The sequence below is a fragment of the Bufo gargarizans genome, chromosome 1 (assembly GCF_014858855.1).
Source record: "Bufo gargarizans isolate SCDJY-AF-19 chromosome 1, ASM1485885v1, whole genome shotgun sequence".
In the NCBI taxonomy this organism is placed as follows: domain Eukaryota; kingdom Metazoa; phylum Chordata; class Amphibia; order Anura; family Bufonidae; genus Bufo; species Bufo gargarizans.
Window position 1 is genome coordinate 215,590,034 of NC_058080.1, and position 72,089 is coordinate 215,662,122.

Consider the following 72,089-nt stretch of genomic DNA (forward strand, 5'->3'; position numbering starts at 1 on the left):
GCATCAACTTGGCAAATAGGGTTAAATGTGGACAAATGTAAAGTTAGGTATCTTGATAATAATACCTCTTGAAGCTCATCAAGAGAATGCCAAGAGTGTGCAAAGCAGTAATCAAAGCAAAAGGTGGCTACTTTGAAGAACCTAAAATATTACATATTCTCAGTTGTTTCACACTTTTTTGTTATGTATATAATTCCACATGTGTTAATTCATAGTTTTGATGCCTTCAGTGTGAATCTACAATTTCATAGTCATGAAAATAAAGAAAACTCTTTGAATGAGAAGGCGTGTCCAAACCTTTGGTCTGTACTGTACATCTCTACCTCACAATGAGTATATATATTTATACACACAGAGAGTTACAAATGTATGATGTAACCAGCTGATTTTGTGCATTTTACACACACAGAAATATATATGTGTGTGTGTGTGTATACATACATGCATAAACTGCAATCATCATACTGTATTCCAGTAAAAGGCCCTGTACATCATTACATTAGTTACATCACACACACTCCTTAACGCCTGATGACGTACATGCACGTTAGATCGGGACATGACTTAAATCCCAGTGACGTAAATGTACTGCATGGTGATCAGGCAGGTGCAGGAGCTGCGCCTGCCAGATCGGGGGCAGGGTTCCGGCAGTCACTGATAGCCGGATCATTGCTGTATGCGCTGGCATCGATGAAAACACCGATGCCGTCGCATTAAGCCCTGCACAGCACAGCACGTGCAAGCTTCAGACATGTGTGGGGTGTCTATCAGGTCCCTGCGCTGCTGTGACGGGGATCCAATGGCAGGTAAGGTAGCCCGATGCCTTCCTTAGGCATCGTGGCTGCCTTCCAGGAGGGGCTATGTTAGCCAGCCCCCTGTATTACATTGGCAATACACATGCAGCCAATGCCTTGCAATACAGAATTATTTGAATGCATTGTAAATAGGATCAGACCCCACAAAGTTAAAGTCCCAGAGGGGGACAAAAAAATTAACTTAAAAAAAAGTTTAAAAATTTAAGGTTTAAAAAAAAAATATATATATATTTTCAATTAGAAAAATGAAGCGTCCTTTTACCAAAATAAAGTTAGTGAAAAACATATGAAAAAATAGGGGGAACATTTTTTAGACATATTATGTATCAACGCGTCCGTAATAAACGTCCATAAAATTATCACATGACCTAACCTCAGTAGTGATGGCCCGAATTATTCGCCGGTGAACAGTTCCCGGCGAATATAGCTTGTTCGCGTTCGCTGCAGCGGGTGAACTTATGCGATGTTCGGTCCGCCCCCTATACATCATCATTGAGTAAACTTTGACCCTATACCTCACAGTCAGCAGACACATTCCAGCCAATCAGCAGCAGACCCTCCCACCTCCTGGACAGCATCCATTTTAGATTCATTCGGAAGCTGCATTCACAGTGAGAGGAGGGACAGTATTGCTGCTGCTGATTCAATAGGGAAAGCGTTAGCTAGGGCATTGTTCTGTGTCCACAGACTCATCTGCTGTAAGTGAAAAAGAGAAATCCCAGCAGTCGTGTCTTGATGCAAATCAGATATCCTTTATTCCATAAATGAAAATAGTCCTATAACCAGGACGCGTTTCGGCGATGTGCTTTCATCAACAGGTTTATACAAACCGGATTCCAAAAAAGTTGGGACACTATACAAATCGTGAATAAAAACTGAATGCAATGGGGGGGCGGAGCCAGCGCCGGTCTGAGATGGCCGCTTGATTCTGTGCTCCGTGTCACAGAGCGTTCATAGCACCAGCAATCTTCAGCCCTACACCTGAAAATGGTCAAAATAGGCAACCCCAAGGCAGGGGAACACCAAAGCTCCAACAGGAGCAGCATTCAAGGTGGAGACATGGACAGATTTGTCAAGAAAGCGGCTGCAGCGTTCGTCGCTAGAGATTCTAAGATGGCGCCGGTTCAACAACAGAAGGCCTGCCAGCAAGACAAGTCGGATGACGATAGCGATACAGAGGAGCTGCAAGGTAGGGGGGCTCTCCCGATTACTAGGCATTATCTGAAAAATACCTTACATAAGGCTTTGGAGCCCCTGCTCAGTGAAGTAGCTGCCATGCGTCAGGATATGCGGCAAGTAGGTGACAGAGTTGAAATGCTCGAGTCCAACCAAGCCCAGATATTGGAGCATCAGAGGGCTACAACAAGCTCGTTCCGAAAATGCGGCACCTACCTGAATGAGATGCAGACTGCTTTAGAAGATCAGGAAAATAGGGGCCGCCGGAACAACCTGCGTATAAGAGGGATCCTTGAATCTGTTTTGCCTGGTGACATTCCGGCTGCAGTTATCTCCCTATGCTCCTCTCTCCTAGGCCCTGAATTCGCTCTGGAAATCACGATTGAACGAGCTCACAGAGCGCTGCGGCCCAAGCCTAAAGCGGATGAGCCCCCAAGAGACATCATGGAGCGAACCATACTGATAAATTCAGTGTGGTGAGCCATGATGACATGGCACCTAACATTACAGTTAATATGTTGATTATATTATTTACTTACCTATGTGAAGAATGGGTTAACCCAGATGCTGTGGGTGCTTGCGCTGATATCTTCAAATTTGATTGGAGATCACTTTAACTGCCAGTTTGAGAACCTATAAAAGAACAGAAAATAACGATTTTGGCTCATTCACGTAAGTATTTTTCAAGAGACAGACCTGCGTTCATCTGTGTCATGGAAGATCTGTTGAAACCAACTTATTTTCAGAGCAGAAAGCCAAGGGGGAGAAGAATGGCTGAGGAAGTGCTTACAGCAAGGACCGGACCAGCAAGAAGAGCTTCTTTTATCTTCTAATCCCGTCTGCTGCGCAGTACCTGGCGCGAGCGCCGAACTGATCGATCCTCCCTGCGATAATTTTGTGCGCATGCGCGAAAAACCTGAGACCCGCTCGCCGATTAAAAAACGTCAGCGGAGAGACAAGAGGGCATATTCCCCTTCACAATATGCGCCTCCTTCTAAGACCAAGAAAACCAACTTATCTTCAAGCCGAGCCAGCAGGAAAATTCAACGGCGTCATTTTCAACAGCATTCAACTGTCACTCAGGAGCCATCACCTGCTTCAACAGTTGATCATCCTCCTACATCATCTGCTTCTGGTGAGCTGAATTATAACTTTTTAAGTGACTGCAAACCGCAGGGCACTATTAATCAAGAGATTAATTCACTTGACATTGATTCTTCTAAATTGAAGATTCAGTTGTTTGATGAATTTTTACTTTACCTATCTAAAAAGGATGAATCACCAAAAAATGTTTGGTCTGGATTAGCAGATGTCAGTCAAGTTAATACCCTTAATAGTCTGACTGCTGCTAATTCAACCATTCAACCGTTCACTAATGTACCTAAAATGTCCAATATTAACCCTGAAATGGCAGTAATTCCTGAGCTTGAATTTAACTCAGGTATAAAAGAGACATCTGTTAAAGAAGTTCTGGCGTGTCAAATTTCTCCATTAGGGTTTCATTTACCCTTGAGCGTGAAAGAAAAAATTTGGAGAAAAGAATATGTTGAAATTTTTTCTCTTCTTCCTTCATCTAGTGAGAATTTAAAAAGTGAATTATTGAAAGACAAAAAATCAGATTCTGAAGAAAATAGAAAATTACACCAGAAATCCTTTTTTAACTGGCTGCAAGCATTTAATATATACGCAGCAGTTTTGGGTGAAAAATTTCCTAGTCTTTGTACTGGTTTATTTTACCATGTAGATACTATTTTGGAAGCATATAGAAATTTTGGCGGAATGGGTTGGTGTCTGTATGACGAATCCTTTCGTCAGAAACTTGCAGTATATCCGAATCTAAATTGGGGTAGTAAAGATGTCGGGCTTTGGTTGAATTTAATGCTCCCTAACAAAAACAATCTTTTTCGTCAACCCAATTTCATTAACGTCAAAAAAGGTATCTGTTTCGCATTTAACGAGTCGCATTGCAGATGGCAACATAATTGCAAATACCGACACGAGTGTTCTTTCTGTGCCGGTTCTCATTCAGCCTCAAAATGTTTTAAAAAACAAGGTATTCACTTCCCAATTTCTAACAAGGAAATTCAATCGTTTAAACAAGGTGACTCCGCTGAATTTGCCAATAATAATTCAGTGGCTAGGTCATTACCCAAACATTCAGATGGCTAATTTATTAATTGACAGTTTTACCAATGGGTTTTTCATACCTGAATTTGTGGGTCCAGGTTGCATTCTAGTTGTAAATGCGTTATCTGTAAAACAAAATATTGACATTGTTAAAGAAAAAATTGAATCTGAAATTTTGGCAGGTAGGATTGCTGGTCCCTTTGATTCTCCCCCCTTCTTGAATTTTCGTATATCTCCTTTAGCTTTAGTTCCTAAAAAAGAACCAAATTCTTTTCGTCTTATTCACAATTTATCTTATCCTAAATTCAGTTCCTTAAGCGATGAGATGGAAAAAAATAAAGCCAGTGTGAAATACTCCTCATTTGATCAAGCTTTGTCTTTTTTACAAAAAGCAGGCCGCAATTCTCTTCTTGCCAAAGCTGACATTAAATCTGCTTTCAGACTACTACCTATAAACCCCATCGGTTATAATTCTTTGGGTTTTTATTTTCTCGATAAATTCTTTTATGATATGGCCCTTCCCATGGGATTCACCCTATCTTGCTTTTATTTTGAGGCGTTTTCAACTTTTCTACACTGGGTTATGGATATTCACTCAGGTAGTGGATTTTTACTACATTATCTCGATGACTTTTTATTTATAGGTCGTGAAGATTCGGATGATTGTATAAATCTTCTGAATAGATTCATTGGTATAGCTAAATATTTCTGCATTCCATTAGCTGTAGATAAAACTGTCTATCCTACTACGAATCTCAAGTTTTTGGGCATAGATATAAATACAGTAACAATGGAATTTAGCATACCAATGGAAAAAATCCAGAATACTGTTCAACAATTAACTCGCATATCCGGAAAAGAAAAAAATACGCTTAAACAACTTCAGTCTCTTTTAGGTTCTCTTAATTTTATTTCTCGTGTGATTCCCATGGGAAGGGTCTTTTCTAAAAGATTGTATGCTGCCACATCAGGTAAGTCCTCACCTCGATCCCATATTCGCATCACCAAACAACTAAAGGATGACATTTCAGTTTGGTTGCAAATTTTATGTGAATTTAACGGTCACACCATTTGGCAGGAAGAGTTTGTTGGCTCAGACACCTTGTCTCTTTATACAGATGCGTCTGGTGCTATTGGATATGGTGCTTATTTTGACAACTTTTGGTCTGCCGAACGTTGGCCTTTAAATTGGATTACTAATAACAAGTACTCAAAAAATTTGGTTTTTCTAGAATTATTTCCAGTTCTAGTTTCTCTAACAATTTGGTCCTCAGTGTTTCAGAATAAGAGAATTCTGCTAAGGTCGGACAATATGGGAGTAGTTTTTTCCATAAACTGTTTAACTTCAAAGTCTCCGTTAGTTTCTTCATTATTGCGTAAGATAGTTTTTCAATGTCTAAAATTTAACATTTGGATAAAAGCTAGATTTATTTCTGGGAAAACTAATTATATTGCTGATTATTTGTCCCGACAGCGCTTCAAGGAATTCTTCTTAATGACACCTCGAGCTTCCCGAATGGGAATTCCTTGTCCAACTCATCTTTGGGAGATATCAGAGGATTAACTAATGAACTTATTTTTGGTTCATTAGCCAAGAATACATGGGCAGCATATTCTGCCGCATGGTTGGATTGGAAGCTTTTCTGCATATCTCAAAAAATTTCTTACATTGATTTTAATTTAGGGAATTTTATCAAATTTATTATATATCTTTACAACAACGGTTTACAAGCCGATTCTATTTCTAAAAAATTATCGGGCATTTCTTTTTTCTTTAAATTAAAAGGCGAAAGCTCTATTCTGAATAATTTTATCATTAAACAAATGATTAAAGGTATCAAAAGAATGTCAGTCCCCAATGTTAAGACCAGCCCTTTATCTATTGAATTGTTACAAAAGGTCATATGTAATTTAGTATTAGTTTGTTCTTCGGAATATGAAACCAATTTATTTTCTGCAGCATTTTCTATAGCTTTCTTTGCTGCTCTAAGATTAAGCGAGATTGCTGCAGACAATAAAATCTCAAATCCCCCATTATTGATATACAGACGTGGACAAAATTGTTGGTACCCTTTGGTCAATGAAAGAAAAAGTCACAATGGTCACAGAAATAACTTTAATCTGACAAAAGTAATAATAAATTAAAATTCTATAAATGTTAACCAATGAAAGTCAGACATTGTTTTTCAACCATGCTTCAACAGAATTATGTAAAAAAATAAACTCATGAAACAGGCATGGACAAAAATGATGGTACCCCTAGAAAACACAGAACATAATGTGACCAAAGGGACATGTTAATTCAAGGTGTGTCCACTAATTAGCATCACAGGTGTCTACAACCTTGTAATCAGCCATTGGGCCTATATATATGGCTCCAGGTAATCACTGTGTTGTTTGGTGATATGGTGTGTACCACACTCGACATGGACCAGAGGAAGCAAAGGAAAGAGCTGTCTCAAGAGATCAGAAAGAAAATTATAGACAAGCATGTTAAAGGTAAAGGCTATAAGACCATCTCCAAGCAACTAGATGTTCCTGTGAGTACAGTTGCACATATTATTCATAAGTTTAAGATCCATGGGACTGTAGCCAACCTCCCTGGACGTGGCCGCAGGAGGAAAATTGATGACAAATCTAAGAGACGGATAATCCGAATGGTAACAAAAGAGCCTAGAAAGACTTCTAAAGAGATTCAAGGTGAACTTCATGCTCAAGGAACATCAGTGTCAGATCGCACCATCCGTCGTTGTTTGAGCCAAAGTGGACTACATGGGAGACGACCAAGGAGGACACCATTGTTGAAAACGAATCATAAAAAAGCAAGACTGGAATATGCCAAACTACATGTTGACAAGCCACAAAGCTTCTGGGAGAATGTCCTGTGGACAGATGAGACAAAAATCGAAGTTTTTGCCAAGGCACATCAGCTGTATGTTCACAGACGAAAAAATGAAGCATATCAAGAAAAGAACACTGTCCCTACTGTGAAACATGGAGGAGGCTCTGTTATGTTCTGGGGCTGCTTTGCTGCGTCTGGCACAGGGTGTCTTGAATCTGTGCAGGGTACAATGAAATCTCAAGACTATCAAGGAATTCTAGAGAGAAATGTACTAGCCAGTGTCAGAAAGCTTGGTCTCAGTCGCAGGTCATGGGTCTTGCAACAGGACAATGACCCAAAACACACCGCTAAAAACACCCAAGAATGGCTAAGAGGAAAAAATTGGACTATTCTAAAGTGGCCTTCTATGAGCCCTGACCTCAATCCTATTGAGCATCTTTGGAAGGAGCTGAAACATGCAGTCTGGAAAAGGCACCCTTCAAACCGGACACAACTGGAGCAGTTTGCTCATGAGGAGTGGGCCAAAATACCTGCTGAGAGGTGCAGATGTCTCATTGACAGTTACAGGAAGCGTTTGATTGCAGTGATTGCCTCAAAAGGTTGCGCAACAAAATATTAAGTTAGGGGTACCATCATTTTTGTCCATGCCTGTTTCATGAGTTTATTTTTTTACATAATTCTGTTGAAGCATGGTTGAAAAACAATGTCTGACTTTCATTGGTTAACATTTATAGAATTTTAATTTATTATTACTTTTGTCAGATTAAAGTTATTTCTGTGACCATTGTGACTTTTTCTTTCATTGACCAAAGGGTACCAACAATTTTGTCCACGTCTGTAGGACCTTCAAAAGTTGTATGGATTTTTGGTGATGAACTGATTCAATTGGCTGAGAGAAGATCTGCTTTTAGACATTCTACTGTTAATTTAGGTTATTCAGCAGAATTTTCCATAAACTGGTTTTCCTTTGCTGACCTTAAAATTTCTGATATCTTCAAGAATGTCAGCCTTATATATTCAAAAATGTCGAAACCTGACCTGTTTATTTTACATATTGGCTCGTTTGATTTGGGAAAAATCAAAACGCATTTGTTAATTTATGAATTAAAAGAATTGTTATGTAAAATATGCTACTTACTTGATGGTGTTGTACTCGTATTTTCTGACATCATCCCAAAATTTTCTTGGTTCAATTCTGAGTTATCCTTTCTGGAAACAATTAGGAAAAGAATTAATAAAAAAAAAATGGAGATTTATTTGAAGGAAATTGGTCATGGCAATTACAGACATGTTGAATTAGAAGGATTCGTTAGAGGACTTTACCAAGAAAAGGATGATCAGCTTTCTGATATTGGATGTGATATATTCATTTCAGATTTGCAGAACATAATTGATAATGGTTTTTATTAAAGGCTTGCAATGTTTATTGGGCCACTTGTTTTTATGTGGCGTTGTGGGGTTAAGTCACTCTCTGAGTGGACTGAGTGTTATATGGTTTATTGGTTTAAATATTTACTTATTTATATTTGAGAATAAATTGGATTAACCAGATTATAATTAATTGGTTAAGTAATAAGCATTGCGGCCTTTAATTACCCAACTAAATAAATAAAGATATTTGCTTAAATTCTATTTTGAGTGATGATTTATTCTATTTTGTGAATTGGAGCGTATGACATCATGGAGCGAACCATACTGATAAATTCAGTGTGGTGAGCCATGATGACATGGCACCTAACATTACAGTTAATATGTTGATTATATTATTTACTTACCTATGTGAAGAATGGGTTAACCCAGATGCTGTGGGTGCTTGCGCTGATATCTTCAAATTTGATTGGAGATCACTTTAACTGCCAGTTTGAGAACCTATAAAAGAACAGAAAATAACGATTTTGGCTCATTCACGTAAGTATTTTTCAAGTTCCCTCCCTCCCTTCCCTATTTATTTTGTCGCTTTGCTTATTGACGGGGGTTAAGTCACTCTCTGAGTGGACTGAGTGTTATATGGTTTATTGGTTTAAATATTTACTTATTTATATTTGAGAATAAATTGGATTAACCAGATTATAATTAATTGGTTAAGTAATAAGCATTGCGGCCTTTAATTACCCAACTAAATAAATAAAGATATTTGCTTAAATTCTATTTTGAGTGATGATTTATTCTATTTTGTGAATTGGAGCGTATGACATCATCTGCAAATTCCTGAATTTTCAGGTCAAATCAGCAATACAGGAGGCTGCCAGAAATACACCTGACATATTGTTTGAAGGTGCTCACGTGTCGATATACCAGGATCTTGCCCCCTCTACCTTGAAGAAACGCAAGCACCTTAAACCATTAACAGAATGGCTGCGGGCTAACAGAATCCTATATAAGTCGAATTTTCCCTTTGGACTCTCTTTTTCGCAAGGAGGCCGCCGTTTCAATGTTACTTCTTATGCAGATTTGGACGCTGTCTATGATCATCTTCAAATCTCTCCTCTGCAAATAGATAACTGGGAGCAGTTCCAAGATCTCTTTGCCTTACCTGAAGTTCCAGAAGTGGCAACCTTCACCTTACAACATACTCCTAAAGCTCATAAAGTGGGGAAGAAGAGCCGACAACTGACTCCCAAGAGACTAGCCCAAGATTGATACCCTCGACTCTCCAGATTCAATCAAGGATAGGGGTGACGTTCCTCTCTTGGACTTATATGGGTCTTTCCAGAGTATTTGCTTCTTTAAAATAAGTGTCCTTTGGCTATAGTCTGTTTAGATTAGTCCCATACTGCTCGTAGATCCATATTATAACCTACTTGAAGTCATGTTATTAGATATCCCTCTCTAGTTAAGGTTTTTGTATTACATGCTTCACTTGCCTTTCTCCCATTTAATTTCTCATTACCCTTTGAGTCACCTCTGACTCATTTGCCCAGGGGCTATCCATTATTGGCTTGATTAGGCTTTTGCCTTCCCTCCCTTTGAGGGTCTCGCTAGCCACTAGTTTAAATATGAACCCCTTTCCAGGTTGCAAATATAAGTGCTGAACGTAAAGTACACTGGTCTTCGACCAACTTTCCCCCATGCTTTACACTAGTGGGTTAGATCCCACATTTTGTCTTGTTATGACTATTTGTTTTGTTCTCTTTGTTTCCCTTTTTTCGTTGTTTCTTTTCAGGTACCTGGCACAGCCTTCCTTGGTTTCTTTGAGAGACATGCAGGTTGATGGGGATCCGACTTCTCCTTCGGGCGGGGTGGAGCTTTCCATGATCGTGAGTGTTTTCTCCTGGGGGACCAGCACACTTTACATTCCTCTGCCTTTAATATCAATTGATCATGGCTGACATATACGTAGCTTCCTACAATGTGAAGGGCTTCAACTCACCCTCAAAGAGAAGCCAGATTTTCTCCATTCTGCGTAAGGAGGGTGCGGATGTGCTGCTTCTCCAGGAGACACACTTTAGGTTCAATCATTACCCCAATATGGAGTTCTCTCAGTACCCCCTATGGTTCCATTGTGGAGGGGCCACCGCCTCGTCCGGAGGAGTAAGCATTGGATTTAAGAGGAAAATACCTTTCAAACCCACTACCCACCTCCAGGACCCAGAGGGTAGATTTATTATGGTTAAAGGTCACATAGGTCCTCAGGTGTACTCTTTTATTAACCTGTATGTCCCTAACACTAATCAAGCAAGATGGCTCTCTTCCATTGCTCAAACAATCTCCTCTTTTAAGGAAGGTATAGTTGTATTGGGAGGGGATCTCAATGTAGCCCTCGATCCCCAGATAGACTCCTCCTCGCATAAGTCCCCACATTCTAGACGCTCCTTGAAATCTATAAGGAACATTTTTTGGGACCTCCATTTAGTGGATGTTTGGCGTTCCTTCTATCCTAACACCCTAGACTACACATTTTACTCGCATGTTCATTGTTCGTATCACCGCATAGATTATCTCTTCATCTCCAAAGAACATCTACAATTATGCCAAAAGGCCAATATTGGGTCTATACATCTGTCAGACCATGCGCCTATATATCTCAGTGTTGCCTCGCCCATGAGAAAGCCCAAAAGTTTTAACTGGAGATTGAATGAATCCATCCTAGGTAACACCGACTCCACAAAAAAAGTAGCCGCATTGTTAGACGAATACTTTAAACTAAATTCCCTTCCTGAGTTATCCCCCCAAGTCGTATGGGACGCCCACAAACCTTTTATTAGAGGAGAGTTCATTAGCATTGGTTCCCACCTGAAAAAGCTAAGAGAGGGCAATATTAATAGGCTCCTCTCCAGGATAAATAAACTAGAAACTACCCACAAAAAATCCCTATCAGAAGCCCAACTCCAGGAACTTTCCAAATCCAGAGCCGAATTGAGAGCCCTATTGCAGAACAACTCTGCAAAATATTACCTTAACTCCCAATATAAATTCTTTGCACATGGAGACAAAGCCACCAAATTTGTAATAAGCAGAATCCAAGCCAGAAGGGCGGACAATTATATACACCAGCTTTCCTCTCCAAAAGGTGAACCAATTTTCGCTTCATCAAAGATAGCTGCCCAATTTAGAGATTTCTATAATACCCTATACAATATTCCCCCCTCCTTCCCCCCCCCCCCCAGCCCATTCCTCATTAGTCAATTCATTCCTGGACTCCACATCCTGTCCCAAATTGTCCTCTGCTCAAAAACGATCTTTGGAGGTCCCATTCACCATTGATGAGTTATCTACTGCTTTAGCTCAAATGCCCCAGGGTAAGAGTCCAGGGCCGGATGGCCTGCCCGCCTCTTATTACAAAACGTTTAAGGAACAACTCTTGCCTCACTTGCTTACTGTTTGTAATCAAACCTTGCTGAACACCCCCCTATCCAGAGACATGACCATTGCCCATATAGCTCTGATTCCTAAAGAGGGGAAGGACTCCAAGCTTTGTGCTAACTATAGGCCCATATCTCTACTTAACATTGACCTTAAACTCATAGCGAAACTTTTGGCCAATCGCTTGGCTGTCCTTCTTCCTCTTTTGGTGCATGTGGACCAGGTAGGCTTTGTACGAAACAGAGAGGGCAGAGACAACACTGCCAGAGTCATCAATGTACTCTGCCATGCCAAACACACCTCCTCTCCTCTAGTTTTGCTTAGCACCGACGCTGAAAAAGCGTTCGATCGCATCAATTGGAATTACCTACGTCATGTTTTAGAGTACTTCGGCCTGCCTGGTCCATATATTCAAGCAGTATTTGCTATGTACGAACAGGCTACTGCACGTGTCATGGTCAATGGTGATCTCTCACCTCCCTTCCCAATCCACAATGGTACTCGGCAGGGATGTCCCTTATCTCCCCTCTTATTCATCTTAGCAATGGAACCCCTTCTGGCGAAACTTAGGGCAGACTCTGGGATTGAGGGAGTATTTTTGGGGGGCAGATGCCATAAAATTGCTGCCTTTGCAGATGATGTCATGATCATGACCACCAATCCCAGAGTCTCCCTGCCTTTGATCCAGGAACATCTAAAAGGTTACAGTGAAGTCTCTGACTTTAAGATTAATGAAAATAAATCTATCATTTTAAGCACTGGCCTTTCCCCGCAACTCAAATTATCCTTAAGGGAGAATTCCCCATTTAATTGGTCCTCCCCGACTATCACCTATTTAGGAGTAAAAATCAGCCCAAACATTTCTGATCTTTTCTCACTCAATTTCACTCCCCTAAAATCCTCCTTATTCACAGCCCTGGATAAACTTAACAAATCAGCTCCGACCCTCTCATGGTTTGGTAGGAAAAATCTCCTTTCTTCCCTTATTATTCCTCGTCTCACTTACCTCCAACAAGTCCTCCCAATTCCTGTCCCAAAATCTTACTATGCTTCCCTAAAGCAAAGATTCAGCTCATTTGTATGGAATGGCAGGAAGGCTAGACTCTCCTACTCCTTCCTGTCTTGCTCTCGCATGACAGGCGGAATTGGACTCCCAGACCCTGAACTGTATGGGATGGCCATACTAATGTCCAGAATCATCGACTGGTTGAGGAATACAAATAACAAGTCTTGGGTGGCTTTGGAGCAAAGCATTATTGGCATGCCAGCTCGTGCTGCTTGTTTGGGCTATAGTATCCCTCCTCCCTTTAGTCTTCAATCATACCCAATAATTAGGGCTACTATTGAGGCCTGGAAATGGTGGAACCGCTCCCACTGCTCGGTCCCCTTTCCTTCTCCTCTTCTCACAGTCAGTGACATTATGGGCTCTGCCTCCTCGGGACCTCATAACACCTTTTCTAAATCAATCAGGTCAGCTTCAGTGCCAATCTCACGTTTTCTGGAGCCCCAATGCCTAATACCCTTGCCTGAATCTATCAAAGCTATCTTAAACCCGCAACCATGTGACCTCACTCTCATCCCACTTATTATGGCGTTCATCCGTAAAAACAACGCCAATGGTGATCTATTACGGCCTCTCACCTGGTTTGAAGCCTTAATAGCCGATCCGAATCCCCCGAAAAAGCCAATCTCACTCATCTATAATAAACTGAGATCCCCCCCATTAATTTTCAAACCGGCCTTTATCCGCCACTGGGAGAAGGAAACAGGCTTGGACCTCCCTTTCCAAAGCCTACCTACACTTTTCGAATCCCCTCATAAGTCGTCCAGGTGTGTCAGGGCTCAGGAGAATGGCTACAAAATAATGTCGCAATGGTATATCACGCCAGTAAAGTCAGCACGCTTCACTAGACCCTCTTCTGATAAATGTTGGAGATGCCACGAAGAAGTTGGCACCTTCCTCCATATTTGGTGGTTATGCCCCCCCATAAACAATTGGTGGAAGGAGATCTTTCAAACAAGTAATCATATATGTTCCTCGAACGTAGCTATGTCCCCATTTGGTGCACTGCTTTCCTTTTTCACCAATCCCAATGATCGACCTACACCTTCTCCCTCCTTTCTCTTCAAGCAACTCCTACTGGCGGCACGCCTTATGGTTCCCAAATTTTGGTTACAAACGACTATACCTACGTTAGAACAATGGAGGCTTAAGGTGGATCAAATCTATCGGTTCGAGGAACTGGCATCATGGGAATCGCGGACACACATAGCTTTCGTGAAAAGATGGGCTCTATGGACAAAATACAGGTTCCCACCTCCCCCCCCATCATCAGACTAGAGGAATTAATCAATTTACCTTTGTCCCACCAGTTTCCTCCCTTGGGTTAGGAGTTAACAAATAATTTAGGGGCCCTTTACCCATAATTTACGACATTACCTCTAACTGGTTCACAATGGATAGCCAGTTTATACCTTGCTCGCTTTGTGCTAGTACTATATTACCAGGAATCATATCCTCTGTTATGAATCATCAACCATTGTAGCGTCAATGCTTTCTTTCCTAAATCTGCATGATTCTGTAATGCTTATGCCTGCTTTTGTGTCCGGTACCGATTCACACCACTGTTGGTGTTTGTTTACACTGTATTTTCTTTATACGAAAATAAAATATTTGAAATAAAAAATAAAAAAAAACTGAATGCAATGATGTGGAGGTGCCAACTTCTAATATTTTATTCAGAATAGAACATAAATCACGGAACAAAAGTTTAAACGGAGACAATGTACCATTTTAAGGGAAAAATATGTTGAATCAGAATTTCATGGTGTCAACAAATCCCCAAAAAGTTGGGACAATGCCATTTTCACCACTAAGTGGCATCTCCCCTTCTTCTTACAACACTCAACAGACGTCTGGGTACCGAGGAGACCAGTTTCTCAAGTTTAGAAATAGGAATGCTCTCCCATTCTTGTCTAATACAGGCCTCTAACTGTTCAATCGTCTTGGGCCTTCTTTGTTGCACCTTCTTCTTTATGATGAGCCAAATGTTCTCTATAGGTGAAAGATCTGGACTGCAGACTGGCCATTTCAGTACCCGGATCCTTCTCCTACGCAGCCATGATGTTGTGATTGATGCAGAATGTGGTCTGGCATTATCTTGTTGAAAAATGCAGGGTCTTCCCTGAAAGAGATGACGTCTGGATGGGAGCATATGTTGTTCTAGAACCTGAATATATTTATCTGCATTGATGGTGCCTTTCCAGACATGCAAGCTGCCCATGCCACACACACTCATGCAACCCCATACCATCAGAGATGCAGGCTTCTGAACTGAGCGTTGATAACAACTTGGGTTGTCCTTGTCCTCTTTGGTCCGGATGACATGGCGTCCCAGATTTCCAAAAAGAACTTTGAATCGTGACTCGTCTGACCACAGAACAGTCTTCCATTTTGCCACACTCCATTTTAAATGATCCCTGGCCCAGTGAAAACACCTGAGCTTGTGGATCTTGCTTAGAAATGGCTTCTTCTTTGCACTGTAGAGTTTCAGCTGGCAACGGCGGATGGCACGGTGGATTGTGTTCACTGACAATGGTTTCTGGAAGTATTCCTGAGCCCATTCTGTGATTTTCTTTACAGTAGCATTCCTGTTTGTGGTGCAGTGTCATTTAAGGGCCCGGAGATCACGGGCATCCAGTATGGTTTTACGGCCTTGACCCTTACGCACAGAGATTGTTCCAGATTCTCAGAATCTTCGGACGATGTTATGCACAGTTGATGATGATAGATGCAAAGTCTTTGCAATTTTTTGCTGGGTAACACCTTTCTGATATTGCTCCACTATCTTTCTGCGCAACATTGTGGGAATTGGTGATCCTCTACCCATCTTGGCTTCTGAGAGACACTGCCACTCTGAGAAGCTCTTTTTATACCCAATTATGTTGCCAATTGACCTAATTAGTGTTAATTGGTCTTCCAGCTCTTCGTTATGCTCAAATTTACTTTTTCCAGCCTCTTATTGCTACTTGTCCCAACTTTTTGGGGATTTGTTGACACCGTGAAAATTTGAATCAACGTATTTTTCCTTTAAAATTATACATTTACTCAGATTAAACGTTTGATCTGTCATCTACGTTCTATTACAAATAAAATATTGACATTTGCTATCTCCACATCATTGCATTCAGTTTTTATTCACAATTTGTTTAGTGTCCCAACTTTTTTGGAATCCGGTTTGTACCTGTTGATGAAGGCACATCGCCGAAACGCGTCCTGGTTATAGGGCTATTTTTATTTATGGAATAAAGGATATCTGATTTGCATCAAGACACGACTGCTGGGATTTCTCTTTTTCACATTGCTGTGGATCGACGTCCTCTCCCGTGCAGCATGAGTGCTGGTTTCTCCACACCAAAAATCATCTGCTGTAAGGACAGCGTCCTGACAGCTCCCCAAAAAGCCCTTTTCAGGGCTGGTACATCAGTGTGCTTTATATATATATATATATATATATATATATAAATATGTGTGTGTGTGTATGTGTATATATATATATATATATATATATATATATATTGCAGTTGCCTGGCTGCCTGTGTGTAAGAGGCTGCACACCATTCATACAGGGTGTGACAGAAAATACTTTGCAGATAAAAAAAAATTATATTTAATGTTTTTCTGTGATATAATCAAATTTGCAAGCCCGTGTGTGTCAGGGCCACACAGACTGTATTGTGGCCACTGGCTATGGCTAGGCCTCCACTCATACCGTTACAGGGTGTCATTCACTCAAATACCTTGCAGATAAAAAAAATATATTTAACATTTTTGTGTGATATAATCACATTTGCAAGCCCGTGTGTGTCAGGACCACACAGACTGTACTGTGCCCACTGCCCACCACTTATATAGGGTGGCACAGAACCTTGCACGCATAGTACCACTTATCTAAAAAAAAAAATTACAGGTAGAGGCAGGCCACCCCGCAGGGGCTGTCGTGGTGCTGTGATTTCCACTGGCCCTGGAATAATGCCCAGTGTTTAGAGGCCACGTACCCTGAACCCCCAAAATTCTGAGAAAATAGTTGACTGGCGTACACAGGACACCCAATTTTCAACAGCTTCCGCCAAGAACCTTGACGCATCATCCTCCTCCAGCTCAGCTTTGGTCACCTGCTCTCAAGTTACCACTCTCCCGCCCGCCGCCACCACCACCACTACCACCACAGCCACTTCACTTGATCCCTCAGAGGAGTTATTTACACATCAGTTGGATGAAATTAGTGATGCACAACAATTATTGCCAGGGGATGTAGATAACAGGGCTATGTCTCAGTCAGGCAGCATTATACACATGGACGTACAGTGTGATGATGATGATGTTGTACCCGCTGCTGCTTCCTTTGCTGAGGTGTCAGATACAAGTGAAGTGGTTGATGGTGACAATGTGTCCATGGATGCCACGTGGGTCCCTGCTTCAAAGAGAAGAAGAAGAGGGGGAAAGTTCAGAAGGGGAGACAGAGAGAAGGAGGAGACAAGTTGGAAGCAGAGGGAGGTTGTCGCAAGGAGCTAGTGGCACAGTCAGACAGCATGTATCGGCACCCGGGGTCAGCCAGACAGCACGCCAATCAACACATGCTGTTGCCACCACCAGAATGCAGTTCATTGCAAACCTTAGCAGTGTGGCATTTTTTGTGTGTGTCTGCCTCTGACAACAGCGATGCCATTTGCAACCTGTGCCAAAAGAAACTGAGTCGTGGGAAGTCCAACACCCACCTCAGTACAACTGCTTTGCGAAGGCACATAATCTCACATCACAAACGCCAATGGGATCAACACATGAGTACAAGCAGCACACAAACTCAATGCCACCATCCTCCTCCTGGTCCAGCATCTTCAGCCACGTCAACCACTGCTGTCCTCCTTGCCCCCTCTCAACCACCCGCCACTCCGCCTCTCACCTTTAGCAGTTCCATCTCATCTGCCCACAGTCAGGTGTCTGTAAAGCAAATGTTTGAGCGTAAGAAGCCAATGTGACAGAGTCACCCCCTTGCCCGGCGTCTGACAGCTGGCTTGACGGAACTCTTAGCCCACCAGCTTTTACCATACCAGCTGGTGGAGTCTGAGGCCTTCAAAAAAATGTGTCGCTATTGGGACACCACAGTGGAAGGTACCCGGACGATTTTTTTATTTTTTTAAAGGCAATCCCAAACCTCCACTCAGTGATTGAAAAGGAAGTCATGGCATCTCTGGCATACAGTGTTGGGGCAAGGGTCCATCTGACCACTGATACCTGGTCTGGTCACGGTCAGGGCAGGGCAGGTATATAACCTACACTGCGCATTGGGTCAACCTGCTGACAGCTGCCAAGCATGGAATGCGTGGCTCTGCAGCGGAGTTGGTGACACTGCCACGACTTGCAGGCAGGCCTACTGCCACCTCCTCTACTCCTCCTACTCCATCCCCTTCCATAACCTCCTCGGCTGAGTCCTCTTCTGCTGCGGCGTCTGGCTGCACATCAACTGAATCCCCCCAGCTCCTCAGGGGCTATTCCACATCCCGGATACGACAGTGTCACGCTGTCTTGGGGTTGACTTGCCTGAAAGCAGAGAGCCACACCGGACCAGCACTCCTGTCCGCCCTGAACACACAGGTGGATCAGTGGCTGACCCCGAACCAACTGGAGATCGGCAAAGTGGTGTGTGACAATGGAAGCAATTTGTTGGCGGCATTGAATTTGAGCAAGTTGTCACATGTGCCGTGCATGGCACATGTGTTGAATCTCATTGTACAACGCTTTGTATCTAAGTACCCAACGACTTTCAGGATCTCCTCAAGCAGGCCAGGAAGGTTTGTGGCCATGTCAGGCGTTCCTATACGGCTATGGCGCACTTTTCAGACATTCAGCGCAGAAACATGCCAGTGAGGCACTTGATTTGCGACAGCCCGATACGTTGGAATTCAACACTCCTAATGTTCGACCGCCTGCTCCAACAAGAAAAAGCCATCAACGAGTATTTGTATGACCGGGGTGCTAGGACAGCCTCTGCGGAGCTGGGAATTTTTTTGCCACGTTACTGGACGCTCATGCGCAATGCCTGTAGGCTCATGCGTCCTTTTGAGGAGGTGACAAACCTAGTCAGTGGCACCGAAGGCACCATCAGCGACCTCATCCCATTTGTTTTCTTCCTGGAGCGTGCCCTGCGAAGAGCGCTGGATCAGGCTGTAGATGAGCGTGAAGAGGAAAAGGAAGAGTTGTGGTCACCATCACCACCAGAAACAGCCTTGTCATCATCGCTTGCCAGACCTGCGGCAACGCTGGAAGAGGAGGAAGAGGAGTCAGAGGAGGAATGTGGCTTTGAGGAGGAGGAAGACCAACCACAGCAGGCATCCCAGGGTGCTCGTTGTTGTCACCTATCTGGGACCCGTGGTGTTGTACGTGGCTGGGGGGAAGAACAGACCATCAATGACATCAGTGAGGACGAGGAACGGGAAATGAGTAGCTCGGCATCCAACCTTGTGCAAATGGGGTCTTTCATGCTGTCATGTCTGTTGAGGGACCCTAGTATAAAAAGGATGAAGGAGAACGACCTGTACTGGGTGGCCACACTACTAGACCCCCGGCATAAGCAGAAAGTGGCAGAAATGTTACCAAATTACCGGAAGTCAGAAAGGATGCAGCAGTTCAAAACCAAACTAAAAAAATATGCTTTACACAGCTTATAAGCGGGATGTCACAGCACAACAGGAATCTAACAGGGGAAGAGGGGAAAGTAATCCTCCTCCTACCACGACCACGGCGGCAAGGACAGGACGGTTTAGAGATGTATTGTTGATGGAAGACATGCAGAGCTTTTTCAGTCCTTCACATCACCACAGCCCTTCGGGATCCAGCCTTAGAGAACTACTCGACCGACAGGTAGCAGACTACCTCGCCTTAACTGCAGATATTGACACTCTGAGGAGCGATGAACCCCTTGACTACTGGGTGTGCAGGCTAGAACTGTGGCCTGAACTATCCCAGTTTGCGATAGAACTTCTGGCCTGCCCCGCTTCAAGTGTCCTGTCAGAAAGGACCTTCAGTGCAGCAGGAGGCATTGTCACTGACAAAAGAAGTCACCTCGGTCAAAAAAGTGTTGATTACCTCACCTTCATTAAGATGAAAAAGGCATGGATCCCGAAGGGACTGACAGTGGGGGATACGTTTGACTAACAGTCATAGGGTGTCACAGCACATTGCTCCGTGCACGTGCAGTGCCCCAACTTGGGAGTAAGAGGATTGACCAAGCTGCTTTTTCCATCTCCCGGCTCCTAAAATCAATTCAGTTTGGTGTATCAGAGTTTGGTCTGTCACTGTGAAGGCAGTCGAAGGTACTGTGATGTAAATCTGATACGAATGTGTGTATGACTGGAGGGCTATAGGAAAAGGGCCCCCCATAGTTATATAAAGGATAGGTAGACAGGAATTCCTTTTACATCTTAGGTAATGCTGATCGTCTCATAAGAAACCATTCTACAAGAATATTAGGTTACTGCAGTTCATAAAGACATGTTGTGGGAACTGTAATCATCTACTGATAACGAAAAATAGCTCATACCAGCAATCATACAATTGGTTCATAGGGACACCGCCCGTTGAAAACAGAGTACTGAGCATGCGTAGAACGTGATACTCTTATATAATAGTATGTTGCAATGCGCGTAATAGTAAGCGCGCACAAACAGTACTTAACTATAACTAGTGCTGTTCATGAGGAAATGGCTACAAGCCATCCAATCATAATGAAGCTCATGACTGAGCATCCCCAGGATGCAACAAGATGATGGGTGGAGTTATGGGCATATAGGCAGAGGATCTTTCCCATTTGGTTGGGACTGTTCCACTGCTGACGAGCCGTGTGATGTGTATGCGCTGCCTCCTGATGAATCGCTGGTCCCCCGATATGGAGTGATGATGCAATATCCGGTAATGTATTGATTCTTACTCTATGATTGATTTATCCACGATTTCACTGTATACTCTAGAAAACTGTATAGTGACCTAAGTATTCATATAATAAATCATTAATAACAGAGAGAAGTTGTATGCTGTGTGTTTCCTAGTTGGGAAGCTAGTGAGAGGAAAGGTGAGGCCTTAGCATCGCCAAAAACATGGCAATACATTAATTGGCGACGAGGATGGGATTTGACCTTTTATAACATATTGTTTGGGGCAGGGGAATCCAGGGGAGTAATTTGTAGAAATTTGGCATGTTGCCAGAAGTAAGGGGCAATTGATACATAAGCTCGTAAAATTGCCCCTGAAGGATATTTTGACTTGAAACTTGGTATCTGAACAAATCATCCGGTAATGCACCGATTAGATTAAGACAGGAGTAGGAAGCTCCTCCTTTCCAGTTTCAAAGCAAAATATCTTGGAAACTAAAAACAATTTATCTGTCGGAGGTTGTCTTAAAACGTTCCAAGTAACAAGGGACACCTCTGAGCACAGCCCCACCCATTTTGGCAAAAAGCCAAAAATATAACAGTATGTTTAAGAAAAAGGCCAAATCCCAGAAAGAACCCGTGGAGATCCCCGGCTGGACCGAGGCTCCCTATAATATAATAGCAACAGAATTAGCTGGTCACGGGTTAGCGGAATCATGGGATAAACAGTTAAAAGAATCAAATCCGGTGGATGTAGTTCAAGTACTTGAGAAACTCCCAGCGAAAGCTGGTGATGCAGTTACCCTGGCTCGAAGGAGCTGGGTGTTGGCATCTGCATATCGTGGAGTGCACAGCGATTGCAGAAGGCAATTCAAGATCAGAGGCGCGCGGAACAGGCTCCGTTGGAAGCCGAGGGGCGTGCTCTGATGTTGGAATGTAGTGGAAAACTGTTGAAAGACAAGTTGACCCACTATCAGACTATAGCAGAGAACTCTGCTGTATACATAGCGGCGAATAAATATAAGAAAAGAAGGGGTAGGATTAACAAGAATAAAGTTTATAAACATATAGCTGCCGCTAGTGTGGATCGGGACCCTAGTAGATGGGATGGGGATATCTGGGATTCAGACTCGGATGATTGGGATGATTGTCCCGATGGTCCTGATTGTCCTGATCCAGTGATGGATCCCCCATCTGCTAAGGCATTTCCGGTGCTACGTAGGAAGGAAAAAACTACCTTAGGACCGGAAATAAGGGAAAAAAAAATAGGGTAAGAGTGTGGCATACAACCCTCGGTTGTCTGCTACACTCACAGCAGAAGGGGATGGCATGAGTAGTCAATATGCGGAACTCATGGCTGTTTTCCTTGCCCTGAAAAAAGAACAGGGAGATCAATGTCATATTTTCACAGACTCATGGTCGGTAGCTAATGGCTTGGCTACTTGGTTAATGGGCTGGAAAAAACATGATTGGGTTATACATGGAAAGGAAATCTGGGGAAAACAAATTTGGCAGGAAATAGAGGAGATAGAACTAACACTACTGTTTTCCATGTTGATGCTCATATGCCGATAGACTCTCTTAAACGTTTGTTTAATTCCCAAGCAGATGCGGCAACGGCCATATCCACTATATCCAAGTCAGAGGATAGAGAGACTGAGTCATGGCTGGAAGGTACAGCCGTTTGGGCTCACCAAAAAAGTAGACATCTTGGAGAAAAGGCCACTTACAGGTGGGCGCAGGAGAGAGGCATTCCACTAACAGGAGACATGATCAAGCAGGTCATACAAACAGATAATGGGTCTCATTTTACAGGGAAGGAAATAAAACAGTTTGCTTTAGAAAACAACATTGAATGGGTATATCACAGTGATGGCTAACCTTGGCACTCCAGCTGTGGTGAAACTACGACTCCCAGCATGCTCCATTTATTTCTATAGAGTTCTGAGAGCAACCAAGCAAGGGGGGCATCTTGGGAGTTGTAGTTTTACCACAGCTGGAGTGCCAAGGTTAGCCATCACTGGTATATCACATGCCCTATTACCCACAGGCTGCTGGTCTCATTGAGCGAATGAATGGGTTGCTCAAAGGAGCATTGAAAAAAAATGACCTCAGATGGTAAATACGGGCAATGGAGAGATAATCTTTCCTCGGCCCCTCAGTCGCTCAATAATAGACCACTAACAGAATCCACTACCCCTTTAATGAGAATGTTGACGCCAAGTCTTACTATAGGTAAATTAACTATAGAATTTATTGAATATTGGACAATTAATGAAGAAGCTCAGGTCCCTTTTAGGGGAACATCAAAATCTGCAGGGTTGGACCTGCACTCACTGGAGGTGACGGTAGTAAATCCAGGAGTCACTAAGATAATTCCTACTGGAATCGGGGTAAAAATTCCCTCAGGACATTATGGACAGTTGGCCACTAGATCCAGTTATGCTCTAAAAAGTTTAATAGTGGTTGGAGGGGTAATTGATGAAGACTACCAAGGAGAAGTCAAAGTTGTACTCATAAATCTGGGTAAAATGGATGCTATAATATCAAAAAGAGATAGGGTGGCACAATTGCTATTAATCCCAATATATATAGCACAGATAAAAGAAACAACAGCCCCCAAGGAACTAACTATGAGGGGACAGAAAGGATTTGGATCCACTAATGAAATTAGTGTAGGTGCTAAAATTTGGATTCAAGATGTAAACGGACCTCCGTCACCTGCTGAAGTAATAGCGGTTGGCAAGGACCGTGCTCTACTCGTGATGAGGCCTGGAGTAGAGAAGTGGGAATATATCCCACAGGAAAAATGCTACTTAAGGGAATAATGCTGTATTCTTGACTTACAGAATCCACTAAGACATTGTGGCATCGCCCTTGGTCTCCTTGGTATCGTGTGGTTGGCATCCTACGCAGACGGTAATACACCCGGACACAAGCTGAGCCTGGCTGAATCCAGAAATTGGACGTGGGGATGGAGAAACTATTCTAAAACCAGGAAATAGGACAGTGTTACATGTGAAGCCAATTGACTCTGCATTTGTTCTTTGCAAACCCTACAGCAGCAACAACAGAAAGGGTTGTTCCAAACCATGTTGTTGACGGGGAATGAGGAAGTTTGGAGGACCGTGTTTAACTCTTTTGTAAGGGAAAAACACTGGCTGGACACCAAAGCGCCTAAAATAAGGTGTAATGATACGTCCTGCACCGGTAAATTGGTCTACTACAATGTGACTAAAAGTAATATAATGTGTAAGTTTGTAGTATTACCAATGTTAATGGGCCCAGAAGGTAATCAACATTTTTGGGTACCTACATTTTATGGACAAGTAATTGATAGCAATAATAGCACACATGATTTAACTTTCTGTGATGACACTCTTGAAGGTAAAATCTGTAAGTTACAGTCTGCTGTATATGAGCCTTGCTTGTTACAGAACACTGTAAATAAATGCGAGTGGACCATAATGCCTACGTCATACCGATGGATGGTTGAAGTAGCACCCCAGGTGATATGCGTAGTGACAGATCGTCAGGTGGTCCCTAAAATGAGGGTGCCTTTTGCAGGATGCATACACAACATCACGGTTATTCAATGGGAAAATGAAACTTTTATGTTAAATCCAGATAATGAGCTAAGCACCAAGGTGTTATGGCAAGACACGGCTTTAGAAGTCCCTAATTGGGATCTAAATTTGACTAGACTGAAAGCAATTACAAATTTGAACAGGAGTATCACGGGACACAAGCTCTTTACTATGGTAGTGTCTGATAAAATAGTAAAAGTAGGATCCGCCATAGCGGACGCTACATCCCATCATTGGTGGGACATATTCATGGGGTATTCCCCATCAGCCAGGACTACCATGGATTGGGTGGTTCACCCCTTGTTGGTAGTCATGATAGTAGTAATTGTACTATCTATTTGGAATTGTTATGTAGCCTACGGTATATGTTGTAAAAAACGAAAAATGATAATGGTTTCCTATACCAACGGTCAGCATTAAGGACCGAATGTGATGTAAATCTGATACGAATGTGTGTATGACTGGAGGGCTATAGGAAAAGGGCCCCCCATAGTTATATAAAGGATAGGTAGACAGGAATTCCTTTTACATCTTAGGTAATGCTGATCGTCTCATAAGAAACCATTCTACAAGAATATTAGGTTACTGCAGTTCATAAAGACATGTTGTGGGAACTGTAATCATCTACTGATAACGAAAAATAGCTCATACCAGCAATCATACAATTGGTTCATAGGGACACCGCCCGTTGAAAACAGAGTACTGAGCATGCGTAGAACGTGATACTCTTATATAATAGTATGTTGCAATGCGCGTAATAGTAAGCGCGCACAAACAGTACTTAACTATAACTAGTGCTGTTCATGAGGAAATGGCTACAAGCCATCCAATCATAATGAAGCTCATGACTGAGCATCCCCAGGATGCAACAAGATGATGGGTGGAGTTATGGGCATATAGGCAGAGGATCTTTCCCATTTGGTTGGGACTGTTCCACTGCTGACGAGCCGTGTGATGTGTATGCGCTGCCTCCTGATGAATCGCTGGTCCCCCGATATGGAGTGATGATGCAATATCCGGTAATGTATTGATTCTTACTCTATGATTGATTTATCCACGATTTCACTGTATACTCTAGAAAACTGTATAGTGACCTAAGTATTCATATAATAAATCATTAATAACAGAGAGAAGTTGTATGCTGTGTGTTTCCTAGTTGGGAAGCTAGTGAGAGGAAAGGTGAGGCCTTAGCATCGCCAAAAACATGGCAATACAGGTACCCGGACAATTTTTTTTTTTCACAAATGGTAATCTCTGATATGGGAAGTAACAGGGATTAAACTGATGAGAATAGTACTACAGAAAATACCACTCATATTGGGTGTGACAGTAAATTGCACGATGCAGTGACCGTGGCGTGGATTCAAACAAAGGGGAGGGAGCCAGCATTTTTTTAACCATCTCCCCGTTAGAAAAATCAATTTAATAAATGGACCCCAGATTGGGGACGTCACGTAACAGGGATTAAACTGATGAGAATAGTACTACAGAATATACCACTCATATCGGGAGTGACAGTAAATTGCACGGCGCAGACGCAGTGACCCTGGCATGGATTCAAACAAAGGGGAGGGAGCAAGCGTTTTTTTAACCATCTCCTGTTTGAAAAATCTATTCAAGTCACCTTTCGGGGACCCTTGGTGTTGTACGTGGCTGGGTGGAGGAAGAAACCTTCAATGACATCAACGGGACATGGCTAGCTTGGTATCCAACCTTGTGCAAATGGGAAGTTTGCGGTTGGGCAAATGGACTGTTTGCGGTTGTTTGCGGTGCATTAAAAGGGGAGTTTGGTCTGTCAATGTCTGTGAAGCGGGCGTAACCCTTACACTACCTGATCGATACAACATCATACCTGATTGTATAAACACACTGGATATTTTAAACCACGTTGTTCAAAAAATAAATAGGATTGTTAGGTGATTTATGCCCTTTATGGATTAAAATCCAACTCTGCATCAACTATGTAATTTTCCATGGTAGTTTTGCCATGGATCCCCCTCCGGCATGCCACAGTCCAGGTGTTAGTCCCCTTGAAACAACTTTTCCATCACTACTGTGGCTAGAAAGAGTCCCTGTGGGTTTTTTAAATTCGCCTGCCTTTTGAAGTCAATGGCGGTTCGCGAACATTTGCAGAAATTCGGGTTTGCCGTTCGCGAACGGAAAATTTTTTGTTCGCGACATCTCTAAACCTCAGTTGAACACTGCTAAAAAAATGAAATAAAAACTGTGTTAAATACACCTTTTTTGGCACATTACATCACTAAAAGTGCAGCACCAAGCGATCAAAAAGGCGTATGACCCACAAAATAGTACCAATATAACCGTCACCTCATTACGCAAAAAATGAGCCCCTACCTAAAACAGTCGGCCAAAAAATAAAACAAATATTACTCTTAAAATATGGAGACATTATAACATTAAATGTTTTTGGTTCCAAATGACTGGCACACTAAACATATGGAGAGAGATGGCTAGGTTCAAAACAGCAGAATTTATTAACATGCAAATAAATGTCTAGGGCAGAATCAAAACGTATATATGATTTTGGCAGCCTCATACCCAGGGGATTAAATGCCGACCTGGAAATATTCTATGACACTCCTTAACGCCTGATGACGTACATGTACAATTTCTATGAGGATATTGTGGCGTCCGCTCCTCTTCCAATGGAGGATCGCATGTCTGGCTGTCTATCAGCACTGCGATCCTCCCTCGGAGAAGAGCGCATGCCCCCTTTTCCATCTAGCAAGATGTTCCTTCGCAAAAACTGAATATTCCAAAAATCTATACTACGGATCAATATGAATAGAGATTTTAATGTTCCGCACATGGGTGATAAATTAATGTTCCTTATGCGCATGACTAATCGATATAAAAGCATAAAAGGGGCAGATACCAAGGGAAGACATAACTACATGCATAAATATGTGTGAATTAACGAAAACATAAAAATCCACATTGTGTATAGATTTAGTGAATGTGTTACATTATTGTTAATATTTTATGGTGGGTCAGAGGAACTCTGAGATTTTGTGCTGGCCCTGAATAGCAACGACATTGGTTTGCGGTTTACCTTTGAGTCTGACCCCTGCACTATCCCTTTTTTGGACGTTCGGATAACGAAAGAGGGTGAGAAACTCTCTGCGAATATGTACAGAAAGGAAACCGCAACCAACTCGCTGCTACACTGGGAAAGTCACCATCCCACACCACTTAAACGTGGCATACCCAGGGGCCAATACCTCCGTGCTCGGAGAAACTGTTCCGAGAATGAGGCATTTCAGGGTGAGGCCAAAAAGCTCCAGATGAGATTCGAAGAGAGGGGCTACCCCCGAACGGTCCTCACTGGCGCTTTTCAGAATGCCCTGGACAAAAAACGCAATGTACTTCTCATCCCGAAACCTAGGACAGAAAGTGGACAACAATTAATACGACTCATTTCCACTTTTGACTCAGCAAACAGCCAAGTGGTCTCAATCCTCAAAAGGTACTGGCCCATTTTGCATATGGACCCTGATCTTAGGGATGTGCTAACTGCCCAACCGAGTGTTACATATAGACGGGGGAGGAGCCTCAAAGACCGGCTGGTCCATAGCCACTATACAACACCTAGTGGAGTCGGGACCTGGCTCGATCGAAAGCCATGTGGCATGTTCAAATGCGGCTCGTGTAAGGCATGCGCATTTATCTCTACTGCAAAATCTATTAAATGCTCAGTCACTGGTCAGATATATAAAATTAGGGATTTTGTTTTTAACTGTAAGAGCAAAGGAGTAGTATATATTTGTCAATGTCCGTGTCCTATGGACTACATAGGAAAACCAATCAGAGAAGTCAGACGGCGGATATGCGAGCATGTGAACGATGTGGCAAAGAAAAACATCACTCCGGTCGCATCACACATCAATGATGTCCATGGCGGTGACCCTAACTGCCTGAGGTTTTCTATTTTGGAGGCTATCCCTCCCTCTCCAAGGGGTGGGGACTGGGATCGCAAGATTCTTCAAAAAGAGTGCGTTTGGATCCACCGTTTTAAATCCCAGGCACCCCTTGGGATCAATGAGAGACTCACTTTCTCATGCTTCTTATAAACATGGTGGAGGAGATTGTGTTCAGTCTGTTCTCCCTGAATAGGAATAAGCTTGCCCGGTAACAAAAAATACGTAAGTCCAGATGAAATTATTGGATACTTTTTGTATCCTAAAATTAATTGTTAAGCGTCTTTTATCAAATTTACGTGTAGTGCTGTCCATCATCAAGGACATGCACTTTAAGTGAAATAGTGTGTAACATAATCTTAATTATCTAGATATGGCGCACACCCATCTTTCCCCTCCATATATCTCATCCTCCTTGATATGTGACTCACATAATATTACCTGCGCTTTTCCAGTAGAAGATCAGCCACCTTACATATATAGGCTTCGTCTTCTTCTTGTTTCATGCATGAACAATAAATAATCTATGAGGCAGGGAATATGCTGTCTGTATCCTTTGATTATTGTCCACTTGCACACTGCAACCTCCTATGAACAGTGGCGACTCTAGGAACAATATATAGGGGGGGCACAAAGATACCACAGTCAAAAATGGGGGGGGCACAAACAAAATAAGTATATATCAATAAGATTACAAAATACGAGAGAATTGCGATATGCAGGGATACAGTTATAATAAAGCAATTTACTTACAAAAGAAGCTATTCAGTCGTCTGCAGTGCCGTCCTCTGCTTGCTTCCACGGATTCTTTCCCCTTCTTTCTGTCTCTCGTCAGTGCACAGGCGCACTGTTATGGTGGATCTGTGGAAGACACACTGTTATGGGGGCATCTGTGGATGACACATTATGCCTCTCATTAGCCCTCATTATGCCTCTCATATCAGCCCCCATATCAGCCCTTATGCCTCATTAGCCCCCATATCAGCCCTTATGCCTCATTAGCCCCCATATCAGCCCTTATGCCTCATTAGCCCCCATATCAGCCCTTATGCCTCATTAGCCCCCATTATGCCTCTTATTAGCCCCACTATGCCTCTTATTAGCCCCATATGCCTCCTATTAGCCCCCATATGCCTCCTATTAGCCCCCATATGCCTCCTATTAGCCCCATATGCCTCCTATTAGCCCCCATATGCCTCCTATTAGCCCCCATATGCCTCCTATTAGCCCCATATGCCTCCTATTAGCCCCATATGCCTCCTATTAGCCCCATATGCCTCCTATTAGCCCCCATATGCCTCCAATTAGCCCCATATGCCTCCAATTAACCCCCATATGCCTCCTATTAGCCCCCATATGCCTCCAATTAGCCCCCATATGCCTCCAATTAGCCCCCATATGCCTCCTATTAGCCCCCATATGCCTCCTATTAGCCCCCATATGCCTCCTATTAGCCCCCATATGCCTCCTATTAGCCCCCATATGCCTCCTATTAGCCCCCATATGCCTCATATTAGCCCCATATGCCTCCTATTAGCCCCATATGCCTCCTATTAGCCCCATATGCCTCCAATTAGCCCCATATGCCTCCAATTAGCCCCCATATGCCTCCAATTAGCCCCCATATGCCTCCTATTAGCCCCCATATGCCTCCTATTAGCCCCCATATGCCTCATATTAGCCTCATATGCCTCCTATTAGCCCCCATATGCCTCCTATTAGCCCCCATATGCCTCATATTAGCCCCATATGCCTCCTATTAGCCCCATATGCCTCCTATTAGCCCCCATATGCCTCCAATTAGCCCCATATGCCTCCAATTAGCCCCCATATGCCTCCAATTAGCCCCCATATGCCTCCTATTAGCCCCCATATGCCTCCTATTAGCCCCATTATGCCTCATATTAGCCCCCATATGCCTCCTATTAGCCCCATATGCCTCCTATTAGCCCCATATGCCTCCTATTAGCCCCATATGCCTCCTATTAGCCCCATATGCCTCCTATTAGCCCCAAATATGCCTCCAATTATCCCCCAAATATGCCACCAATTAGCCCCCATATGCCTCCAAATGCCCCCATATGCCTCCAATTAGCCCCCAAATATGCCTCCAATTAGCCCCCATATGCCTCCAAATGCCCCATATGCCTCCAATTAGCCCCCATAATGCCCCCAGCAGCCACATTTTCTATAAAATAAAAAATAAAAACACTTACCTCTCCTGCTCCTGGACGGACGCCGCCTGCCATTTTCTCCTCAGTCGACTGTGCTCTAAACTGGCGCGCACAGCGTGAGGTCACAGAGCGACCTTACGCTGTGCGCAGCCCTGCACAGCCGACAGCCGAGGACCAGGAAGTGGTGAGTACAGAGCGTTCACCACTTCCTGGTCCTTCGGTACTAATGAGCGCTTCCATAATGGAAGCGCTCATTAGTATTCACTCTGGGGAATCAGCGGGGGGGCACCCGGGGGGGCAAGGGACAACATAGGGGGGGCAATTGCCCCCCCTCGCCCCCCTCTAGCGACGCCACTACCTATGAATACGTGGCTAGAATGCACTAATGACGCGTTATAGGTATATAATATACCTGTGTCTGATAGTGGATTTTTTTACCCCCTACTTTTTCCACTAACTTTATTTTTGTAAAAGGACGCTTTATTTTTCTAATTGAAAATATATTATTTTTTTTTAAACCTTTAATTTTGTAACTTTTTTTTTAGTTAATTTTTTGTCCCCCTCTGGGACTTTGACTTTATGGGGTCTGATCCTATTTACAATGCATTAAAATAATTCTGTATTGTAAGGCATTGGCTGCACGTGTATTACCAGTGTAATACAGGGGGCTGGCTATCACAGCCCCTCCCGGAAGGCAGCCCCGATGCCTAAGTAAGGCATCGGGCTACCTTCCCTGCCATTGGATCCCCGTCACAGGAGCGCAGGGACCTTAACCACTTCAGCCCCGCTAGGTGAAACCCCCTTCATGACCAGGCCACTTTTTACACTTCGGCACTACACTCCTTTCACCGTTTATCGCTCGGTCATGCAACTTACCACCCAAATGAATTTTACCTCCTTTTCTTCTCACTAATAGAGCTTTCATTTGGTGGTATTTTATTGCTGCTGACATTTTTACTTTTTTTGTTATTAATCAAAATGTAACAATTTTTTTGCAAAAAAATGACATTTTTCACTTTTAGCTGTGAAATTTTGCAAAAAAACGACATCCATATATACATTTTTCGCTAAATTTATAGTTCTACATGTCTTTGATAAAAAAAAAATGTTTGGGCAAAAAAAAAATGGTTTGGGTAAAAGTTATAGCATTTACAAACTATGGTACAAAAATGTGAATTTCCGCTTTTTGAAACAGCTCTGACTTTCTGAGCACCTGTCATGATTCCTGAGGTTCTACAATGCCCAAACAGTAGAAAACCCCCACAAATGACCCCATTTCGGAAAGTAGACACCCTAAGGTATTCGCTGATGGGCATAGTGAGTTCATAGAACTTTTTATTTTTTGTCACAAGTTAGCGGAAAATGATGATGATTTATTTTTTTTATTACAAAGTCTCATATTGTTGGGGAATGTGTTTTGGGGTGTCATTTTACATATACCCATGCTGGGTGAGAAAAATATCTTGGTCAAATGCCAACTTTGTATAAAAAAATGGGAAAAGTTGTCGTTTGCCAAGATATTTCTCTCACCCAGCATGGGTATATGTAAAATGACACCCCAAAACACATTCCCCAACTTCTCCTGAGTACGGCGATACCACATGTGTGACACTTTTTTGATGCCAAGGTGGGCAAAGGGGCGCATATTCCAAAGTGCACCTTTCGGATTTCACCGGTCATTTTTTACAGATTTTGATTGCAAAGTACTTCTCACACATATGGGCCCCTAAATTGCCAGGGCAGTATAACTACGCCACAAGTGACCCCATTTTGGAAAGAAGACATCCCAAGGTATTCCGTGAGGGGCACTGCGAGTTCCTAGAATTTTTTATTTTTTGTCACAAGTTAGCGGAAAATGATGATTTTTTTTTTTCTCTTTTTTCCTTACAAAGTCTCATATTCCACTAACTTGCGACAAAAAATAAAAAATTCTAGGAACTCGCCATGCCCCTCACGGAATACCTTGGGGTGTCTTCTTTCCAAAATGGGGTCACTTGTGGCGTAGTTATACTGCCCTGGCAATTTAGGGGCCCATATGTGTGAGAAGTACTTTGCAATCAAAATCTGTAAAAAATGACCGGTGAAATCCGAAAGGTGCACTTTGGAATATGCGCCCCTTTGCCCACCTTGGCATCAAAAAAGTGTCACACATCTGGTATCGCCGTACTCAGGAGAAGTTGGGGAATGTGTTTTGGGGTGTCATTTTACATATACCCATGCTGGGTGAGAGAAATATCTTGGCAAACGACAACTTTTCCCATTTTTTTATACAAAGTTGGCATTTGACCAAGATATTTTTCTCACCCAGCATGGGTATATGTAAAATGACACCCCAAAACACATTCCCCAACTTCTCCTGAGTACGGCGATACCAGATGTGTCACACTTTTTTGCTGCCAAGGTGGGCAAAGGGGCACATATTCCAAAGTGCACCTTTCGGATTTTGCAGGCCATTTTTTACACATTTTGATTGCAAAGTACTTCTCACACATATGGGCCCCTAAATTGCCAGGGCAGTATAACTACGCCACAAGTGACCCCATTTTGCAAAGAAGACACCCCAAGGTATTCCGTGAGGGGCACTGCGAGTTCCTAGAATTTTTTTTTTTTGTCACAAGTTAGCGGAAAATGATGATGTTTTTTTTTTTTTTTTTTCTTACAAAGTCTCATATTCCACTAACTTGCGACAAAAAATAAAAAATTCTAGGAACTCACCATGCCCCTCAAAGAATACCTTGGGGTGTCTTCTTTCCAAAATGGGGTCACTTGTGGGGTAGTTATACTGCCCTGGCAATTTAGGGGCCCATATGTGTGAGAAGTACTTTGCAATCAAAATGTGTAAAAAATGGCCTGCAAAATCCGAAAGGTGCACTTTGGAATATGTGCCCCTTTGCCCACCTTGGCATCAAAAAAGTGTCACACATCTGGTATCGCCGTACTCAGGAGAAGTTGGGGAATGTGTTTTGGGGTGCCATTTTACATATACCCATGCTGGGTGAGAGAAATATGTTGGCAAAAGACAACTTTTCCCATTTTTTTATACAAAGTTGGCATTTGACCAAGATATTTATCTCACCCAGTATGGGTATATGTAAAATGACACCCCAAAACACATTCCCCAACTTCTTCTGAGTACGGCGATACCAGATGTGTCACACTTTTTTGCAGCCTAGATGCGCAAAGGTGCCCAAATTTCTTTTAGGAGGGCATTTTTAGACATTTGGATCCCAGACTTCTTCTCACGCTTTAGGGCCCCTAAAAAGCCAGGGCAGTACAAATACCCCACATGTGACCCCACTTTGGAAAGAAGACACCCCAAGGTATCCAATGAGGGGCCTGGCAAGTTCATAGAAATTTTTTTTTTTCGCATAAGTTAGCGGAAATTGATTTTTTTTTGTTTTTTCTCACAAAGTCTCACTTTCCGCTAACTTAGGACAAAAATTTCAATCTTTCATGGACTCAATATGCCCCTCAGCAAATACCTTGGGGTGTCTTCTTTCCAAAATGGGGTCAGTTGTGGGGTGTTTGTACTGCCCTGGCATTTGAGGGTCTCCGCAATCATTACATGTATGGCCAGCATTAGGAGTTTCTGCTATTCTCCTTATATTGAGCATGCAGGTAATGAGATTTTTTTTTCCGTTCAGCCTCTGGGCTGAAAGAAAAAAATGAACGGCACAGATTTCTTCATTCGCATCGATCAATGTGGATGAAAAAATCTCAGCCAAAAAAAAAAAATGGAGGGGAAAGGCGTCTGCCAGGACATAGGAGCTCCGCCCTACATCCATACCCACTTAGCTCGTATGCCCTGGCAAACCAGATTTCTCCATTCGCATCAATCGATGTGGATGAATAAATCATTGCCGGGATTTTTTTTTTTATATATATATATATACATACAAAGTGCTTGCCAAAGCATAGGAACGCCGCCTCCTCCTCAGCTCGTATGCCTCGGCAAACGTATCTGTCACTGCAGAGGAGAAAATCCCGTCTTGCAGCGCCGCATACACCGACTTGCGTGTAATCTGACAGCAGCGCAATGCTTCTGTCAGAATGCACATCGGTGCTGCAGCTAGTAGATCGGTTGGTCCACCTGGAAGGTAAAAAGACAAAAAAGAAAAAACCAGGCCATAACGCAATAATTTTATTAACTTTGGAACAGAACATGTAACTTTAACTTTTGGAACTAAACATTAACCTGTTTGCTTACCTGTTTTTTTTTTTTTTGTTTTTTTACCTTTATAGAACAAACCTCTCCTTCCCCATGGGTCAATGTGCAAAGCGCAAATCGCCCAAAGATGTGGCGAAGTGCGTTATGCACTTTGTCCCATGTGAAAGGAGACGTTTGCAGCAGCTGTGAGTGAATGGGCCCTAATAGCCCTGTGTGCCTATCCTGGTGAGATGATCCCTATGCTAATAGTGTACCTGTGAGTGGTACTTCCGGAAACACTCTCCAAAGCATAGGGCAGGGTGGTCCGGACAGTCAGGACAGAAATAGCGGGTGTCACGCCTTATTCCACTCCTGCTACAGACACGACATTTTTTTCGGGGTGGCGGTCGGTTTGAGGTACCAGCAACGACACTGGGGAAGTGTCGCTCGTGTAGACGGCTAACTACACTGGTGGATGGGGCCACGGAACCTCCTGGATACAGGAGGTTCGCGATGATCTCTTCCTGAAATTTGAGGAAGGATCCAGTTCTCCCAGCCTTACTGTAGAGAACAAAACTATTGTACAGAGCCAATTGAATTAAATATACAGACACCTTCTTATACCAGCGTCTGGTGCGTCGGGAAACTAAATACGGAGCCAACATCTGGTCATTGAAGTCGACCCCTCCCATGTGGAGGTTATAGTCGTGGACTGAGAGGGGCTTTTCAATGACACGGGTTGCTCGCTCAATTTGGATTGTCGTGTCTGCGTGAATGGAGAAGAGCATGTAAACGTCACGCTTGTCTCTCCATTTCACCGCGAGCAGTTCTTCGTTACACAGTGCGGCCCTCTGCCCCCTTGCAAGACGGGTGGTAACGAGCCGTTGGGGGAAGCCCGCGCGACTAGTTCGCGCGGTACCACAGGCGCCAATCCGTTCTAGAAACAAATGCCTAAAGAGGGCCACACTTGTGTAAAAATTGTCCACATAAAGATGGTACCCCTTGCCGAATAAGGGTGACACCAAGTCCCAAACTGTCTTCCCACTGCTCCCCAGGTAGTCAGGGCAACCGACCGGCTCCAGGGTCTGACCTTTTCCCTCATAGACCCGAAATTTGTGGGTATAGCCTGTGGCCCTTTCACAGAGCTTATACAATTTGACCCCATACCGGGCGCGCTTGCTTGGGATGTATTGTTTGAAGCCAAGGCGCCCGGTAAAATGTATTAGGGACTCGTCTATGCAGATGTTTTGCTCTGGGGTATAAATATCTGCAAATTTCAGGTTGAAATGGTCTATGAGGGGCCGAATTTTGTGGAGCCGGTCAAAAGCAGGGTGGCCTCTGGGACGGGAGGTGCTGTTATCACTAAAGTGCAGGAAACGCAGGATGGTCTCAAATCGTGTCCTGGACATAGCAGCAGAGAACATGGGCATGTGATGAATTGGGTTCGTGGACCAATATGACCGCAATTCATGCTTTTTTGTCAGGCCCATGTTGAGGAGGAGGCCCAGAAAAGTTTTAATTTCGGAAACTTGGACTGGTTTCCACCGGAAAGACTGGGCATAAGAGCTTCCCGGGTTAGCGGTTATAAATTGTGTGGCATATCTGTTTGTTTCGGCCACAACTAAGTCTAAAAGCTCCGCAGTCAAGAACAGCTCAAAAAATCCCAGGGCCGAACCGATCTGAGCTGTCTCAACCCGAACTCCAGACTGGGCAGTGAAAGGGAAAACTACGGGTGCGGCGGAAGTTGGGGACTGCCAATCAGGGTTTGCCAGCACCTCTGGGATTCTAGGGGCTCTACGGGCACGTCTTTGCGGTGGCTGCGACGGGGTCACTACTGCACGTGCCACCGTACCAGCTTCAACTGCCCTTCTGGTGCTCGCTACTTCACCAGGTTGTACGGCAGTGCTGGTACTAGGTCCAGGAAGGGCTGGGCTGCTGGTGTATGCCTCACCACGTAATCCGACAGCACCAGCCCCACTCTGCTGCTCTTGAAGCGGATCCTGCGCAACCTGCGGTCTAGCGACACGGGGCCGGGTACGCCTGCTGCTATCAGGGACCTCAGCCTCCTCGTCCGAACTTTGGGTCAGAGAGCCACTGCTTTCTACAGGTTCGTATTCTGACCCGCTGGATTCATCAGATGAGGGTTCCCACTCCTCATCCGACTGGGTCAGAAGCCTGTAGGCCTCTTCAGAAGAATACCCCCTGTTAGACATGTGGGCAACTAAATTTCGGGGTATTCCCTGAGACTACCCAAGAAAAAAAAAGCAAGCCTGTCTTACAAAGGGGAGCCTAGCGAAGTACCGGAGGCCGCTGCGGTTGATAAAAAATATCAAAACTGATTTTTTTATCGCCGCAGTGCGTGTAAAGTGAATGTGCAGTGATCAAAAAAAAAAATAATTTTTGTCACTGCGGTGGGGCGGGCGTGGGCAAACGCACGTGTGGGCGACCGATCAGGCCTGATCGGGCAAACACTGCGTTTTGGGTGGAGGGCGAACTAAAGTGACACTAGTACTATTATAGATCTGACCGTGATCAGTTTTGATCACTTTCAGATACTATAAAAGTACAAATGCTGATTAGCGATACGCTAATCAGCGAATAACGGACTGCGGTGCGGTGGGCTGGGCGCTAACTGATCGCTAACTACCTAACCAAGGGACCTAAACTATACCTAAAACCTAACGGTCAATACCAGTGAAAAAAAAAAAAGTGACAGTTTGCACTGATCACTTTTTTTCCTTTTCACTAGTGATTGACAGGGGCAAGAAGGGGTGATCAAAGGGTTAATTGGGTGCTGGGAGGTGATCTGGGGGCTAAGTGTAGTGTAGTGGGTACTCACAGTTATGATGTGCTCCTCTGCTCCTCTCCTGGAACCAACCGACCAAAAGAAGGAGCAGAGGAGCACAGCAGCCATATAACCCCATCATATTTACTAATATGATGGGTTATCTGGCTGCTGATTAGTTTTTTTGAAAATCATCAACCTGCCAGCCAATTATCGTGGCCGGCAGGTTGATGACGAAGTTCTTCTTTGAATTTCGCCGGCCCGCGATGCGCATGCGCGGGCCGGCATACCCGGAAATCTCGCGTCTCGCGAGAGGACGCACCGGCGCGTCCAGCCAGAACAGCACGACCGCCGCGAAGACGCAATTCTGCGTACGGCGGTCGTGAGGAGGTTAAGGACACCCCACACATGTTTGAAGCTTGCATGTGCTGTGAAGGGCTTAATGGGACGGCATTGGTGATTTCATCGATGCCAGCGCATACAGCAATGGTCCGGCTATCAGTGACTGTTGGACCCCTGCCCCCGATCTGGCAGGCGCAGCTCCTGCACCTGCCCAATCACCATGCAGTACATTTACGTCACTGGGATTTAAGTCACGTCCCGATCTAACGTACATGTACGTCATCGGGCGTTAAGGAGTGTGTGTGATGTAACTAATAGTTTAGTGCTCTCATTAAGAGAAACAAAATAAGAGTATTGCAAGTTTGATACCTTTTAATGGCTAACAAAAATAGAAGTAATGATGTTACACAGCGAGCTTTTGAGACATCACCAGTCTCTTCATCAGGCGTACTACAAGAATATATGAAGAAACAGCAATATACACTCACCTAAAGAATTATTAGGAACACCATACTAATACGGTGTTGGACCCCCTTTTGCCTTCAGAACTGCCTTAATTCTACGTGGCATTGATTCAACAAGGTGCTGATAGCATTCTTTAGAAATGTTGGCCCATATTGATAGGATAGCATCTTGCAGTTAATGGAGATTTGAGGGATGCACATCCAGGGCACGAAGCTCCCGTTCCATCACATCCCAAAAATTCTCTATTGGGTTGAGATCTGGTGACTGTGGGGGCCATTTTAGTACAGTGAACTCATTGTCATGTTCAAGAAACCAATTTGAAATGATTCGAGCTTTGTGACATGGTGCATTACCCTGCTGGAAGTAGCCATCAGAGGATGGGTACATGGTGGTCATGAAGGGATGGACATGGTCAGAAACAATGCTCAGGTAGCCCGTGGCATTTAAACGATGGCCAATTGACACTAAGGGGCCTAAAGTGTGCCCAGAAAACATCCCCCACACCATTACACCACCACCAGCCTGCACAGTGGTAACAAGGCATGATGGATACATGTTCTCATTCTGTTTACGCCAAATTCGGACTCTACCATTTTAATGTCTCAACAGAAATCAAGACTCATCAAACCAGGCAACATTTTTCCAATATTCAACAGTCCAATTTTGGTAAGCTCGTGCAAATTGTAGCCTCTTTTTCCTATTTGTAGTGGAGATGAGTGGTACCCGGTGGGGTCTTCTGCTGTTATAGCCCATCTGCCTCAAGGTTGTGCATGTTGTGGCTTCACAAATGCTTTGCTGCATACCTCGGTTGTAACGAGTGGTTATTTCAGTCAACGTTGCTCTTCTATCAGCTTGAATCAGTCGGCCCATTCTCCTCTGACCTCTAGCATCAACAAGGCATTTTCGCCCACAGGACTGCCGCATACTGGATGTTTTTCCCTTTTCACACCATTCTTTGTAATCCCTAGAAATGGTTGTGCGTGAAAATGCCAGTAACTGAGCAGATTGTGAAATACTCAGTCCGGCCCGTCTGGCATCAACAACCATGCCACGCTCAAAATTGCTTAAATCACCTTTCTTTCCCATTCTGACATTCAGTTTGGAGTTCAGGAGATTGTCTTGACCAGGACCACAACCCTACATGCATTGAAGCAACTGCCATTTAATTGGTTGACTAGATAATCACATTAATGAGAAATAGAACAGGTGTTCCTAATAATTCTTTAGGTGAGTGTATATACACAATAAGAACAGAGGCATGGGGGGAATGAATACAAACCGAATAATGTGGAACTCAAGGTGCTCTCCAGACGACTCTCATTCTGCCCTACCAAAAGTCTTGACAAAACAGAACTCTGTAGTGACATGGAGGAATATTTTAGGAGATTAAGACAAAGAGTTCTTCCATGACAAACAGGAGAGAGAATTCTCAAACAGCCAAACACAATTGGCACTGGTGGACAAAAAACAGTCTGACTGGACCCCTCCCCCTGGTCGCAATACCATTTTGGACCAGTACATTGACTCCTTTAGAAATGTAGTACAGTCTACAATACTGGACAAACATATAAAATAAGCATTCAACATCAACATACAGGAAAGGAGGGCGATTCAAACCTTAAAAAACAACAAAGGAATAACCATAAATCCTGCAGATAAAGGTGGCGCTATAGTCCTTTTGAACACTTTGGACTATATAGAAGAAGCACACCGACAACTTACAGACACACAATACTTTATCAAAATGGAGGGAGACCCAACTCAGAAATATTTGAAAGAGTTGAAAAAGGTCATCAGAGGTCTTCCTGCAGGATCCACGCAACCTTTAGACTTGGTACCTGAGGATTGGAGTATTCTACATGCTTCCCAAAATACACAAAGCAGGGAATCCAGGGAGGCATCCTCAAACCATTAGTGAGGAACATAAAAAGTTATCTACAGGACACTACTAACTTATTGAACAAACTGTCAACCATAGGTCCCCTCCCTAAAGGCACAGTCTTGGCAACTATGGATGTGGAATCCTTGTATTCGAATATTCCGCACAATGATGGATTAACTGCTTGCCGAGTATACTTGGAGGCAAATGGGATCGTCTCAGAGTCTGTACTACAACTGACCAAATTCATCCTCAGCCATAACTATTTCTCTTTTGACAAGGAGATATATTTACAGTGCACTGGGACCGCCATGGGCAGTAAAATGGCACCGCAATATGTAAATCTGTTCATGGCAAAACTGGAAAATGACTTTTTGGTATCCTGTTTCAAAAAAACCTTTGGCCTACTTCTGTTTCATTGATGACATCCTAATAATCTGGACCGACTCTGAACATGAACTGATAAAATTTCATGAACAATTCAACAAATTCCATAATAAAAAGTCCATCATCTATAGTCAAGCCGTCAGATATAACCGAATCTGCTTCAGCCCATTAGACAGGGATGAGCATTTACAATATCTGAAAAGGACATTTTTACACCAGGGCTATCATCCTGCTTCAATTGAAGATCAGATCACAAGAGCCACCAAGATCCCCAGAAGTCAACTTCTCTAATACAATGAAAAGAAACAGAACCAGCACATACCGGTAATGAGGAAAACTGCCCAAAAATTACATCATGTCCTACGTAAGGATGAACGACTAACTTCCCAGACCCCCCCCCCCCCCCTTACTAGCTTACCGACAACCTCCAAATCTAAGGAACATTCTGATCAGATCAAGTTCAAGGCCATGTACCACAGAAAAAGGAACCCATCCCTGTAATATAAGAAGATGTAAAACCTGTTCCCATATAATGACAACAGATAACATCCGGATCCCCAACACACAGCAGGAATATAGGATCCCTGGGTTATTCACATGTTCTACATCTAATGTTGTTTATCTGATTCTCTGCACTAAATGTCCTGTTAGAGGCCTCTACCTTGGAGAACAGGACAGAGACTCAATGCAAGGATGAGGTCCCACCGCCACACAATTAAAGAGAAGAAGCTACACTTTCCTGTGGCTAAGCATTTCTGTAGCCCAGGACACAATGTAGAACACATGAAAGTTCTCATATTAAAAGGTAACTTCAAATCCCAAAAAGCTAGAAGAATTTGGGAATACAAATTTATAACACTGCTTGACACTTTGAATACTGGACTGAATTTGTCCCCGGGATTTATGACACTACAAGATCTAAAGAGTCTTCTATAGACATAGTCGGGGCACCAGGTCTCTGAGATAGCATCAATTTAGAGACCATAAAACTTTCACACCCCTTATCTGTAAGATAATTAAGGACTCATTCTCAAGATCTTTAATATGTTGTTCTGTTTTTTTCTTCAAATGTCCATTCATTCACCCCATGCCTCTGTTCTTATTGTATATATATTGCTGTTTCTTCATATATTCTTGTAGTACGCCTGATGAAGAGACTGGTGATGTCTCGAAAGCTCGCTATGTAACATCATTACTTCAATTTTTGTTAGCCATTAAAAGGTAAAATTGTTTCTCTTAATGAGAGCACTAAACTATTTTCTATTGGCTAACACGGTACCAGACTTTTTCTTTGATGTAACTAATGTAATGATGTACAGGGCCTTTTACTGGAATACAGAATGATGATTGCAGTTTATGCATGTATGTATACACACACACACACACACATATATTCCTGTGTGTGTAAAATGTACAAAATCAGCTGGTTACATAATAAATTTGTACCTCTCTGTGTGTATAAATATATAGGAAAAAGTCTGGTACCGTGTTAGCCAATAGAAAAATGGTTTAGTGCTCTCATTAAGAGAAACAAAATAAGAGTATTGCAGGTTTGATACCTTTTAATGGCTTTCGAGACATCACCAGTCTCTTCATCAGGCGTACTACAAGAATATATGAAGAAACAGCAATATATATACAATAAGAACAGAGGCATGGGGTGAATGAATGGACATTTGAAGAAAAAAACAGAACAACATATTAAAGATCTTGAGAATGAGTCCTTAATTATCTTACAGATAAGGGGTGTGAAAGTTTTATGGTCTCTAAATTGATGTTATCTCAGAGACCTGGTGCCCCGACTATGTCTATAGAAGACTCTTTAGATCTTGTAGTGTGTCATAAATCCCGGGGACAAATTCAGTCCAGTATTCAAAGTGTCAAGCAGTGTTATAAATTTGTATTCCCAAATTCTTCTAGCTTTTTGGGATTTGAAGTTACCTTTTAATATGAGAACTTTCATATGTTCTACATTGTGTCCTGGGCTACAGAAATGCTTAGCCACAGGAAAGTGTAGCTTCTTCTCTTTATATGTGTGGCGGTGGGACCTCATCCTTGCATTGAGTCTCTGTCCTGTTTCTCCAAGGTAGAGGCCTCTAACAGGACATTTAGTGCAGAGAATCAGATAAACAACATTAGATGTAGAACATGTGAATGTCCCAGGGATCTTATATTCCTGCTGTGTGTTGGGGATCCGGATCTTATCTGTTGTCATTATATGGGAACAGTTTTGCATCTGCTTATATTACAGGGATGGGTTCTTTTTTCTGTGGTACCTGACCTTGAACTTGATCCTCAGATTTGGAGGTTGTCGGTAAGCTAGTAAGGGGGGGTCTGGGAAGATTGTTTTTAGTCGTTCATCCTTACGTAGGACATGATGTAATTTTTTGGCAGTTTTCCTCAGTACTAGAGTTGAGCGAACACCTGGATGTTCTGGTTCGAGAAGTTCGGCCGAACTTCCCGGAAATGTTCGGGTTCGGGATCCGAACCCGATCCGAACTTCGTCCCGAACCCGAACCCCATTGAAGTCAATGGGAACCGGACTTTTCGGCACTAAAACGGCTGTAAAACAGCCCAGGAAAGGGCTAGAGGGCTGCAAAAGGCAGCAACATGTAGGTAAATCCCCTGCAAACAAATGTGGATAGGGAAATGAATAAAAATAAAAATTTAATAAATAAAAATTAACCAAAATCAATTGGAGAGAGGTCCCATAGCAGAGAATCTGGCTTCCCGTCACCCACCACTGGAACAGTCCATTCTCAGATATTTAGGCCCCGGTACCCAGGCAGAGGAGAGAGGTCCCGTAACAGACTAATTCTCTGCTGACATGAAGCCAGATTGTCTGTTACGGGACCTCTCTCCTCTGCCTGGGTGCTGGGCCTAAATATATGCCAATGGACTGTTGCAGAATATTTTTTTATATATATATATATATACATACAAAGTGCTTGCCAAAGCATAGGAACGCCGCCTCCTCCTCAGCTCGTATGCCTCGGCAAACGTATCTGTCACTGCAGAGGAGAAAATCCCGTCTTGCAGCGCCGCATACACCGACTTGCGTGTAATCTGACAGCAGCGCAATGCTTCTGTCAGAATGCACATCGGTGCTGCAGCTAGTAGATCGGTTGGTCCACCTGGAAGGTAAAAAGACAAAAAAGAAAAAACCAGGCCATAACGCAATAATTTTATTAACTTTGGAACAGAACATGTAACTTTAACTTTTGGAACTAAACATTAACCTGTTTGCTTACCTGTTTTTTTTTTTTTTTTTTTGTTTTTTTACCTTTATAGAACAAACCTCTCCTTCCCCATGGGTCAATGTGCAAAGCGCAAATCGCCCAAAGATGTGGCGAAGTGCGTTATGCACTTTGTCCCATGTGAAAGGAGACGTTTGCAGCAGCTGTGAGTGAATGGGCCCTAATAGCCCTGTGTGCCTATCCTGGTGAGATGATCCCTATGCTAATAGTGTACCTGTGAGTGGTACTTCCGGAAACACTCTCCAAAGCATAGGGCAGGGTGGTCCGGACAGTCAGGACAGAAATAGCGGGTGTCACGCCTTATTCCACTCCTGCTACAGACACGACATTTTTTTCGGGGTGGCGGTCGGTTTGAGGTACCAGCAACGACACTGGGGAAGTGTCGCTCGTGTAGACGGCTAACTACACTGGTGGATGGGGCCACGGAACCTCCTGGATACAGGAGGTTCGCGATGATCTCTTCCTGAAATTTGAGGAAGGATCCAGTTCTCCCAGCCTTACTGTAGAGAACAAAACTATTGTACAGAGCCAATTGAATTAAATATACAGACACCTTCTTATACCAGCGTCTGGTGCGTCGGGAAACTAAATACGGAGCCAACATCTGGTCATTGAAGTCGACCCCTCCCATGTGGAGGTTATAGTCGTGGACTGAGAGGGGCTTTTCAATGACACGGGTTGCTCGCTCAATTTGGATTGTCGTGTCTGCGTGAATGGAGAAGAGCATGTAAACGTCACGCTTGTCTCTCCATTTCACCGCGAGCAGTTCTTCGTTACACAGTGCGGCCCTCTGCCCCCTTGCAAGACGGGTGGTAACGAGCCGTTGGGGGAAGCCCGCGCGACTAGTTCGCGCGGTACCACAGGCGCCAATCCGTTCTAGAAACAAATGCCTAAAGAGGGCCACACTTGTGTAAAAATTGTCCACATAAAGATGGTACCCCTTGCCGAATAAGGGTGACACCAAGTCCCAAACTGTCTTCCCACTGCTCCCCAGGTAGTCAGGGCAACCGACCGGCTCCAGGGTCTGACCTTTTCCCTCATAGACCCGAAATTTGTGGGTATAGCCTGTGGCCCTTTCACAGAGCTTATACAATTTGACCCCATACCGGGCGCGCTTGCTTGGGATGTATTGTTTGAAGCCAAGGCGCCCGGTAAAATGTATTAGGGACTCGTCTATGCAGATGTTTTGCTCTGGGGTATAAATATCTGCAAATTTCAGGTTGAAATGGTCTATGAGGGGCCGAATTTTGTGGAGCCGGTCAAAAGCAGGGTGGCCTCTGGGACGGGAGGTGCTGTTATCACTAAAGTGCAGGAAACGCAGGATGGTCTCAAATCGTGTCCTGGACATAGCAGCAGAGAACATGGGCATGTGATGAATTGGGTTCGTGGACCAATATGACCGCAATTCATGCTTTTTTGTCAGGCCCATGTTGAGGAGGAGGCCCAGAAAAGTTTTAATTTCGGAAAGACTGGGCATAAGAGCTTCCCGGGTTAGCGGTTATAAATTGTGTGGCATATCTGTTTGTTTCGGCCACAACTAAGTCTAAAAGCTCCGCAGTCAAGAACAGCTCAAAAAATCCCAGGGCCGAACCGATCTGAGCTGTCTCAACCCGAACTCCAGACTGGGCAGTGAAAGGGAAAACTACGGGTGCGGCGGAAGTTGGGGACTGCCAATCAGGGTTTGCCAGCACCTCTGGGATTCTAGGGGCTCTACGGGCACGTCTTTGCGGTGGCTGCGACGGGGTCACTACTGCACGTGCCACCGTACCAGCTTCAACTGCCCTTCTGGTGCTCGCTACTTCACCAGGTTGTACGGCAGTGCTGGTACTAGGTCCAGGAAGGGCTGGGCTGCTGGTGTATGCCTCACCACGTAATCCGACAGCACCAGCCCCACTCTGCTGCTCTTGAAGCGGATCCTGCGCAACCTGCGGTCTAGCGACACGGGGCCGGGTACGCCTGCTGCTATCAGGGACCTCAGCCTCCTCGTCCGAACTTTGGGTCAGAGAGCCACTGCTTTCTACAGGTTCGTATTCTGACCCGCTGGATTCATCAGATGAGGGTTCCCACTCCTCATCCGACTGGGTCAGAAGCCTGTAGGCCTCTTCAGAAGAATACCCCCTGTTAGACATGTGGGCAACTAAATTTCGGGGTATTCCCTGAGACTACCCAAGAAAAAAAAAGCAAGCCTGTCTTACAAAGGGGAGCCTAGCGAAGTACCGGAGGCCGCTGCGGTTGATAAAAAATATCAAAACTGATTTTTTTATCGCCGCAGTGCGTGTAAAGTGAATGTGCAGTGATCAAAAAAAATAATAATTTTTGTCACTGCGGTGGGGCGGGCGTGGGCAAACGCACGTGTGGGCGACCGATCAGGCCTGATCGGGCAAACACTGCGTTTTGGGTGGAGGGCGAACTAAAGTGACACTAGTACTATTATAGATCTGACCGTGATCAGTTTTGATCACTTTCAGATACTATAAAAGTACAAATGCTGATTAGCGATACGCTAATCAGCGAATAACGGACTGCGGTGCGGTGGGCTGGGCGCTAACTGATCGCTAACTACCTAACCAAGGGACCTAAACTATACCTAAAACCTAACGGTCAATACCAGTGAAAAAAAAAAAAGTGACAGTTTGCACTGATCACTTTTTTTCCTTTTCACTAGTGATTGACAGGGGCAAGAAGGGGTGATCAAAGGGTTAATTGGGTGCTGGGAGGTGATCTGGGGGCTAAGTGTAGTGTAGTGGGTACTCACAGTTATGATGTGCTCCTCTGCTCCTCTCCTGGAACCAACCGACCAAAAGAAGGAGCAGAGGAGCACAGCAGCCATATAACCCCATCATATTTACTAATATGATGGGTTATCTGGCTGCTGATTAGTTTTTTTGAAAATCATCAACCTGCCAGCCAATTATCGTGGCCGGCAGGTTGATGACGAAGTTCTTCTTTGAATTTCGCCGGCCCGCGATGCGCATGCGCGGGCCGGCATACCCGGAAATCTCGCGTCTCGCGAGAGGACGCACCGGCGCGTCCAGCCAGAACAGCACGACCGCCGCGAAGACGCAATTCTGCGTACGGCGGTCGTGAGGAGGTTAAGGACACCCCACACATGTTTGAAGCTTGCATGTGCTGTGAAGGGCTTAATGGGACGGCATTGGTGATTTCATCGATGCCAGCGCATACAGCAATGGTCCGGCTATCAGTGACTGTTGGACCCCTGCCCCCGATCTGGCAGGCGCAGCTCCTGCACCTGCCCAATCACCATGCAGTACATTTACGTCACTGGGATTTAAGTCACGTCCCGATCTAACGTACATGTACGTCATCGGGCGTTAAGGAGTGTGTGTGATGTAACTAATAGTTTAGTGCTCTCATTAAGAGAAACAAAATAAGAGTATTGCAAGTTTGATACCTTTTAATGGCTAACAAAAATAGAAGTAATGATGTTACACAGCGAGCTTTTGAGACATCACCAGTCTCTTCATCAGGCGTACTACAAGAATATATGAAGAAACAGCAATATACACTCACCTAAAGAATTATTAGGAACACCATACTAATACGGTGTTGGACCCCCTTTTGCCTTCAGAACTGCCTTAATTCTACGTGGCATTGATTCAACAAGGTGCTGATAGCATTCTTTAGAAATGTTGGCCCATATTGATAGGATAGCATCTTGCAGTTAATGGAGATTTGAGGGATGCACATCCAGGGCACGAAGCTCCCGTTCCATCACATCCCAAAAATTCTCTATTGGGTTGAGATCTGGTGACTGTGGGGGCCATTTTAGTACAGTGAACTCATTGTCATGTTCAAGAAACCAATTTGAAATGATTCGAGCTTTGTGACATGGTGCATTACCCTGCTGGAAGTAGCCATCAGAGGATGGGTACATGGTGGTCATGAAGGGATGGACATGGTCAGAAACAATGCTCAGGTAGCCCGTGGCATTTAAACGATGGCCAATTGACACTAAGGGGCCTAAAGTGTGCCCAGAAAACATCCCCCACACCATTACACCACCACCAGCCTGCACAGTGGTAACAAGGCATGATGGATACATGTTCTCATTCTGTTTACGCCAAATTCGGACTCTACCATTTTAATGTCTCAACAGAAATCGAGACTCATCAAACCAGGCAACATTTTTCCAATATTCAACAGTCCAATTTTGGTAAGCTCGTGCAAATTGTAGCCTCTTTTTCCTATTTGTAGTGGAGATGAGTGGTACCCGGTGGGGTCTTCTGCTGTTATAGCCCATCTGCCTCAAGGTTGTGCATGTTGTGGCTTCACAAATGCTTTGCTGCATACCTCGGTTGTAACGAGTGGTTATTTCAGTCAACGTTGCTCTTCTATCAGCTTGAATCAGTCGGCCCATTCTCCTCTGACCTCTAGCATCAACAAGGCATTTTCGCCCACAGGACTGCCGCATACTGGATGTTTTTCCCTTTTCACACCATTCTTTGTAATCCCTAGAAATGGTTGTGCGTGAAAATGCCAGTAACTGAGCAGATTGTGAAATACTCAGTCCGGCCCGTCTGGCATCAACAACCATGCCACACTCAAAATTGCTTAAATCACCTTTCTTTCCCATTCTGACATTCAGTTTGGAGTTCAGGAGATTGTCTTGACCAGGACCACAACCCTACATGCATTGAAGCAACTGCCATTTAATTGGTTGACTAGATAATCACATTAATGAGAAATAGAACAGGTGTTCCTAATAATTCTTTAGGTGAGTGTATATACACAATAAGAACAGAGGCATGGGGGGAATGAATACAAACCGAATAATGTGGAACTCAAGGTGCTCTCCAGACGACTCTCATTCTGCCCTACCAAAAGTCTTGACAAAACAGAACTCTGTAGTGACATGGAGGAATATTTTAGGAGATTAAGACAAAGAGTTCTTCCATGACAAACAGGAGAGAGAATTCTCAAACAGCCAAACACAATTGGCACTGGTGGACAAAAAACAGTCTGACTGGACCCCTCCCCCTGGTCGCAATACCATTTTGGACCAGTACATTGACTCCTTTAGAAATGTAGTACAGTCTACAATACTGGACAAACATATAAAATAAGCATTCAACATCAACATACAGGAAAGGAGGGCGATTCAAACCTTAAAAAACAACAAAGGAATAACCATAAATCCTGCAGATAAAGGTGGCGCTATAGTCCTTTTGAACACTTTGGACTATATAGAAGAAGCACACCGACAACTTACAGACACACAATACTTTATCAAAATGGAGGGAGACCCAACTCAGAAATATTTGAAAGAGTTGAAAAAGGTCATCAGAGGTCTTCCTGCAGGATCCACGCAACCTTTAGACTTGGTACCTGAGGATTGGAGTATTCTACATGCTTCCCAAAATACACAAAGCAGGGAATCCAGGGAGGCATCCTCAAACCATTAGTGAGGAACATAAAAAGTTATCTACAGGACACTACTAACTTATTGAACAAACTGTCAACCATAGGTCCCCTCCCTAAAGGCACAGTCTTGGCAACTATGGATGTGGAATCCTTGTATTCGAATATTCCGCACAATGATGGATTAACTGCTTGCCGAGTATACTTGGAGGCAAATGGGATCGTCTCAGAGTCTGTACTACAACTGACCAAATTCATCCTCAGCCATAACTATTTCTCTTTTGACAAGGAGATATATTTACAGTGCACTGGGACCGCCATGGGCAGTAAAATGGCACCGCAATATGTAAATCTGTTCATGGCAAAACTGGAAAATGACTTTTTGGTTTCCTGTTTCAAAAAAACCTTTGGCCTACTTCTGTTTCATTGATGACATCCTAATAATCTGGACCGACTCTGAACATGAACTGATAAAATTTCATGAACAATTCAACAAATTCCATAATAAAAAGTCCATCATCTATAGTCAAGCCGTCAGATATAACCGAATCTGCTTCAGCCCATTAGACAGGGATGAGCATTTACAATATCTGAAAAGGACATTTTTACACCAGGGCTATCATCCTGCTTCAATTGAAGATCAGATCACAAGAGCCACCAAGATCCCCAGAAGTCAACTTCTCTAATACAATGAAAAGAAACAGAACCAGCACATACCGGTAATGAGGAAAACTGCCAAAAAATTACATCATGTCCTACGTAAGGATGAACGACTAACTTCCCAGACCCCCACCCCCCCCCCCTTACTAGCTTACCGACAACCTCCAAATCTAAGGAACATTCTGATCAGATCAAGTTCAAGGCCATGTACCACAGAAAAAGGAACCCATCCCTGTAATATAAGAAGATGTAAAACCTGTTCCCATATAATGACAACAGATAACATCCGGATCCCCAACACACAGCAGGAATATAGGATCCCTGGGTTATTCACATGTTCTACATCTAATGTTGTTTATCTGATTCTCTGCACTAAATGTCCTGTTAGAGGCCTCTACCTTGGAGAACAGGACAGAGACTCAATGCAAGGATGAGGTCCCACCGCCACACAATTAAAGAGAAGAAGCTACACTTTCCTGTGGCTAAGCATTTCTGTAGCCCAGGACACAATGTAGAACACATGAAAGTTCTCATATTAAAAGGTAACTTCAAATCCCAAAAAGCTAGAAGAATTTGGGAATACAAATTTATAACACTGCTTGACACTTTGAATACTGGACTGAATTTGTCCCCGGGATTTATGACACTACAAGATCTAAAGAGTCTTCTATAGACATAGTCGGGGCACCAGGTCTCTGAGATAGCATCAATTTAGAGACCATAAAACTTTCACACCCCTTATCTGTAAGATAATTAAGGACTCATTCTCAAGATCTTTAATATGTTGTTCTGTTTTTTTCTTCAAATGTCCATTCATTCACCCCATGCCTCTGTTCTTATTGTATATATATTGCTGTTTCTTCATATATTCTTGTAGTACGCCTGATGAAGAGACTGGTGATGTCTCGAAAGCTCGCTATGTAACATCATTACTTCAATTTTTGTTAGCCATTAAAAGGTAAAATTGTTTCTCTTAATGAGAGCACTAAACTATTTTCTATTGGCTAACACGGTACCAGACTTTTTCTTTGATGTAACTAATGTAATGATGTACAGGGCCTTTTACTGGAATACAGAATGATGATTGCAGTTTATGCATGTATGTATACACACACACACACACACATATATTTCTGTGTGTGTAAAATGTACAAAATCAGCTGGTTACATAATAAATTTGTACCTCTCTGTGTGTATAAATATATAGGAAAAAGTCTGGTACCGTGTTAGCCAATAGAAAAATGGTTTAGTGCTCTCATTAAGAGAAACAAAATAAGAGTATTGCAGGTTTGATACCTTTTAATGGCTTTCGAGACATCACCAGTCTCTTCATCAGGCGTACTACAAGAATATATGAAGAAACAGCAATATATATACAATAAGAACAGAGGCATGGGGTGAATGAATGGACATTTGAAGAAAAAAACAGAACAACATATTAAAGATCTTGAGAATGAGTCCTTAATTATCTTACAGATAAGGGGTGTGAAAGTTTTATGGTCTCTAAATTGATGTTATCTCAGAGACCTGGTGCCCCGACTATGTCTATAGAAGACTCTTTAGATCTTGTAGTGTGTCATAAATCCCGGGGACAAATTCAGTCCAGTATTCAAAGTGTCAAGCAGTGTTATAAATTTGTATTCCCAAATTCTTCTAGCTTTTTGGGATTTGAAGTTACCTTTTAATATGAGAACTTTCATATGTTCAACATTGTGTCCTGGGCTACAGAAATGCTTAGCCACAGGAAAGTGTAGCTTCTTCTCTTTAATTGTGTGGCGGTGGGACCTCATCCTTGCATTGAGTCTCTGTCCTGTTTCTCCAAGGTAGAGGCCTCTAACAGGACATTTAGTGCAGAGAATCAGATAAACAACATTAGATGTAGAACATGTGAATGTCCCAGGGATCTTATATTCCTGCTGTGTGTTGGGGATCCGGATCTTATCTGTTGTCATTATATGGGAACAGTTTTGCATCTGCTTATATTACAGGGATGGGTTCTTTTTTCTGTGGTACCTGGCCTTGAACTTGATCCTCAGATTTGGAGGTTGTCGGTAAGCTAGTAAGGGGGGGTCTGGGAAGATTGTTTTTAGTCGTTCATCCTTACGTAGGACATGATGTAATTTTTTGGCAGTTTTCCTCAGTACTAGAGTTGAGCGAACACCTGGATGTTCTGGTTCGAGAAGTTCGGCCGAACTTCCCGGAAATGTTCGGGTTCGGGATCCGAACCCGATCCGAACTTCGTCCCGAACCCGAACCCCATTGAAGTCAATGGGAACCGGACTTTTCGGCACTAAAACGGCTGTAAAACAGCCCAGGAAAGGGCTAGAGGGCTGCAAAAGGCAGCAACATGTAGGTAAATCCCCTGCAAACAAATGTGGATAGGGAAATGAATAAAAATAAAAATTTAATAAATAAAAATTAACCAAAATCAATTGGAGAGAGGTCCCATAGCAGAGAATCTGGCTTCCCGTCACCCACCACTGGAACAGTCCATTCTCAGATATTTAGGCCCCGGTACCCAGGCAGAGGAGAGAGGTCCCGTAACAGACAATCTGGCTTCATGTCAGCAGAGAATTAGTCTGCATGTCATAGCAGAGAATGAGGCTTCACGTCAGCCACCACTGCAACAGTCCATTGGCATATATTTAGGCCCAGCACCCAGGCAGAGGAGAGAGGTCCCGTAACAGACAATCTGGCTTCATGTCAGCAGAGAATTAGTCTGCATGTCATAGCAGAGAATGAGGCTTCACGTCAGCCACCACTGCAACAGTCCATTGGCATATATTTAGGCCCAGCACCCAGGCAGAGGAGAGAGGTCCCGTAACAGACAATCTGGCTTCATGTCAGCAGAGAATTAGTCTGCATGTCATAGCAGAGAATGAGGCTTCACGTCAGCCACCACTGCAACAGTCCATTGGCATATATTTAGGCCCAGCACACAGGCAGAGGAGAGAGGTCCCGTAACAGAGGATCTGGCTTCATGTCAGCAGAGAATCAGTCTGCATGTCATAGCAGAAAATCAGGCTTCACGTCACCCAGCACTGTAAGAGTCCATTTTCATAAATTTAGGCCCAGCACCCAGGCAGAGGAGAGAGGTCCCTTAACAGACAATCTGGCTTCATGTCAGCAGAGAATCAGTCTTCATATCATAGCAGAGAATCAGGCTTCACGTCACCCACCACTGTAAGAGTCCATTTTCATAAATTTAGGCCCAGCTCCCAGGCAGAGGAGAGAGGTCCCGTAACAGACAATCTGGCTTCATGTCAGCAGAGAATCAGTCTTCATGTCATAGCAGAGAATCAGGCTTAACGTCACCCACCAATGCAACAGTCTATTTTCATAAATTTAGGCCCAGCACCCAGGCAGAGGAGAGAGTTCCCGTAACAGACAATCTGGCTTCATGTCAGCAGAGAATTAGTCTGCATGTCATAGCAGAGAATGAGGCTTCACGTCAGCCACCACTGCAACAGTCCATTGGCATATATTTAGGCCCAGCACCCAGGCAGAGGAGAGAGGTCCCGTAACAGACAATCTGGCTTCATGTCAGCAGAGAATCAGTCTTCATGTCATAGCAGAGAATCAGGCTTAACGTCACCCACCAATGCAACAGTCTATTTTCATAAATTTAGGCCCAGCACCCAGGCAGAGGAGAGAGTTCCCGTAACAGACAATCTGGCTTCATGTCAGCAGAGAATTAGTCTGCATGTCATAGCAGAGAATGAGGCTTCACGTCAGCCACCACTGCAACAGTCCATTGGCATATATTTAGGCCCAGCACACAGGCAGAGGAGAGAGGTCCCGTAACAGAGGATCTGGCTTCATGTCAGCAGAGAATCAGTCTGCATGTCATAGCAGAAAATCAGGCTTCACGTCAGCCACCACTGCAACAGTCCATTGTCAGATATTTAGTCCCAGCACCCAGGCAGAGGAGAGAGGTCCCGTAACAGAGAATCTGTCTTCATGTCAGCAGAGAATTAGTCTGCATGTCATAGCAGAGAATCAGGCTTCACGTCACCCAACATTGGAACAGTCCATCGGCATATATTTAGGCCCCGGCACCCAGACAGAGGAGAGGTTCATTCAACTTTGGGTAGCCTCGCAATATAATGCTAAAATGAAAATAAAAATAGGATTGAATGAGGAAGTGCCCTGGAGTCCAATAATATATGGTTAAGGGGAGGTAGTTAATGTCTAATCTGGACAAGGGACGGACAGGTCCTGTGGGATCCATGCCTGGTTCATTTTTATGAACGTCAGCTTGTCCACATTGGCTGTAGACAGGCGGCTGCGTTTGTCTGTAATGACGCCCCCTGCCGTGCTGAATACACGTTCAGACAAAACGCTGGCCGCCGGGCAGGCCAGCACCTCCAAGGCATAAAAGGCTAGCTCTGGCCACGTGGACAATTTAGAGACCCAGAAGTTGAATGGGGCCGAACCATCAGTCAGTACGTGGAGGGGTGTGCACACGTACTGTTCCACCATGTTAGTGAAATGTTGCCTCCTGCTAACACGTTGCGTATCAGGTGGTGGTGCAGTTAGCTGTGGCGTGTTGACAAAAGTTTTCCACATCTCTGCCATGCTAACCCTGCCCTCAGAGGAGCTGGCCGTGACACAGCTGCCTTGGCGACCTCTTGCTCCTCCTCTGCCTTGGCCTTGGGCTTCCACTTGTTCCCCTGTGACATTTGGGAATGCTCTCAGTAGCGCGTCTACCAACGTGCGCTTGTACTCGCGCATCTTCCTATCACGCTCCAGTGCAGGAAGTAAGGTGGGCACATTGTCTTTGTAGCGTGGATCCAGCAGGGTGGCAACCCAGTAGTCCGCACAGGTTAAAATGTGGGCAACTCTGCTGTCGTTGCGCAGGCACTGCAGCATGTAGTCGCTCATGTGTGCCAGGCTGCCCAGGGGTAAGGACAAGCTGTCCTCTGTGGGAGGCGTATCGTCATTGTCCTGCCTTTCCCCCCAGCCACGCACCAGTGATGGACCCGAGCTGCGTTGGGTGCCACCCCGCTGTGACCATGCTTCATCCTCATCCTCCTCCACCTCCTCCTCATCCTCGTCCTCCTCGTCCTCCAGTAGTGGGCCCTGGCTGGCCACATTTGTACCTGGCCTCTGCTGTTGCAAAAAACCTCCCTCTGAGTCACTTCGAAGAGACTGGCCTGAAAGTGCTAAAAATGACCCCTCTTCCTCCTACTCCTCCTCCTGGGCCACCTCCTCTTCCATCATCGCCCTAAGTGTTTTCTCAAGGAGACATAGAAGTGGTATTGTAACGCTGATAACGGCGTCATCGCCACTGGCCATGTTGGTGGAGTACTCGAAACAGCGCAACAGGGCACACAGGTCTCGCATGGAGGCCCAGTCATTGGTGGTGAAGTGGTGCTGTTCTGTAGTGCGACTGACCCGTGCGTGCTGCAGCTGAAACTCCACTATGGCCTGCTGCTGCTCGCACAGTCTGTCCAGCATGTGCAAGGTGGAGTTCCACCTGGTGGGCACGTCGCATATGAGGCGGTGAGCGGGAAGGCCGAAGTTACGCTGTAGCGCAGACAGGCGAGCAGCGGCAGGATGTGAACGCCGGAAGCTGCGAACAGACGGCCCGCACTTTATGCAGCAGCTCTGACATGTCGGGGTAGTTGTGAATGAACTTCTGCACCACCAAATTCAGCACATGCGCCAAGCAAGGGATGTGCGTCAAATTGGCTAGTCCCAGAGCTGCAACGAGATTTCGCCCATTATCACACACCACCAGGCCGGGCTTGAGGCTCACCGGCAGCAACCACTCGTCGGTCTGTTGTTCAATACCCCGCCACAACTCCTGTGCGGTGTGGGGCCTGTCCCCCAAACATATGAGTTTCAGAATGGCCTGCTGACGTTTACCCCGGGCTGTGCTGAAGTTGGTGGTGAAGGTGTGTGGCTGACTGGATGAGCAGGTGGAAGAAGAGGAGGAGGAAGCCGAGAAGGAGGAGGTGGCAACAGGAGGCAAAGAATGTTGCCCTGCGATCCTTGGCGGCGAAAGGACGTGCGCCAAACAGCTCTCCGCCTGGGGCCCAGCTGCCACTAAATTTACCCAGTGTGCAGTTAGGGAGATATAGCGTCCCTGGCCGTGCTTACTGGTCCACGTATCTGTGGTTAGGTGGACCTTGCTACAGATGGCGTTGCGCAGTGCACACTTGATTTTATCGGATACTTGGTTGTGCAGGGAAGGCACGGCTCTCTTGGAGAAGTAGTGGCGGCTGGGAACAACATACTGTGGGACAGCAAGCGACATGAGCTGTTTGAAGCTGTCTGTGTCCACCAGCCTAAATGACAGCATTTCATAGGCCAGTAGTTTAGAAATGCTGGCATTCAGGGCCAGGGATCAAGGGTGGCTAGGTGGGAATTTACGCTTTCTCTCAAATGTTTGTGAGATGGAGAGCTGAACGCTGCCGTGTGACATGGTTGAGACGCTTGGTGACGAAGGTGGTGGTGGTGTTGGTGGTACATCCCCTTTTTGCTGGGCGGCAGGTGCCAACGTTCCTCCAGAGGCAGAGGAAGAGGCCGAGGCGGCAGCAGCAGAAGAGGTAGCAGGGGGAGCCTGAGTGACTTCCTTGGTTTTAAGGTGTTTACTCCACTGCAGTTCATGCTTTGCATGCAGGTGCCTGGTAATGCAGGTTGTGCTCAGGTTCAGAACGTTAATGCCTCGCTTCAGGCTCTGATGGCACAGCGTGCAAACCACTCGGGTCTTGTCGTCAGCACATTGTTTGAAGAAGTGCCATGCCAGGGAACTCCTTGAAGCTGCCTTTGGGGTGCTCGGTCCCAGATGGCGGCGGTCAGTAGCAGGCGGAGTCTCTTGGCGGCGGGTGTTCTGCTTTTGCCCACTGCTCCCTCTTTTGCTACGCTGTTGGCTCGGTCTCACCACTGCCTCTTCCTCCGAACTGTGAAAGTCAGTGGCACGACCTTCATTCCATGTGGGGTCTAGGACCTCATCGTCCCCTGCATCGTCTTCCACCCAGTCTTGATCCCTGACCTCCTGTTCAGTCTGCACACTGCAGAAAGACGCAGCAGTTGGCACCTGTGTTTCGTCATCATCAGAGACGTGCTGAGGTGGTATTCCCATGTCATCAGGAAACATAAGTGGTTGTGCGTCAGTGCAGTCTATGTCTTCCACCGCTGGGGAAGGGCTAGGTGGATGCCCTTGGGAAACCCTGCCAGCGGAGTCTTCAAACAGCATAAGAGACTGCTGCATAACTTGAGGCTGAGACAGTTTCCCTGGTATGCATGGGGGTGATGTGACAGACTGATGGGGTTGGTTTTCAGGCGCCATCTGTGCGCTTTCTGCAGAAGACTGGGTGGGAGATAATGTGAACGTGCTGGATCCACTGTCGGCCACCCAATTGACTAATGCCTGTACCTGCTCAGGCCTTACCATCCTTAGAACGGCATTGGGCCCCACCATATATCGCTGTAAATTCTGGCGGCTACTGGGACCTGAGGTAGTTGGTACACTAGGACGTGTGGATGTGGCAGAACGGCCACGTCCTCTCCCAGCACCAGAGGGTCCACTAACACCACCACGACCATGTCCACGTCCACGTCCCTTACTAGATGTTTTCCTCATTGTTATGGTTCAACACAACAACAAAAATATTATTTGGCCCAATGTATTGTATTCAAATTCAGCGGGATATAAATTTGAGGCCTAGTATTTAGGCGCTGGGTGACCGGTATGGATTTACTAACAGAATTGGACTTGGAAATGCACAGTAGCGTGTGTGTGAAGTTATTCTGAATGACCCTATGTGCACCTTGAATATTATATACCCTTTTAGGGATAGATTTCAAATAGCTCTGATATAGCAGGAACCACTAAATTATGAAATTGCTAAATTGGGAATTGTATTTCAACCCAGAACAAAAAATGTGCTTTGACGGACACTAAATAACTTTCCCATCCACAACAGGACAGCGGTAACGAGAGATTTAGCGGGATATAAATTTGAGGCCTACTATTTAGGCGCTGGGTGACCGGTATGGATTTAGTGACAGAATTAGACTTGGAAATGCACAGTAGCATGTGTGTGAAGTTATTCTGAATGACCCTATGTGCACCTTGAATATTATATACCCTTTTAGGGATAGATTTCAAATAGCTCTGATATAGCAGAAACCACTAAATTATGAAATTGCTAAATTGGGAATTGTATTTCAACCCAGAACAAAAAATGTGCTTTGACGGACACTAAATAACTTTCCCAGCCACAACAGTACAGCGGTAACGAGAGATTTAGCGGGATATAAATTTGAGGCCTAGTATTTAGGCGCTGGGTGACCGGTATGGATTTAGTGACAGAATTAGACTTGGAAATGCACAGTAGCGTGTGTGTGAAGTTATTCTGAATGACCCTATGTGCACCTTGAATATTATATACCCTTTTAGGGATAGATTTCAAATAGCTCTGATATAGCAGGAACCACTAAATTATGAAATTGCTAAATTGGGAATTGTATTTCAACCCAGAACAAAAAATGTGCTTTGACGGACACTAAATAACTTTCCCAGCCAAAACAGGACAGCGGTAACAAGAGATTTAGCGGGATATAAATTTGAGGCCTACTGTTTAGGCGCTGGGTGACCGGTATGGATTTAGTGACAGAATTAGACTTGGAAATGCACAGTAGCATGTGTGTGAAGTTATTCTGAATGACCCTATGTGCACCTTGAATATTATATACCCTTTTAGGGATAGATTTCAAATAGCTCTGATATAGCAGGAACCACTAAATTATGAAATTGCTAAATTGGGAATTGTATTTCAACCCAGAACAAAAAATGTGCTTTGACGGACACTAAATAACTTGCCCATCCACAACAGGACAGCGGTAACGACAGATTTAGCGGGATATAAATTTGAGGCCTACTATTTAGGCGCTGGGTGACCGGTATGGATTTAGTGACAGAATTAGACTTGGAAATGCACAGTAGCGTGTGTGTGAAGTTATTCTGGATGACCCTATGTGCACCTTGAATATTATATACCCTTTTAGGGATAGATTTCAAATAGCTCTGATATAGCAGAAACCGCTAAACTATGAAATTGCTAAATTGGGAATTGTATTTCAACCCAGAACAAAAAATGTGCTTTGACGGACACTAAATAACTTTCCCAGCCACAACAGTACAGCGGTAACGAGAGATTTAGCGGGATATAAATTTGAGGCCTAGTATTTAGGCGCTGGGTGACCGGTATGGATTTAGTGACAGAATTAGACTGGGATATGGCCAAAAAATAACCACACTATTGCTGGTTAAATGCACTTGGTGACGGGCGCAGCTTGCCCCTGATGTAGTATATGGCCAAAAAATGAACAGACTATTGCTGGTTAAATGCACTTGGTGACAGGCACAGCTTGCCCCTGATTTAGTATATGGCCAAAAAATGAACAGACTATTGCTGGTTAAATGCACTTGGTGTGATAGCTTGACCAACCACACTACTAAGGGTTAAATGCACTTGGTGACGGGCGCAGCTTGCCCCTGATGTAGTATATGGCCAAAAAATAAACAGACTATTGCTGGTTAAATGCACTTGGTGTGACAGCTTCACCCTGATGTAGGCTTTAGCCAAAAAACAACCACACCATTGAGGATTAAATGCACTTGGTCGCAGCTTGTGCTGGCGCACCACAAGACACAAAATGGCCGCCGATCACCCCAGAAAAATGTGACTGACAAACGGTCTGGGCAGCCTAAAAACAGTGAGCAATTGAGTATCAGCAGCTCAATGACCCACAGCTGCAGATCGATCAATAATCAAGTCCTTTGGAGGAGTTAATCTGCCTAATCTCGCCCTACTGTCGCAGCCGCAACCTCTCCCTACGCTAATCAGAGCAGAGTGACGGGCAGCGCTATGTGACTCCAGCTTAAATAGAGGCTGGGTCACATGGTGCTCTGGCCAATCATAGCCATTCCAATAGTAGGCATGGCTGTGATGGCCTCTTGGGGCAAGTAGTATGACGTTTGTTGATTGGCTGCTTTGCAGTCTTTCAAAAAGCGCCAAGAAAGCGTCACAAAAGCGCCAAGAAAGCGACGAACACCGAACCCGAACCCAGACTTTTACGAAAATGTCCGGGTTCGTGTCTGTGTCACGGACACCCCAAAATTCGGTACGAACCCGAACTATACAGTTCGAGTTCGCTCATCCCTACTCAGTACCTCTAGTTGTGGGTTGTAGGTCACAACCAGAGGTATGCGCTGGTTCTGTTTCTTTTCATTGTATTGGAGAAGTTGACTTCTGGGGATCTTGGTGGCTCTTGTGATCTGATCTTCAATTGAAGCAGGATGGTAGCCCTGGTGTAAAAATGTCCTTTTCAGATATTGTAAATGTTCATCCCTGTCTAATGGGCTGGAGCAGATTCGGGTATATCTGACGGCTTGACTATAGATGATGGACTTTTTAATATGTTTGGGGTGGAAGCTGTCCCATTTGAGGTATGTAGGCCGATCAATAGGTTTCCGATACAGGGATGTCTGTATTGAGCTGTCTTGAAGTTTTATGGTGGTGTCCAGAAAGCTGACTTCTGTGTGGGAATAGTTGAGGGTCAGGTTTATGGTGGGATGGAATTTGTTGAATTGTTCATGAAATTTTATCAGTTCATGTTCAGAGTCGGTCCAGATTATTAGGATGTCATCAATGAAACTGAAGTAGGCCAAGGGTTTTTTGAGACAGGATACCAAAAAGTCATTTTCCAGTTTTGCCATGAACAGATTTGCATATTGCGGTGCCATTCTACTGCCCATGGCGGTCCCAGTGCACTGTAATTACATCTCCTTGTTAAAAGAGAAATAGTTATGGGTAAGAATGAATTTGGTCAGTTGTAGTACAGACTCTGAGACGATCCCATTCGCCTCCAAGTATACTCGGCAAGCAGTTAATCCATCATTGTGCGGGATATTCGAATACAAGGATTCCACATCCATGGTTGCCAAGATTGTGCCTTTAGGGAGGGGACCTATGGCTGACAGTTTGTTCAATAAGTCAGTGGTGTCCTGTAGATAACTTTTTGTGTTCCTCACTAATGGTTTGAGAATGCCCTCTATCCAACCTGAGATTTTGTCAGTGAGGGTTCCCACACCTGAAATGATTGGCCTCCCTGGATTCCCTGCTTTGTGTATTTTGGGAAGCATGTAGAATACTCCAATCCTGGGATTCTCAGGTACCAAGTCTAAAAGTTGTGTGGATCCTGCAGGAAGACCTCTGATGACCTTTTTCAACTCTTTTAAATATTTCTGAGTTGGGTCTCCCTCCATTTTGATATAGTATTGTGTGTCTGTGAGTTGTCGGTGTGCTTCTTCTATATAGTCCAGAGTGTTCAAAAGGACTATAGCGCCACCTTTATCTGCAGGTTTTATGGTGATTCCTTTGTTGTTTTTTAAGGTTTGATTCGCCCTCCTTTCCTGTATGTTGATGTTGAATGTTTCTTTTATATGTTTGTCCAGTATTGTAGACTGTACTACATTTCTAAAGGAGTCAATGTACTGGTCCAAAATGGTATTGCGGCCAGGGGGAGGGGTCCAGTCAGACAGTTTTTTGTCCACCAGTGCCAATTGTGTTTGGCTGTTTGAGTATTCTCTCTCCTGTTTGTCATGGAAGAACTCTTTTAGTCTTAATCTCCTAAAATATTCCTCCATGTCACTACAGAGTTCTATTTTGTCAAGACTTTTGGTAGGGCAGAATGAGAGTCCTCTGGAGAGCACCTTGAGCTCCACATTATTCGGTTCGTATGATGACAGATTGATGACACAGCTGACTTTACCAGGTTCCTGATCGATGTTTTGATCCATCCTGTTAGCTTTGGCTTGTACTCAATTGGTGTGTGAATATCGCGCCGCTCCAAGTCGAAGTCTGTGGAGTTTCTTTTTCTTGTTGTCTATCAAATATAGTTGTAGTGTTCTGTAGTATTTTTGCATTCGCAGGACCAAATTCTCGGTAAGTTTGCTCTTTAGCATTTGTATTTCCATTTGAATCTTTTTTTTGGAGCTGTAGAAGACATGAATAAGGTGGTTCCGCAGCCTTTCAGAAGTCCTGTAGCATAAACGTTGTGCATAAGGAGTGTTGTAGGTGTGCAGCATAGGATTCTTTAAGCAAAGTCCTTTGGGGATTAAATATTCCTTCTTGCATGTGGATAAAAAGAAAATGTCGCTGTTCAGGTGTGCCAGTTTCTTCAGAAGATTCTTTAATTCCATCTGTGTACGGTACATTATGGTATCCTCCATTTGGTTGAAAGAAAAAGGAAAAAGTCTGGTGCCGTGTTAGCCAATAGAAAAATGGTTTAGTGCTCTCATTAAGAGAAACAAAATAAGAGTATTGCAGGTTTGATACCTTTTAATGGCTAACAAAAATAGAAGTAATGATGTTACATAGCGAGCTTTTGAGACATCACCAGTCTCTTCATCAGGCGTACTACAAGAATATATGAAGAAACAGCAATATATATACAATAAGAACAGAGGCATGGGGGTAATGAATGGACATTTAAAAAAAAAAAAAAAAAACAGAACAACATATTAAAGATCTTGAGAATGAGTCCTTAATTATCTTACAGATAAGGGGTGTGAGATATATATACTCATTGCGAGGTAGAGATGTATGTATGTATGATGTAACCGGCTTATTTGCTACATGCCAGTTAATAAGTAATAATTTGAAAAGGGATAAAATACTTATTTTCATAACTGTATATATACATTACAGATTGTTGGAGATAGATACAAAAGTAATGTAAGCATTGTGCCTGGGCATTTTTGATTAGAATTTGATTAGAATTTGATTTAATGTGTTAGATTCGTATTGTGTCTAAAATAAAAAATAAAAAAAAATGTAAAAAAAATGCAATAATATACTAGTATCCATACTGTGGAGAGATTAATAACTTCCATTAATGTATGTGAATTATTATTTTCTGCTTAATTCATAAAATTTCGCTAAAATAATCAGGTGTACTGATTAAAAACATAATGGAGGGGGCCAGAAACTAAGCAGCTTGGATCCAATATAGCGTCCCCTTAGGTTAACTGCACATGTTGGTTCATTGCTTCCGCATTACATTAAGGCCTCATGCACACGACCGTTGTTTGCTTCCGCGTCTGTACCGCCGATTTTAGCGTTTCAGCTGCGGACCCATTCATTTCTATGGAGCCATTGAAAATGCGGATAGTGCACCGTTTGCCATCTGCGTCCGTGATCCGTGGTTCCAGTCCTTCAAAAAAATATAACCTGTCCTATTATTTCCGTGGAAAATGGTTCGTGGACCCATTCAAGTCAAAGGGACCGCTAAAAAGGCGGAGGCACACAAGATTGTCATCTGCGTCCACATCCGTTTTTTTCCTATCATTTGCATGGCAAACCTGTCTTAGACTTTTTTTTTACATTCCTTTATGTCTGGTGGTCCTCCAAAAATAAAGGAAGACACACAGAAACAAAAACGGAAACAGATTGCGGAACAACGGATCCCCATTTTGTGGAACGGAACACAACAACGGTCGTGTGCATGAGGCCTAAAAAAAATGTAAAGAAGGAACACACACAGGGCACGAGTGTCCATAGACAGGGCGATCAAACGATAACAGATCACTGGTTCGCACCAGAAAGTGAACTCAAGCTGAGCCACAAACGCATCCAGTCTATGCGGTCATATGATAGCAAACCATGGAAATGATAAGTAGTGATGATTGAGCCTGGTCCATTGGAAAAGGTCAGAAAGTGACAGAAACACCACCAAAATTGATCGGCAACAGCATGGGGACGATATCTGGATGCATCTTGGACTCCCAAGTCGCTGCTGGGAACCATGTTGTCCGAGTTTTACGCCACTTTTACAGACTGACAAAAATACACACAAAACCCCCCCCAAAAAATTAATTTTACAGGAAACATTCTTTCCTGTATATTCAATTGTATATAAAGTGCAAGTGCTGCAAAAAATTACAAGCAAGAGGTACTCGGAAATAGCCTGTATATCACATAAAGAAGGGCCTCATTCACATTGTGATACAATTGTTCAGGTAGTGGGACTCCTACAGTCATAAAGCATATGCACTAAGTGAAAGGGCTGCCAAAAATTACAAGGAACCGGTACTCCAAAACACCCTTTGTTACACATAAAGGAGGGCATCATACACATCCTTGAAAAATTATGATTGATGGCCTGCTGGAAGGCAGCAGGCACGCAGCAATTACCCACTCCCGACTCGGAGAGGGAGTGACGATAAATAACAATACAGCACTCCTAAGCGGCCCTGTTATTGGAATGAGTACACTTTCCGTTAACAAGGATCTATTGGAGGGCAAGTCTGGTGCCAGCCGCCAACTTGCTCCCGGCCTCCACAACATTAACCCAGTGTGCCATCATGGTGAGGATTGTGTTGACCAGACTCTTGGCTACTGAGACTGGACTTGTAGGTGAGGGCCTGCTGCTGCTTTGTTGACTCTAGATAACTTCCAGGCGATCGTACGTCCCTGTGATAGCGACAATCCATTTGCGACAATCCAATCCATCAACTTTGGAGCAATTTTTCAACAAGGAACTTCTGGTATAGCACCATTTTGCTTGTCCTCTCCACCATAGGAATGAGAGATAAGAAGTTATCTTTGTAGCACGGATCGAAGTCAGCCATGTGCGCCAGAGTACCAACAGGCAAGACTTTGCTGTCGTCATCAAAAGGTGAGCTGACCCTGTAAAAGATTGTAGGTGAGGGCCTGCGGTTGAGCTGAACCTGTAAATCTTTTTAGGTGAGGGCCCGTAGGTGACCTGACCCTGTAAAACATTATATTTGAGGGCCTGCAGTTGAGCTGACCCTGTAAAACATTATATGCGAGGGCCTGCAGTTGAGCTGACTCTGTAAAACATTATATGCGAGGGCCTGCAGTTTAGCTAACTCTGTAAAACATTATATGCGAGGGTCTGCAGTTGAGCTGACCCTGTAAAACATGTTATGTGAGTGCCTGCAGGTGAGCTGATGCTCTAAAACATTATATGCGAGTGCATGCTGTTTAATTGACGCTTTAAAACATTATTTGTGAGTGTATGCTGTACAGCTGACCCTATAAAAAAAATTGTTGAGGGCCTGCAGTTGAGCTGACCCTATAAAAAATTTTTAGTTGGGTGTTTTTTTTAAACCCAGAATATAACTGCAATATTTACAGCTTGTATTTGACTGTCACAAATTCAGCAAAGGACCCAAAATGTATTATCTTGCAAAAAATTGGTGTTTTTTTAAACCCAGAATATAACAGCAGTATATAAAGCTTGTATTTGACTGTCACAAATGCACATATGCTGTGCTCGTGCACTGCACAAAATGGCCACCGACACCCACCTAACTAACAGACGGATACAAGTTCTTTTTCTGTGTCACTGGGCTCAGGGCAGGGTAAAAAATAACCACAAAAAATTGCTGTAGATTGCAGTTAATAAGCACTTTTGATAACAGATTCTTTCGTATTGTCTCCCTCACTGCAGCAGCATCCTATCCCTACACTAATAAGAGCAGATAGACGTGCAGCGCTACGTGACTTCAGCTTATATAGAGGCTGGGTCACATGCTGCACTGGCCAATCACAGCCATGCCATTAGTAGGCATGGCTGTGATGGCTTCTAAGGGCACAAGAATTAAATGCTTGTTGATAGGCTGCTCTGCAGCCTTTCATAAAGCGCCATTAAATCGCCAAACACTGATCTAAAACCCGAACTTTTACTGACAGGTTCGGGTTCGGGTCCGGGGTCCAAAAATCCTGAAGTTTCTTGTGAACCCGAACTTTACAGTTCGGGTTCACTTAACCCTATGAAGGACGTGAAGGGACGTCAGCGGCGCCGCAGAGGCAGGGCGGAGCTTTATGGACTTCCCCTACGTGATTCGTCCGCACAGGTCAGAACACAATGACCACACAAAGAAGCGGTCACGAGAAGAAATTAAACAGCATTTGGTGTCTCGGTCAGCCAACCAGCGAAAGTGGGGTGTACCTGACCTAGGTGAGCTGCTGCCAACAGAGGGGAAAGGGGGTGCTGGGGCTCTAAGCTTTAGGGGGTCTGCTGAGCTAACGGATGCCCCCCTAAGGCAGTAGCACCCCCATAGCCCACATACTGTATATGGCTAAAAAATGATTGCTTAAGGGGGGACTTAGGGGGGTGATGCCATTTTCTACCGCACCGGGTGACACCAGCCATAGCAACGCCACTGCGCTTACCCACAGCAGTGTAACACTGCTTCCAGCTAGCAACTGATTGCTGACTGCTGCTGGATGTGGAAGTGGAGGATGATAAGTGGGGGTTGTAGCCAGTAAAATAGCTGCTGGCGGAAACCCTGATGGACGTAGGGCCCGCAATCCTGGGCTTGGGTAGCACCTGTGCAATCCCAGGGTACAACTCACTCCCGGCCTCCACAACATTCACCCTGTGTGCCGTCAGGGAAATGTAGTATCCCTGGCAACCAGCACTTGTCCATGTGTCCGTGGTTAAGTAGACGTTCCCAGTAACTGCGTTGGTCAGGGCACGGGTGATGTTCTGCGACACATGCTGGTGTAAGGCGGGCACGCCACACAGTGAAAAATAGTGGCGGCTGGGTACTGTGTACCGAGGGATGGCCGCCGACATCAGGCTGCAGAAGGCCTTAGTGTCCATAAGCCTACATGGCAACATTTCAAGGGCCAGTAATTTGGAAAGTTGCGCATTTAGAGCAATGGCCTGTGGGTGGGTGTGTATTTGCACTTGCGTTAAAATGACTGTGTTATGGACATTTGGACGCTGTGCTGGGACAGTGAAGTGGATGTTGTTGCTGATGGTTCATGCGAAGGTCCAGGTGCAGGGCGAGGGGCATCCGGGCCTGCACCTTCGACAGGGGATTGGCCAGCAGTGCCTAACACAGGGGAAGAGGAGGCAGTGGTGTGACCCACAGAACCAGATTGTGGACTCAGGCATTCGGCCAACTTATTAGGGTGCTTGGATGCCATGTGGCGGATCATGCTGGTGGTGGTGAGGTTGCTAGTGTTCACGCCCTGGCTCATTTTGGTACGGCACAGGTGGCAAACTTCCACTCTTTTGTCGTCTGCACTTTCTTCAAAAAAGCGCCATAATGCGGAACACTAACCCCTTGGCAAGGTAGATATATGCATAGGGGTGCTCGGTGTAGCGGTTGCGGGCCTGTTTGGTGTGGGTCGACTTCTCCCTTTTGCAACCCCACTGCCTCTTCCAGCCTGTTGCGGTGCTGCGAATCTCTCCCACTTTGTACTGCTGTCCTCGCTCAGCTTTTCACCTTCCCATGTTGGGTCACTGACCTCATCATCAACCACCTCCTCTTCCACTTACTCACTCTGCTCATCCTCCTGACTTGACCTAACCACAACCTCAGTGATTGACAACTGTGTCTCATCATCAACCATCTCGTGAACGAATGATTGCTGTTCACCACCGTCATCTTCTTGAGACTGTGAAGGCTCAAGAGGTTGGGGATCAGGGCACAATATCCCAGGTCAAATGTAATTGTGGCACTGGAAAAAAACTCGTTGGAATATCAGAGTGTGGGATCACTTGTTTGGCAATCCTCTCCATGGTGGGAGGAAGGATGATCAGAGTGAGGATTCCGTTGACCAGACTATTGGCTACAGAGACTGGACTTGGTGGAAGAGAGGGTGGTGTTTAACCGACTGGAAGCATTATCTTCAGAAATCCAACCAACCAACTTTTCACACTGGTCCGACTTGGACAGTGTTGTCCTGAACCGCCCAGCTAAGTTGGACATGATGTATGGTGGATGTTTTTTTTTTCTGGTGCACTGGCAGCAGGTACAGTTTAATTTCTCCCAGGGCCACGGCCTCTGCATGCACCATCAGCATCACGTCCACTTCCCTGTCCCTTAGTGCTCGCCTTCTTCATATTAATGGTTTTGTCACTAGTTGCGGTGCAGGTTGTCTTACAGTCCGCTAAAGACACAGTTTTCGGATATAGGACAGTATATGTCACAGAAACCCACAGAATATGGACACTATATTAGGCCCAATTTATTGGAATTTGTAATACAGACACAGTTTTCGAATGCAGGAAAGTATGTCACAGAACACCACAGAATATGGATACTATATTAGGCCCAGATTAGTTACATTTATGCTAAAGAAACAGTTTTCGGATGGAGTACTGTATATGTCACGGATGTGTATTACACGCACACACTACAGACACAATAGATGAGGGCTGGCCCCTGATTTTTTAAATTTACGCAAAAGAAAACGTTTTCGGATGGCGTACTGTATATGTAACGGATGTGTATTAAACGCACATTATAGACAATTAATGTGCCGCTGATTATTTGAATTTATGGAAAAAGACAGTCTGCGGATGATGTACAATATATGTCACTAATAGGTATTAAAGAAAAATATCTTGCTGCTGTCAAACACACACACAGTAGTCCTTAAAAGGACTTTGGGGTCTTTGAAAAGATTTTGGTAATAAAAAGTGCTACTTTCTCTCCCTGCACTATCTGTCCCTTCCTCAACACAGATGTCCCTGAGACTGATCAATTTAGCTGCTCTAAAACACACATACACACAGTAGTCCTTAAAAGCTTTCTTAGAATAATAACTGAATTTTGCTCCCTTTTCCTTCCTACACTCTGCTCTCCCTGACTATGACTGATCCGAGCACATCATCGAGTGCTATATATCGGCCAGCCAATCACTGTAATACCAGCAGCCAACATGACTACTGGCATTACAGTGATGGCAGTACTGACCTGCATGTTTATTGGCTGCTTAGTGAAACGTGCGGGAAGAAGACTCGAGCATGGCTCTCGAGCAGATGCAGTACTCGGCCGAGTACCGCCATGTTCCGAGTATAGCGATGCTCGAGCCGAACAGGTATTCGGCCAAGCATGCTCGCTCATCACTGATGATAAGAATAACTCCCAAAATGTTGACATGGCTGCAAGGATATTATATTTATATATATCACATTTTATATTGTAAAGTGAAAAGCTTTGATTCTATAAAAAAATTCACATGTGCACAGTATCATTACATAGTTGTCAAGAAGTAACATCAAATAAAAATGTATATATATATATATATATATATATATATATATATATATATATGTGGCAATAACGCTCCATTCCCAAAACAGGATTACCACAAGGATGAGTATAACACCAGTAACACCCAACCATGTGTGTTACTCAGGCATCCAATTTAGGATGACAGACAACACCATGTTAGCACCTATATCCTGATTAAAACAAACAAGAAAATAATAAAATAATAAAATGTAATTAGGGTCCTCAATCAGTCCTGTACAATGTTAACTGCACAAGACCTTTTGACAAGTGAAGCCCACATGCGGTCCCCACCAAATTTTTGTAAGAACCACAACTAGGGCCGCCCAAAACCTAAGTAAAGCAAAATTATAAACATAAAATAAAATAAATAAAAACTTTTTGGGGTGAATGAAGCGTAATACCGCATGATTATATTTTATTCAAACAAATCTTTCTTAATAGATAATAAATATATATATATATATATATACATATATATATATATATATATATATATATTTATTAACAATATATGCATGCTCAACATATTTTGAGAATTCTAATAGTCAATACTTGATAAAGTCCAAGGGCGAATAAGTGGTCAATGCTGGTAGTTCTCAGCAGGATCAGGACAAACTGCAGCAGCAGATTGTTAAAAAAATAGTATAAGGCCTACACCTAGCCAGACCAAGCTCAGCAGGAGCAGGTCAGACTGCAGCAGGTTAATGGTAACACTGTAGTGTAGAGCATACACAGAGCTTTATCTAACTCAGCAGAAACAGAACAGACAGAATCAGGGAAATGGTAACGCTGTAGTATACGGCATACACATAGCTGGGCCTAACTCAGCAATATTAGAACAGACAGCGACAGCTGGTAAATGGTAACACTGTAGTAAATGGCATAGACATAGCTGAGACAAGCTCTGTAATATCAGGACAGCTAGCAGCAGCTAGAAAATGCTAATGCTATAGTGTCAGGAGTACACATAGTTGGGCCTAACTCAGCAGGAACAGAACAGACAGCATCAGGGAAATGATAATGCTGTAGGACAAGGCCGACACATAACTCATCATGATCAGAACAGACAGCAGCAGCAGATAACGATAACGGTGGAGTATAAGGCCAACACATAACTCAAGATGCTGAGGACAGACAGCAGCAGCAGGTACATGGTATTGGTCAAGTCTAAGGCCTACACATAGCTCGGCCTAACTCATCAGGAACAGACAGCAGCAGGTTCTTTGTTTGCAGCAGGAATGTGTTCCCAGGAATGGGCGCTCCCCCACAGACTTGGGCAACAACAAAAATAAACTTAGAAACCTCTGAAAGCAGCAGCAGGTTCTTTGTTTGCAACAGAAATGTGCTATCATGCATACAAAATGCAATATTTTAATTTGACAAAATAGTTAATCGATTGTATTTTACGTTTGTATAGCCCACAACAATTTAATAAGACATTAGCTACACACGCTGCCTGCACCGGTCTGCTCTCAGTTTCCATATCGGGCACATTGAGTCTAGAGAAGAACACTGCTGTAATAAAGCCGGCCGCGCCGTGTGCCGATTCCTCCTAGCACAGATACATTCGTTTTGTGAGGTAAGTTTACCGGCAGTTCTATGTAACTCCAGAACACATGTTGCCTTCAAAACAGACTTCAAACTGCGCTCTGCTGGATGACAGTGTAGGTGCTCCCCGGGTGCCTGTCAGCCCCTTCCTGGTGAAGTCTGCCACGGGCTGTGTGACACTACCCCCTGTGTGTAGTCAAGCCTCACAGGTAAAAGCTTATTCTGCAGCATGACCTGCGATCAATGATCCCGGCTACGCACTGAAGTCAGACACCGAGGACCCTGCCAACAGCCGGGGACCATGATAGAGTCATCACCGAGGGAAGGTGAACTGATCCCAGCGGCAGAGTCGGGGACACTTCCACTCCCGGGGCCAAGGCAAGCTGGTTCCTCACTGGCTTCTATGCTCTGACAGACAGAGGACGGCTGGGTGCTGCCGATGGCTGGAACCCGGCATGTGTGTGTCGCTGATCATGTTTGGGTCGTGCGAGCGTCGGTAACCATGATTCTTCACAGACAAAAAGAAGGATGAGAGAGCCGCTGCTAAACCATGCTAGTCCTGCTGCCCTCTGGCTTGGAGGAATCAGCACATGGCACGGCAGGCCTCGTTACCGCACTGTTCTTCTTCAGACTCGATGTGCCCGATATGGAAACTGAGTAGACCGATCCGGGCAGCTTGTGGAGCGCTGTTTGCCAATTAGTATCTGAGAGGTCTATTTTCCAATATAGTTTATGTATGGAGGGCAGTGTCTAGAGATCACACTATACTAGGGCTGAAAGGATTAATCAATTGAATCGAGTTATTCAACACAAAAAGCACTACTGTTCTAGTGCCCGTTTTTCAAACCTGCTATATATATATATATATATATATATATATATATAGACGAAAACGGACAGCAACTCCAAGTAGTACAAAAAATGATAATTTATTGGGCCACATATATATATAGAGAGAGAATAAAGAATGACACTGCAGCACCGTGCTGCGGTGTCATTCTTTATTCTATATGATACACCTTGGAAAGGTGCTTTCACCGCTGGCACCCAAACAATCCACTACTAGGAGTGCTGCCTTGAATTTCCATCTATATATATATATACATATACATATACATACACACACACATATATATATATATATATATTAATGAGTTAAATATATATTAATGAGTTAAATTAATGGATAAATAAATAAGAGGTTTAATAAATGAATGAAGATTAAAAAATATATATATATATAATGGTCGCCAAAGAACAATTTAAATACATTTAACAATAGAGAACTATATAAATAAAGTAATCAATAAATAAATACATTAATAGATTCATCAATACAGAAATATATAAAGTTATCAATGAATAAATAAATATATAAAAAATTTAAACCATAAATATGCTTTATATTATTTAATTCCATCCATTTGGAAACACAATAAAAAGAAGTGGCAGCACACCTATTGTTCATGCACCATCCCATAGAGGAAGATGACTAAAGTACCCCAAGGTGGCCAAACAATGGCTGGTGTTAATTAGTAAACATGTGCACTGGCCATTTAAGAGCTGGAGTGAGTGCACATACACTCCCTGTGGACGAAACTGGAGACACCTTGCTGGCAAGCAGGTCACAGCCTGCACTGAGGGTCAGAGCAACCCACCAAGAAGGGGAGAGTGGGAGGCAGGTCTGTGCCGCCAAAGCACAGAAGACTGGGGCAGATGATCAGTATTGATGAGCGGCAGGGGAAATATTCTAATTCTGGATATTTTGCAAA

The 72,089-nt window shown here is 44.0% G+C and overlaps 1 protein-coding gene across 3 annotated transcripts; it reads left to right on the forward strand.

Moving 5' to 3' along the window:
* The first annotated feature begins 20,146 nt into the window (after nt 1-20,146).
* On the forward strand, nt 20,147-25,408 carry LOC122943488. 3 transcript variants are annotated; one of them, XM_044301276.1, is made up of 3 exons: nt 20,147-20,731; nt 22,300-22,423; nt 23,541-25,408. In XM_044301276.1, the coding sequence occupies exon 3, from the start codon at nt 23,784-23,786 to the stop codon at nt 24,696-24,698; it is 915 nt and encodes a 304-aa protein (XP_044157211.1). In that variant the 5' UTR covers nt 20,147-20,731; nt 22,300-22,423; nt 23,541-23,783; the 3' UTR covers nt 24,699-25,408. The 3 variants fall into 3 exon arrangements, with proteins under 3 accessions (XP_044157211.1, XP_044157203.1, XP_044157220.1); XM_044301268.1 differs by having other exon boundaries at nt 20,147-22,423; XM_044301285.1 differs by lacking the exon at nt 22,300-22,423.
* Nucleotides 25,409-72,089: the final 46,681 nt, after the last annotated feature.

Bases quoted from the DNA above. Each gene is read 5' to 3' on its own strand.
- LOC122943488 (XM_044301268.1), top strand. From the start codon at position 23,784: ATGTTGTTGACGGGGAATGAGGAAGTTTGGAGGACCGTGTTTAACTCT.